We start from the raw sequence: 58,735 nt of genomic DNA, 5'->3' as shown, positions 1-58,735 counted from the left end.
CGTGGGAAGTCAGTTAAATTGCCAGAACCAACGGTAATGTTAACAAATTGAGCCCTTCTGCGATTTAAATGATATAGATTTATATAATCTGCTAAAGTATTATGGATATACATTATCTGATTAATTACTGATAATATTTGAGCAGCATCCGGTCTATCTAATATCCTTGGATGAAACCTATTAATTAATGCTGCAAAATCTTGCATCATGTGAGTAGATGCCCGATTGAAAAATTCTTGCCGAAACGATTTAAATGTTTGTTTAAATACAGCATTTATGACCTCAACAACCCAGCGACAAATAGTCACTTTCCTGGAGTTATTAGATCTCCTCAATAGTGCATTGTGTGAACTGAATTAATTTTTAAGAATCTCGGCATCTGATGTTGTTGCGGGATAGGGCCATATCCATCACAACATGTTAAATTGTTGTAAAATGGTTTCATCAAATTCGTAAACTTGTGCAGAGAGTATGTTTGTTTTTGATATAAAAGTTTGAGCTTTTTTGAATGTACACATAAGTTCCATCCATGATTACAATAGGTTTAACTTGACATGTGCTTCCAAATAAGGGTGCTTTCCATTAGGGATTATTCAATTCCTCTGAGCAATGTTTTCTCTAGTTACATGCTGCAGGCCTAAGTTTTGTGGTACAAAATCTTAGGTAAGAAGTCCTCGCAGTATTCATGTAGAAAGCCTTTGATCTGAATCACCAGTTCTTAACCTCTTCCAATGTTCTTCTAAATTGATGTTTAGACATACCAAGCCAATAATAAACTAAATGATCATCGCTATCTTCAATATTTGCAAAATCGATATTATTGCCTATTTGGTTTTTTAGTTATGATAGTTAGCAAATCTTCAATGAATGCAGCGGTGAAGGTATGGTTTCCACTATCCCATGTACGATTTGTCAGGTGAAAGTTACAGATACGGCAGTTTTAAGGAACATGGAAAGATAAATCACATAGCAATCTCACACGAATTGAGTAGGAATATGCATTCTTTCAGTTTCATGGCAGTCTGGAAAAATACAACATCTTTCTGTATTTGCAGCCCTCGTATAACTGGGCAGAATTATTTCTAATTCAGTTGTTGATGCTGATTCTTGTACAAAATGTATAGCGGCTCTGTCCGCTCTCTGCCAGCAACGATGACAAATGCGACTTAATGATGAAACCTAAAAAGTATAATGTATTATTATTGTTAGTATCTGTGGTACATTTATATTTCTTCTGTATTAAAAATTATGGTAACACTGTGTAGTTTTGTCAAGGTTTCTCTCTTCACCACGTTTTCTTTGTGTCCTATGTATCGTGGTTGCAAAAAATAGAAAAAAATGGCTTCGAAAAATTGCGATATAAATATTCCTATTATCGATGGCACGGATTACAGTAACTGGAAAATACGAATTCTCAAGTTTCTGCAATTCAAGAAATGTAAGGATGTCATTATGAGAGCGAAAACTGAAGCCGACAAAGTTGAGTGGGACGACAAAGATGTCCAAGCAACAAATTACATAGCAGTTTTTTTTGTCAGGGGGGAAAATCCTCATGGACTGTACTCCACCTGGGGTAGGTGGAGGGGTGTGCCGGACTCTTACCGGCTAAAAACCCTTCCTGGTGTTGCCTCCAATTACCTGTTGTCGAGGGCACGGGTATCGCCAAAGCATTCTTCCGCACCCCCGACAGGTATTGGCCCGCCAGATGTTCGAAGGCGGCGGATGTTCACCCTCTGTGGCCGTCACCCAGCGGCCACAGTAACTCCACTGAGAGAGGCGCGCGCAACACAACGCCACCGTCTCGAGGCCAGTTTCTGATCGGACGACAGACGCCCCTAGTCTATCGTCCGCAGGCCGCGCCCTATGGTGGCCGGAGATCAGCCACCCTGCGACGCCCCCTACGTCTGCTGCGGGTGGGGAGAGAGGTAGCAGATTCTCTCACCCTTTCCGCCGCCTCCTTTAAAACCATCACCTCCTCGCAAAAGGAGGCGACGGCATTCCACTCTTCTTCGCTGCTGACCATGCAAGACACGACGGCCGGCAGCGAAAGATTTCCCGCAGCATCCAGTACCGCAGTTAAATCACGGCGCTGCGTTGCCCATGCTGGGCACTCCGCCAACGTATGCAACGCCGAATCTTCGTTGCCGGTGCCACAATGGTGGCATTCGGGCGTGGGCTCCCGGCCTATGCGACACAGGAACTTTCCGAAACAACCATGTCCGGTGAGAACCTGTGTCAGCCGGAAGCTGAGGGCGCCAAGCAACAAGCAGTTGGAATATGTAAGTTGATCTTGATTCAGTCTACGAAATAATAAAGAAATTCAACAAGATGTATTTTAAGAAATCAACAGCGTTACAAATAGTGTGCAAATATAATCTCGAAAGTATCAAATTGAAAAATTACTCTGAAGTGTCTCTATTTTTCGATGCATTTGAAAAAGCTGTAAACGAGTTAAAACAAGCAGTTGCAGTGGTATCTGAAACAGAAAAGCTGAATTACATGTTGAAGGCACTACCAGCGAGTTACAGCTATATAGGCGATCTGATTGACGTCTTGCCGGAGGGTGAAAAGACAGTTGACTATTTAAAAAGTAAAATAAAGTTGAAACATACAGAAAACGTAAGTGAAGTTACAAATGATACATCAAATACTTTTAAGGCAGAAACCAAGCCATCATATAATTGCTTTAATTGTGGAAAACCTGGCCACCTAAGCCGAGACTGTAGGTCTGGCAAGGTAAACCGTGGTCGAGGACATAGTTTTTACCATAACCGAGGACGTGGTGTTTCAAATTATAGAGGACGTGGTTTGCCAAATTATCGTGGACATATAATCATAGAAGACGAGGGTCAAGAAATTATCACCAGAATAATCCGGAAAGTCCAGGTAACAGCTTTCACACTACTATTGTACACAATACTTGCACAACGGAGGAGGAGAATAAGCCCGAGAATGGTCAAATAACTTGGTTATTGGATAGTGGCTGCACAGACCATATTATTAATAGCGATAAGTACTTCAACACTTATGAGACATTAACTTAAAGTTAAAATTGAGGATGGAACAATATTAGAGGCTACAAAAATTAAAGATAACATTAAAGTTTATTTTTTAGTCTATGGACAGAAATCTGAAGTGATTTTGACAAATGTATTTGTAAAAGAAATGAAAGCAAATTTTTTGAGTTATTCTAAAATTACTGATAAATATTCAATTACATCAAAAGGAAAGTTGACAAAAATTTACAACAATTTTGGGAAGGTTTAGCAATTGCAATTAATGATGAAAGACTATATAAGATGAAAAGTTATATAATATGACTAAAAAGGATATGACAATAAAAGAAAAACTACATCGTACTTTGGGCCATACAAATTTAAATAATTTGGAGTTAATGTGTAAAAATGAATCATTAGAAGGATTACCTAAAGAGATTGAATATGAATATTTAAAATGTGCATATTGAAAATAAAATGCATAACTTACCATTTCAAAATAATCGCCGTGTTACGTCCGACTTTTCCTGTGATTGTGCTTTTAATAATTTTTCTAGCGCTGCTGTACTGGTCTTAAAATGTCGGACGATAGTTTTAATGTGTCCAAAGACTAAAGGCAGATTCTTTCAGATTAAATAACTTGGCAGCTACATCTGTCCATTCGGCTGCTGCATCAACTTCAAAGGGTGACTTAAAAAACAGAGATAGCTTGCCCATCTCTGCAAAGTCTTGGAATCTTGTGGCAAATTCGTTGCTAAGATCGGCCAAAAATTTTATAAACACTGCAATGTCTTCTTCAGAGTTCTCCTGTATTCCAGAATTGTCGGAAAATGAACAAATTCTTGTGTTTTTTCAAAGATATCCAGCTTACGACGAAAAGCAGACACGCTTTGTAATAACATCAAATCATACACTAATACATACATATTTTACATAAACAACTTAAAACTAATGCACACGAAGTGTCGGCGTCGTGGTAAAACTGCGAGGTGTCGCATAGCCGATCACATATTAATTTTCCATTTCTTTGAGCGCATTTAGATATTTCAAAATATCTTTTAGAAAAGCCACAACCAACATATTGTGCTTATTTGTTACGAACTCAAGGAGCTTCTTAGCGGCCTGCGTATCTAAGTTTTGCAAGAAGAAGGCTACTTCTTTTATTGACCAAAAACGTTCAATAACTCGACCTTTACTTAGCCTTATTGTTGTGTTGCAGAAAGTCAGAATACGCTGAATCACATTCAAAAAGAAACTCCCTGAAATGTCGGTGCTGAAGAGCGGAATGAGATCTTATAAAATTTATTTACTTCTTCATGTATCGCTAAGTTTTCCACAAAAGGCTATCTGGTGGATTGTGCACTGATATGACATTAGGCCTGAATTTGTATCCCTGATTCTCTTGACGACACCCTTTTCTTTGCCAATCATTGCTGGAGCCCCGTCAGTAGAAAGAGACACCATTTTGTCGTAACCGATGTTAGATTTAGTAGATAATAAATTGATCCATTAGAGTCTGGCCAACGAAAGCTGTCAAAAAGGGCGGCAAAATTTAAAAAATCAAGAGCTGCTAACCCCGGGTATACGCTGCTTTCATACTTATTATTATTCTAAACTAATAAGCGTTATTCATATCAGTGAGTAATAAATAACATTATTTATAAATGCCATAGCATAGCCAGGGTATGGCATTTTTTGACTTCTGCATGCATTGAAGTCCACAGCTCAACTTCCCGGGCACGACATTTTATCGAAGAGATGAATTAAAAGAAAAGTTATTACTAAACGTTTATTTGAATAGATAGCACCGATACAATTAAATCAACACAATAAAGGAGTTAGGAGTCATAATTGAAATCGGAATCCAAGTACTCTACACCTGATATTATAGAATTGGCTTCACTGCTTTCTTCACGGCTACTGCTAGTGCCTCCAACATGTATGTTCAAGTTCCGGTATCAATAAGACAATCCCTTAATTTGTACTGCTCTTCAACATGAAGCACATGATCGGTGTACTTCTTCCAGTCATTAGCCGTTATTGATGCAAAACATTCTTTTATAAAATTTTGCATTTCGGACCCCGGTATTCCTATATTTCTACTTGCCACTTTTCTCTTCGCCTGACTCCATAAAAGCTCAATAGCGTTGAGGTCGCTATCGCAACGATACGGTGGCAGCCACAAAATTTCGTGATTTAAGATATGAATGTACCTATTTTTTTAGGACTTCTGCTTCATAAACAACTGCAGCTCTGTTATCTTTCATTAGACACATTAGTTCTGATTTCGTATGATATTCTTCAAAATTAATATTATTCTCTCGAAGCCATATACGGAGATTAGATTTAGAATCAGACATAATAGGAGGTATGTTCGCTTGTTTTACATGATACCTTGCATTGTCCATCACAAGTACGCTGGGTTTCGTGAGATTTGGTAGTCAGCTGATTTGGATTTGTACTAAATACCAATAATGCGCCTGGCACAAATCCTTCCTCCGATCCTGCATGCACAATGATATGCCTTTTACCTGATGAAATTTTAGTAGTGACACCACTTGTTGAAGGTCCTAGAAACTGTTGCTGAATGTGGACGTTTTTTCCCTGGAATATTCCACTGCCCACAAAATTAGATATACAATTATCAAATCCCCTGACTTTAGTAGTACCTACTATGCAAGCATTTAGTACACAGAGCTGTAGATTCCTCTGGTATATATTTAGAAAAAAAGTACCGTCAAGAAGTCCAAGACGCGGTAGTGAAATCGTCGATGTACTTGAGCCCTGAGACTGCAACTCTTGATTCAATGAATCATTATTGTCCGTGTCCGAAATATTAATTGACGTTGACGACATATTACTATAGTCATCTTCATCCATAACTAATAAGTTTTTAAGAAGTTATAGAAATATCCGTAAAATATGAATTGTTCAAATCACTTGTACATTCAAAATCAAAACGCACTGAATGACGTGACTCGTGCTGTGAATTGCTCTGCGTGAGTGCGCGTCACAATCAAGTTGCGACACGTACAGCGCGGCCGTCTGCGATCAGTGTACCGTAGATTACATTTTGCCTCGCAACAGAAGTTTTAAACCCTTCGACAATCACACTCTGTTCCATGCTGGTCGAAGATCCAGAATGATTTTTATAACAGTCGTGTTTTATAACGGGCACACCTTTGAGCGCTGCTCGGGAACAAACGATACAATATAACAACTTTCCCTGTTCTGTACCCAATAATAGCAGCGACGCCCGACGGAGCCGAGTAGTTGGTTTTGTAGGATCTTTTTGACCAACAGCAGTCAGCAACAACAGTAATAATGGGACTACCGTCTTTGACCTCACCACATGCTTCATCAGCTTCTTCCTTCGCAGCCACTTGCATACTTTCTTCAGCTGCAGCTTTCCACCATGTTGCTACTTCATCATGACAATCAGCATACACTTTTTGTTCCAGTATAGGTAGATCTACGGAAGCTAATAATTCATTTAAGTTAGATCTTCCACATCCAATCATCATTGCTCCGGTCACAGCACTGATTTACCCTCATGTTGCCGTAAAACCAGGCAACTTTGCCACTTTGTGTTAGCAAAAAAAAGTTGAAGAGACAATCAATCAGCTAAATAGTAATTTTATGCATCATTGAAATAAAATCTAAAATCTATTGTTTTCTCATTCAGTAAAGATAATTTAGTACAAAGAACTTATATGGCAAAGTCGACGTTCACGTAGGGTAAGATTGCCTTAGCAAAATTATAGCTAATATTAATCGAATTATCATAAATAATGATAGTCATCAGTACCACATCTTATTTACAGTTACAACATACATATAATTGTATAATATTCTGCACTTTTATTAGAAATTTCTACAATGTGGCAAATTCGCCCGCCCCGTTTGGATTTTTTCGAACTAAATAGAAATAGCTGTTAGGGTTGTCGCAAAGTTGAAACATTTAATTTTTCTTACAAAATATTTATTAAAATCCAAACTTTAAAACAAACATATTAAAATAAATTAGGTCATAGTGCCTGTGGTTATCAATTTTACCAATCAATATAACAATGTTTAGGAACATAAAATCTTTGAACTTAACGAGTCTTAAAAAACGTTTTACACAATTGAGAGATCGACTTAAATCAGTATAATTACTTATACAATAATTATGTTAAAACTTTTTTGTGAGATCAACATTACAATCTTTTAAAATAAACTCAAATTATTTAGCTTCTTAGAATCAATCAACATTGGGTAGTTGTAGTACGACTAGGTAATTAGAGTGCCGATTCCGAGTTTTACAAATTGCGGCCGTTGGTAGGCCTGGTAGTCAGGCTGGCCGACAGGTAGGTAGGTAGGGGTCCAAATAAAGTGCACAATTTGGTAGAAATTGAGACTTTATTTAAGCCAACTTCTGTTGCCCTAACCACGAATAGATCTCGAGGTAGAAGGTACACTGGGAACACTGGCCTGAACCGTGGTGTAGCTCCGACGACGGCCCAGCTCCTTCCCAGGTTGCACTTCCAGGTCTCCAGCAGGACCCAGGTAGTTCCAGACAGGATCAGGTCTAGTCTTTCACTCGCCGCCAGGTAGAACGTTGCGTAGCGAGGGTTTAAAGTAGAATGTAAAAACTCGAACGTAGAAAATCCAACGTAGAAATCCAACGTAGAAATAAATCCTGGAAGCGCAGAGACAAGGCTAGCATTAGCAGAGCTTGGGCCACGTTGCCGGGTCCAAAGGTCACAGTGTCCCAGCAAACAAAGTGAACAAAGAACAGCTGCTTTAGATAGAAATTTAGCAAGAAGAACACCTTACAATAGTATTTAAGCAATGCATGGAAACTTACCCCAGCGGGATTTCCGATTATAATTTGTCTAGCACAAATAAGTAGAAATTAGACAGGTACGCAATACTATAATATTATATTAATAATAATATAATATTATATTTAATATTATATATTTTTATTTAAATTACATTACAGCATGAATTACATTGAGTCTTAAATATAAGCTTATATCCGAGTCTTACGTGCCTGAACTAGGATATCCTGTGTTTCAGGCGAGAAGAGCTAAAATAATTTAAAATTAACAAATAAACAAAAGGATTCTAAAGCACATTTAAATGTGTAAACTATCTGTATTGTGGACAAGTTGTATTTTACTACTACAGTATTACCATATCTTAACATCTAGTTTCTTAATTAACAAGTCATTTAAAATAAATAATATTTATCAAAAATTGTATAAAAATAAAATATTAACAAAATTAATTTTATAAACCACTTAAAAATATATAATATTAGTCAAAAACTTGTATAAAAACAAAATAAACAATAAACAAAGTCACTTTAGCACAGTCAATAAATTCTCTGTATCATCGTAGGACATTTTTTGAAGAGTTTCTTTCAGTACTTTTTTACAGTTTACTTGATTCAAGTCATAAATGTTTGCTTTCGCGTTCAATCTATTGTAAAGTAGAGGACCAAGAAACAGGTAAAATTTTGATGTGAAAGCATGTTTGGTGTGATTTTGAGGACAGACTATATCTTTACGTCTTTTGTTAGTAACTTCCGTGCTATATGTTAGCTCTGAGTGCTGTTTTAATACAATGCCCATTATAAATAACTGACGGACGGTTAGTACTTCACACTTTTTGTATAGCAGGTTAGTGGGAAAAAGGAAGGGCCGGAAAGTAGACACCTTGAGAATTGCTCTCTGGGCTCTCTCAATAATTAACAACAATGTTTTACTCGCTCCACCCCATGTGGTAATACAGTTAGTTAATATCGATTGACATAGAGCAAAGTAGACTTGTCTAATTATTTTTGGGTCTGCAATGTAACGTAATTTTTTGAAAACAAATATCAATTTACGAATCCTATTATTTACAGTTTCAATGTGATCTTTAAACGAAAGTGTGTCATCTATAATAATTCCGAGGTACTTTACTGTACGTGACATTTTAATACTGGGACAAGCGCACTGGTTATTTGTGCAAGTTGTGCAGTTATGATAATGTGCATATAATGTTGTGTTAGTGCCAATTAGTTTTTGCTTGCGCATCGAAAACTTGACGTAGTTTGTCTTGTCAGCATTTAAAGTTAGTGAGTTATTTTGAAGCCATTTATTAATAACATTGAATCCGTTTTGCGCATACTTGTAGACATTTTCTACTGAGTCAGCTGAAAACAAAAGAGCCGTATCGTCTGCATAACAAACGATATGGCCGTGATCTAAATTTAGATTACAGAGATCGTTTATGTATATTAGGAAGAGTGAAGGGCCCAAAATACTTCCTTGGGGAATACCGAAATCGGTGCTTTTTTCATCATCGCTAACAACATTTCCAATCTTGACACATTGCGTTCGTTCTTCTAGGTAGCTTTTAAAAAGTTTCAGCTGAATATCTCTGATACCTATGGCTTCAAGCTTGCGCAACAGGATGGGAATAGAAACCGTGTCAAAAGCTTTTGCTAGGTCGAGGAATATACCTACTGTGTGGTTACCTTTATCAAGTTCTTGTGCTAGATAGGCGGTTAGATGGTGTACGGCATCATCAGTGGACATTTTAGGTCTAAATCCAAACTGCTGCGTAGAGAGAATAGATTTATCCTCCAGATATTTATAAAGCCTATTGTTTATAATCTTTTCCAATATTTTGGACATAGAGGGCAGTAAGGAAATAGGTCTATAATTTGTCACTTGGTCTTTACTCCCCGATTTGTAAACTGGGACAACAACAGCTTTTTTTAAACACTTAGGGAAAACTCCTGTATTTAAACATTTATTAAAGATGACCGTTAAGGGCGGTACTAAAAGGTCTTTAAATTGCTTTAGAATTTTGTTAGATATGTTATCCCAGCCTACTGCAGAGTCGACTTTTAGACCCATAATAATCCTTTCAATTTCCGCTTCGTCAGTATCTAGTAACACAAAAGATGATAAGGTAGTGTTGGGTGCATGCAATGAGCTTGTTAGGCACTGCGATTGTCCCCGATTTTTTTCAGCTAAGCGCTTGCCTACGTTAACAAAGAAATTATTTGCAATATTCGCCGCTGTTAACTGTGATGAATGTGCATTTAATAAACCTGAAGAAGACTGATTCTGTTTTGTATTGTACGTCACATTTTTAACAATTTTCCAGATCTTTTTGTTATCTCCACCAGCCTCTTTCAGTGCAGTATTATCATAATTGCGTTTTACTTTTTTTAGGAGGTCGTTACAAAAGTTACGATATCGCTTATATGACACTTGCAATATTAAATTATTCGGATTACCTTTAGCCTTTGTATGCAGTTTATCTCTATTTTTCATACAACGTATAAGACCGGTCGTGATCCAAGGCTTGATGTTGTAGTTTTTGTTATTTAATCTAGATATGACTGTGTTCTTTTGAATTGCATGTTGCACTTTTTTAATTAGGTACAACATACAAAACTGCGGATCAGCGGATTTGTACACTGGGTCAAAATCAATATTGCCTAAGTCTTCTTCAAGTTTATGTATCTTTAATTTAGATACTGTGCGAGGGGCGACCTTAGGAAATTTACAGTTAAGAATAAGCAGGGTAGCGCTGTGATCTGTTATTGTGGAATTAGTTACAAGGGTAAGTGCAGGGAAGTTGGTTTTAAGCATTATGTGATCCAAGCAGGAGCCACTTTGATGTGTAGGGTGCGTGTGAGCGGGTAGCAACCCATGGAAGGCGCATAGGTTCATATATTCCTCTGCCGAAGCATCTGTTTTTCCCGGAAGAATATTGATATTAATATCTCCAGTTAAAATTATATTTTTAAAGGATGATAGGCTTTGCAAGGTGTCGTTTAAAGAGTACGTGAAATTGTTTACATTTGTAACGGACGGAGATCGATACACAGCCAATATCGCAAAATCAGCTCCAATTTTAACCAACAATCTGCTGCAGTCGTTCATTTTTGGTTCAATGATAGACACATTTAGATGATCTCGAGCATAAACTATCACGCCATCGTTCTGATTGGTAGTTGAGTTACTCTTGTACATGCAATATCCCGGTATTTGTGGTATGTTATATTGCTTAGCAAGCCAACATTCGGTTAGGACAATGATGTCACAATTTATGTCCAAACGTTTTAGAAAAATGCTTAAGTTATCAAAATTCTTAAAAACACTGCGAATGTTTTGGGTTAGTATGGTTAGTGGGCTAGTGTAAGAGGACAGATATTGTTTGCAGTGTTCAACATCACACACTCCCGATTGAGATACAGAGAAATTATCTATGTCACTAATAATATTATGAAACATACTTAAAATAGTATAAAAATAACAAATAAGGCCTGAAGAATCGTAATTTACGGCGCTCCTAGGCGCCTCCATAATCTATTGAATTTATGTACCTATTTTCTGCCATAATTTTCGCCGGACAGTCCGCAGCACCTGTCTTATGATTGCTTGGCTTTTTGAAGTGCAAGCAAGTAGCGCATTTTGGTTCCTCTTCTTTCTTGGTGCATTCTTTGATGGAATGACCCAATTCACCACAGTGCCCACATATGTAGGTGGTCTCCCGACATGATTTAGCCGCATGTCCGTACTGCTGACATTTGTAACATCGTGTCACTAGAGTGAAGTCTCTTACAGGGCAGGACGACCAGTTAATGAATGCTCGGTCTTTGCACATGAGGGCTTTACGTATTTGTGCAGATACTTCTATTATAAAGTTACAGGTATCAGCATCCTTCTTACCTGATTTGTGGCTCAGCTTAACAGAGGACAAAAACGTCTCTAGGCTACAGTCCTGTAGTTTGTCGGCTAGGTTTTGGTTGTACAAACACGTAAATACTTCCTTATCTTGCATCGATGAGGGCACTCCACAAATTACAACTCTAGGTTTTCTTTTATGGGGTTCGCCGACTATTAGGCCTGTATTTGTTGACTGCATCGATTTCTTAACTTTCTCAATGTCGTCTTTGGTTTCAGTGCTGATGATTACACCGCCGTTTCTAGTCTTGCGTAGTCCTCTCACTTGTAGTTTCATCTGTTCAGGGCATATGATTTTTTGTACAAGTGACTTTGTCTCCTCACTGGATTTTAATTTGTCGTTAGGATAGATGGCCACTGAGCTTAAATTTAAGGGCTGTATAAATTTGTTGGAACTTTTTTTAACCATATCAGCAAAAGAAGGTCCGGTGTTTGGCTTGTTAGATGCTCCAATTGTCAACTTCAATTGTTGTAGTTGCTCCGACAAATTAAGTTGTTCTTCCATTTGTTCTTCCAGTCTTTCGACGGTAGAGGTAGCCATAACTGCTTTCATCTTGATGGACTGGTACTGAACAGCCATTTGAGATGTGCCGTGGCTAATTTTCATGCATAAACTACTTATGCGCATTTTTTGGTCTGAGTTTAATTTGCCCTCTGTAGCAATAGTGCACACTTCACCTAGATACTGGTCGATAATCTTCATCCAGTTTTGGATTTCTGGCGTCGAGATCACCTCCACCTCGTTTTTTTGCGTAGGCGTCTGAGGGGGTGCATGTGCAGGCACGGGTGTAGGTCTAGCTGCGGCCACGGGTGTAGGAGGCGGACTCCGGGCACACCGGTCACCCCGGCTAAAGGGGCTGCTCGCCATTGTGTCACAGATATTGGCTTGGTAACACTTTACACATTTTATTTTGCTTGACAATAATAAGCAAAAGTATTGTTTACGTTTCACAGAGTGATTCGGTCAGTATGTAAAAACTAACTAGGTCACGATTCAGCGAGTTTTTATTTATTAATTTTATAAATATTCGAGACGTCCGTTCACAACAAAGTACAAACAACAGAAAAGGAATACAGCAATACTGAAGGTCAAGTAAAAAAACGTGTGACACAGCCGTCACGTCTGATGCAATTTGGTCGTCTCCTGCGTCTCGGCCCCGAATGCACTCGAGGCACCACCGTCGCGCGCGGCGAAACCAGTTCACCCGTTTAGAGATGCGTAGGCGCAATAGTTACGAGGACCTTTGTGTAAATAATTAATATTGGGTTCCGTATATGAATTATGTTAATTTTAATATATTATAATTTTTTATTTCATTTATTTTAGTTTACTTTAGGTGTTTTATTAATTTTAGAATAAATCTATTGTAATTATTTGTATTTTTTTTTTAAATTTCTAACCTATTCTTAGAGCTAGGAAAGTACAACGTTACAAAATAAACGTGCTCAATGCGTAAACATTACTCGCCCGAATAAAAGAGTCGTATATAACACCACGTGTTCATAATATTTGCATTCCGAAACTTTTGTCGGATTTTAACGTTCACTCTCTCGCAAGTGACAGCGTTTAATAGTACGACCAAAAACCATTGACTGCTTGAATTGAGTAAACAGTTCTCAACGTTTATGCTACGAAATTACGTCGTATAATAATTAAGCTATTGAGCACTTTTATTTGTAAAACTCGGAATAGGCACTCAGACGTGAAACAGCCTTTATTGAACATTATATTTCGAAAAGTCAATACAGTCAAATTTTAAGGTACCTCTACGACCCTCACGGGGGTCTCCTAATAAAATTTCCATGTCACTTTTTAATATAAAACTAACGTCATCTATATCTGGCCAATAAAATTCTTCCTTTCTTTTCCTCATAAATTTAATAACCATACTAGAATCATCGTTCATCTCCAAAACTTTTCCAACATAGTATTTCTCAGTTTTAAGCCCACAAAATTTTACCAAAACGTAGCTGTTAACCCGGATGAACGAATTTTCACATTTTTCCACTGTTTCTTGTTGAGTAATTTCTTCATTATCTTCAAATGTTTCGGAGCCAGACGGTACAAAGCATTCATCTTCAGAACTATCTCTTAAGGAGTAAGTGTCGGCTTCACTATAACTATCGTCACTTCTCTTGTCTTCAATTATCTTTTTAATTGTATTATTTGGTTTAAATTTAATAAAATTATCTGCAGATGTTGATGGTACTGGGTTTTCATAATCTATGTACTCAAGTTCTTCTTCCTCAGGATGAACGATAGGCAGATTTTCTTTATCGATAAGCGATTATCTTAAGGAGTAAGTGTCGGCTTCACTATAACTATCGTCACTTCTCTTGTCTTCAATTATCTTTTTAATTGTATTATTTGGTTTAAATTTAATAAAATTATCTGCAGATGTTGATGGTACTGGGTTTTCATAATCTATGTACTCAAGTTCTTCCTCAGGATGAACGATGGGCAGATTTTCTTTATCGATAAGCGATTCAAAAATGTCGAGGTTTTTATCTATTTTACTAAGATTTTTTAAATTACCGTAAGCACGATTGTACGGACTTAATTTAACATCTGCCAATATAGTAACTTTTTGTTTTCGATTGGGATAAGGCGCATCGGTCACTGCTGGCTCTGCTCCAAGGTTTTCTTCAGGCTGCTGATCTTCGGATTGATCTTGATTGATTGTTTGCTTACGTAACTTCGATTTTTTTCTAGATGTTAATAATTGTACCTCCTGGGATGAAATAGATTTGCCAGGTGCGATATTTAGTTTCTTATTCCTTACCTTTTGTGCTGGTTTTGATGTCCGATAACTTTTTAAGTAATCTAACAGTGCTTTGTCAATAGAATAATTATTTTGCTCTTCGTAATCCGGGAGCTTTTTTAATATTTTCTGAGGATTAAAAGGTACTATACCTGTCGCCTTAAATCCAGAGCAAATATTTGCTTTATTAGTTATGTCTATATCTTCTAATAACGATTTTAGTAACATCGGAAAATGTGCCTTATTGATTTGTGTTTCTGTTGGATTATTTATTTTATCCTGTGTCAAAATCTGGCGCCATTTTTTTTTTAGGGGTGCGAAGAACGCCACGTCCAACGGCTGAGATATATGAGTTGAGTTAGGAGGTAAGAATGTAAATCTTATATTCCGTGCTTCACATTTACGCACTATATCAACATTCAGATGGCTGGAAAGATTGTCGCCTATAATAAGTTTAGGGCCATCTAGTTTGTCTGCCCATGGTATGATTATTGAATCAAACCAGTCTTGAAAGACTGTCGAGTCGAACCAACCCAATTTTACTGAAGTTCGCCAATTCTTAAGGCATTTAAAAGGTCTTATAACAACAAACACATTGTTGGTTATAGAAAGTTTATTGTAATTCGAATACAGACATGGTAATTAGTTACATAGGTAGTTCACAAACACACGTCGTACTTAACTACATAGCCACGGTCGCGAGAGTTAACACATCGTGCGAAATACATGGCGTCGTGCGCCGGACTGGCGACTCAGCGAGCGTCCCCACTCGTGAGAGTAGGCCCTCGCTCCCCGCACCCCTCTGCCGGCCGGCCACGTATTGGTCGGCTCGGTGATCACGCGATGGCCATATATGGCCATGGACTCGACCACGAAAGGTAGGCGCGCGTTACACACTCCCCCTTTAGACCAGGGAGGGTCCCCCGACTGGTCGAACAACAGTAACGCGAGGCTCTAAGTTACATCACAAGGTAAGTAACATTATAAGTTAAACATTGCAAGGTAAGCAAGCCTATATAGCCTATAAGGTAAATAACAATACAGTAGACTTAAAAGGTAAACAATACAAGATATGTAAACTTGAAAGGTAACCAATACAAGGTAGGTAAACTTATAAGGTAAACAACCCAAGGTAAGTAAACTTATAAGGTAAACAACACAAGGTAAGTAAACTTATAAGGAAAACAACACAAGGTAAGTAAACTTATAAGGAAAACAACACAAGGTAAGTAAACTTATAAGGTAAACAACACAAGGTAAGTAAACTTATAAGGAAAACAACACAAGGTAAGTAACAACTCAGCTGAACAACCACCTAAGGTAAGTAATATAGTTAGGTAACACCCTTCCGCGGTCTACCCCTACCACGCTTAGGCACCATCGGCTCAGGACACTCACCTTCCCTCGCACGATATGGGCGTAAGTCAGACACATGGTACTTACCAAAAACTTCCCCCGTCTTACTATGAGCTAGGAGGTAAGTGGTAGGACTCACCTTCTTAGATATAACGTAGGGTCCGTCCCGTTTCGGAGTGAACTTGGACGTGATACCTTTAGCAGTGCTGCTGAGGACATGAGTCTTCATCAACACCAAGTCACCCTCAAGAAACTTTACAGGCGAAGACCGAGTTTTATCAGCGTATGCTTTACGTACATCCTGATGACGTTCGAGGTTCTCCTTGGCTGTCGAGATGGTATCCGCGAGTTTCCGCAGGTAAGGTGTGATTTGTGGTACAAAGTTTTCAGTTTCGACCACAGTTCTCAGGTCAGCTTGAACTGTCAGAGGAGACCGCAGCTCACGACCGAAGGTAAGATAAGCAGGGGTGTGCTCGGTAGACCGGGTAACGGAACTATTAAAAGCAAACCGTACAAAAGGTAATACCTCGGGCCAATTCTGGTGACGACCTTCCACCAAGATGGCGAGCTGAGCCTTGAGGTCTCGGTTCTTCCTCTCAACTGGATTAGCTTCAGGGTGGTAGAGAGGCACAAGGCTTTGCTTTATACCTAAGACAAACATAGCCTTCTGCATAACATCTGCTACGAACTGCACTCCGTTGTCTGAGATAATACGCCTAGGAAGACCAAACCTCATAAAGACTTCATTAACCAAAGTTTTGGCACATGTCTCCGCTGTAGCTTCAGTAAGAGCGAAAACCTCCACCCATTTACTAGTGGTATCCTCCACTATCAGGATCCATCTCTCACCTTGAGGACCTTTAGGCAACGGACCGAAGAGGTCGGTTGCAACAGTTTCAAACCTCTGAGCTGGAACTGGAGTTTGTAGCAGACCAGCAGGCTTGACATTCGACGGCTTGAATCGTTGACATTCGACACACGTCTTCAAATAGTCAGTAACAAACCTTCTCATCCCGGGGAAATAGAACCTTTGCGAGATACGATGTAAAGTCCTATCAATTCCACCATGAGCGGCGGTGGGCGAGTCATGGCACTCGAACATGACTGTGCTCCGCAGGCTCTCCGGGACAACGAGCTGAGGCTCCTCCGAATCAGTATCCGGGACGTACCGATACAAAACACCTTGATTCAATAGGTAACCTCGCTCGGACCAACGAGTAACAGAAAGGTCATCCTTACCTTCCAAGTCCAGGATGATCTTGGCGACTTCAGCATCTGCTAACTGCGCCTCCCGAGTTGAGGTGGCATCCCAGCGTGGAACATCGACGACAACTGGGCAGATGTCACACTCAGATGCAGAACCATCTTCCAACACGGGGCGGCTAAGCGTGTCGGCAATAACATTAACTTTACCTGGTGCATACTCGACACGTAGATCAAAAGCTTGTAGCTTCATGGCCCAGCGAACTAACCTTCCACTAGGTGACTTGAGAGAAAAGAGCCACTTCAGGGGTTGGTGATCAGACATCACGTGGACCTGATGACCATCAATGTAACCGCGGAACCGTTCCACAGCCCAGACAACGGCGAGAGCCTCTCTCTCCGTAGTAGAATAATTCTGCTCGGCTGGCGTGAGCAGACGGCTGGCATACTCGATCGGATGTTCTTGATGCGGTGACTCCCCCTGGAGTAAGGCAGCGCCTAAGGCATAATTACTGGCATCGGTTCGCAATATGAATGGCCTCGTGTAGTCAGCTTGCACTAGTATAGGTGCCGTAGTTAACAACTTCTTAAGAGTATCAAAAGCCTTACCTTGCTCTAGACTCCATTGCCACGCCTGTGATTTCTTAGTGAGGCGGGTTAGCGGCTCGGCCACCTTCGCAAACTCTGGTATGAACTTACGGAACCAGGAGCATGTTTGAAGGAAGGTGCGCAGCTGTTGGAGGCAGGTAGGTTCCCTCATACTAAGTACAGCATGTACTTTGTCTTCATCCGGTGATATACCTTCCTGGGAGATCACGTGACCTAAGTACTTAACCTTTTCTCTGGCGAATACACACTTGTCTCGATTCGCACGGAGCTTAAACACTCGGAGACGGTCAAATACTGCACGGAGATCTGAAAGGTGACGAGTATAGGACTCTGATATCACTAGGATGTCATCTAAATATGTCAGTACGGTGACGTCATTAAGTGACGACCCCGCACGGAACCGGTCAATAAGCCTCTGGAACGTAGCCGGTGCATTCTTGAGTCCAAAGGGCATACGTAAGAATCGGTACGTACCAAACGGCGTGACAAACGCGGTTTTATCCTTATCCTTGACCTTGCATTGCCAATAGCCACTCCGAAGGTCACAGGTGCTCATCACACAACCTCTCTTAGTGGACTGCAGCAGCTCATCAATACGCGGCATAGGATACGCGTCTGTCTTAGTGACAGCGTTGAGTCTCCTGTAATCTACACAAAACCTATACCCACCGTTAGACTTCGGTACCAAAACAGTAGGTGCGGACCAGGCAGACTCGCACTCCTCGATGACACCTTCTGCGAGCATCTTGTCCAGTTCTATTCGCAAGACCTCCTTCTTCGCCGGCGTGACCCTGTATGGAGGCACGGCGATAGGAGGATGGTCACCGGTGTCGATGTGATGCTCGGCAAATGGCGTTGGTTCCCCCACCTGATCAAAAATATCAGAATACTCACCCAATAAATTTTCAAGGTCAGAACGCTGATCCAAGGTCAATAGTGTGCCCTCGTCCTCCCGTAGCAGGTTGACCGAAGCACATTCCACCGCCTCGCGTGAACTCTCTGTGAGCAGGGGGTGAATGACCTGAGGCCGATCAGCTGTGAACCACGTCATATTACTAAAATTTAAAACAATCTTAGACTGCCTAATAAAATCTATTCCCAAAAGGGTTTCGTTATTACATGCATCGGGGAACACAATAAATTCAATAGGTATACACAGTGACATACATTTTACATTCACACATGTAAACAAAACGGTACTATTTCTAATAGTACCATCAGCCAGTTTCACCGACATGGTTTTTGAAACAAATGTATTACCCAATCGTAAAAGTAAGGCATACAGGGTCGAACCCGCGATACTACGTCGGGCGGCGGTATCAATAAGCGCTGAGCCACTGTGCCCTAGAATCTCAATATTTAAAATCGGTCGGCCTTGGCTGATAATAATATTATTCTTACTCTCACAGCTTACATTACACTCACTGAGTACCGTGTTAAGTGAGTAGAAAACATTTTGTTGTGGTTGTGAAACTGAGTTATTAACATCAACATTACAAGTCGAAACATTTTTACACGACGGACAATTTGATCTAACAAACCCTTTCTCGCCACAACCATAACAGAATAAGTCTTTAGAGTCTCTTTTTGGGCAAGACTCACGCGTATGACCACGACACTTACAATACACGCAAAACGACTTTTTGTTTACACTATCACTCGCGGCACTAACACTCGGCGAAGTATTACGCTGGAGCTGCGACGACGACGGCTGTGCCCCCGCGCCGCTGGACAGCGCTGGCGGCTTCGACGCGCCCTTCCCCGCCGAATACGGCGTCTGCATCGGAGCGGCCGCGTGCTGAGCCCGCAAGCCGGCCGCGCTGGGTCGTGCTGGCGCTGCTCGTGCGAGCTGTGACTGCGTGTTATTGTTACTCGAACTTGACGACGTTGTCATCTCTTTTTCGGAGAGCGAATCTTCGACGGCTCTCGACTTTTCGATTAATTGATCGATGTCCTCAATAGACTCGCGCGTTACGCGTTTACGAATGCGTTTGTTTAACAAACCGTAAACTATGTCGAGCTTGATTCGTTCGTCTAGACTGTAAGGTAACCTGCTCATATGTGCGCGGAGACGACCGACGAACACCTCCGTCCGTTCTTCACTTTGTTCCGCGGCGAACATATCCCGGAATACCTTATGTGGCGGACGAGGAACACCAAACATCGCCCGCAGCTTGGCAAGGGCGTCATCCCACGACGTAAGCGATGCCTTGACGCCGCGGAACCACACAGCTGCCTCGCCATGTAGAAGCATCGGGAGACCACGGAGTGCCAGGTCATCGGAGACAGATGCACACTCTTTGTAGATTTCCACGGAGTCGATAAACGCTTCTACGACTTCTGGATCTCTGCTATGCCCGTCGAAGCGTGCCGTACACTTGGACATGTTGCCGGTCTTGCATGTCGACGAGGGCGTCGGTGAGGGTCGCGCTGATCCTATCGCGTGCGATGCCATGAGGGATTCGACGAGCTGCCGGTTCGCTTCCGCCTGAGATTTCGCGAAGGCGGTAAGGAAAGAGGCCAACTGGTCCCCAGACATGAGCGTTGGCGACGGTCTCGGTGCTTCTTCATCCGAGCTGGATTGCGCGTCCTCCACATTAGCGTCGGTACGTACTTTGCGTGGCGGCATTTTCAGCGACGCAGGTATAAACGCGAACACTAATGTCCTAAGTCGATCGGCAAAGAACCGGTTTAAACTGGCTAGCGGATTCACGGCCACTAGTTGGAAGCGCCACTTATAACAACAAACACATTGTTGGTTATAGAAAGTTTATTGTAATTCGAATACAGACATGGTAATTAGTTACATAGGTAGTTCACAAACACACGTCGTACTTAACTACATAGCCACGGTCGCGAGAGTTAACACATCGTGCGAAATACATGGCGTCGTGCGCCGGACTGGCGACTCAGCGAGCGTCCCCGCTCGTGAGAGTAGGCCCTCGCTCCCCGCACCCCTCTGCCGGCCGGCCACGTATTGGTCGGCTCGGTGATCACGCGATGGCCATATATGGCCATGGACTCGACCACGAAAGGTAGGCGCGCGTTACAGTCTTTAAAAGTTGTGCTACCTTGTTGTCGCATATTTTCGATTAATTCTATAAACAAGAAAGAGCGCCATAAGAGTGTTGCTGGGATAAACCTAGCGGGTTGATCAAACACTTGATTTCTTCTCACAGGAGGTAACTGCATTAAGTCCCCAAACACACAAATATTTATACCACCAAAGAGGAATTCGTTGTTTTTGAGTTGTCTAAGTCGGGAATTTACCATCATTTCATATTTCATTCAGCATGCAATTTAGGTATTGCATGCTGAATGAAATATTTAAAAAAAAAATTGCCGTATACAACTTCACACTTTTTGAAATGGGTTCAAAAACTGGTAAATGCTACATGTGACAAAACCGGAATTGCATCGTGTTTTTCATGTATTTACACGTAGCCAAAAAGCTTAAGATCAAAATCAGTCACAAAGAAGATGGATCAAAATTGCCCCACGTCCTATAACAATGTGACGTATCTCAAAAAAAAGATAAAAATCTTTAAAAAAATATGGCATACTCTCTAATTTATTTTTTTTACACCTTCATATGAAAAAAATGCTTTAAAAATTGTTCAGGCGCCGTTATGAAAACATCGTTCATAGGACTATTTATGGACTATTTTACTAAATTATTTTTTTGTTTGATAGGGTATACCTCACAGGTGGTCCCATAATCGTCAGGTCAGGATCTGATGATGGGAACCCTGAGAAATCCAGGGCAACTTTTGAAAGTTGTAGCCATGCGCAGGATAAAAACTTGACTATAAGGTGTATGTCTTATAACACTATGCAACAGTATAGATTTGGAGCTGACCTGATGATGGAGACGAAAGAAGGTCGAGGGAACTCGACAACCGAATATGTAAACTACCTCCTGTTTGTGCTTATATTGTTTGTATTGAATAGACCTTTGCAACAGTGAAGGTTTGAAGCTGATTTGATGATGGAGACCAGATAAGGGCGAGGGAACTTGACAGCTGAATATGTGAACTACCTCGTGTTTGCGCTTATATTATTCGTATTGATGAGAACTTTCCACTTATGCGGATAGTGACAATTGTGCTTGTCACTGAAAATCCAAAAAAAATACTTTTTACAATAAAATAAAACCGACTCCCAAAATCACTGAAAAGTAAAAAAAAAACTATTCTTAGGAGCATCGGCCTAGAAGTCGGTGGGAAAATAAACTTAGGTACGTCCATTAGACACCGACTTCTGAGGTAGTTCACATATTTTATTGTCGAGTTCCCTCGACCTTCTCTGGTCTCCATCATCGGGTCAGCTCCAAACCTTCACTGTTGCAAAGGTCTATTCAATACAAACAATATAAGCCCTAACACGAAGTAGTTTACATATTCGGTTGTCGAGTTCCCTCGACCTTCTTTCGTCTCCATCATCAGGTCAGCTCCAAATCTTCACTGTTGCATAGTGTTATAAGACATACACCTTATAGTCAAGTTTTTATCCTGCGCATGGCTACAACTTTCAAAAGTTGCCCTGGATTTCTCAGGGTTCCCATCATCAGATCCTGACCTGACGATTATGGGACCACCTGTGAGGTATACCCTATCAAACAAAAAAATAATTTAGTAAAATAGTCCATAAATAGTCCTATGAACGATGTTTTCATAACGGCGCCTGAACAATTTTTAAAGCATTTTTTTCATATGAAGGTGTAAAAAAAAAAATTAGAGAGTATGCCATATTTTTTTTAATATTTTTATCTTTTTTTTGAGATACGTCACATTGTTATAGGACGTGGGGCAATTTTGTATGGATTGTGATCCATCTTCTTTATGGAGGTAGGTCATACCCAAAATGAGGGCGAATCTGTTCATGCTAACATTGAACGATCTGCCAAACGAAAACTTATTTACACTCCGAACGAATGGTATACCCTCCTGCGTTGGAGCAAAACTAATGAGCCGTCATATGAAGTCTACGAGTTACAGCAAAATGAAGTATATGATTTCAAAGCACATTTGGACACAAAGGAATGGAGTAAAAACACAGAAAATGAAAAAATATCCTGGACAGATATTAAAGAAATATTTGTAGATTACACATAAGATGGACATGACCATACTGAAGATATAATTTATTATAAAAACCGTTTGAGCCAAGAGAGATACAAGATTTTGGATTGTGGTATCCAAAATTGTACGCGGGTCATACGGAATACACAATCCGCATCAATAACATGTGAAGAGGTGTTAGTTCCAGCCTATAATAAACCATTACCATTGCCTGCATTAAAGGTCCGAGATCTTCAATATTCGATTCTTGTGTATCTCTTTTGTAACGATGATACCATCGCTTGTATAATTATACTCTCTAGCTTGTAGAATTATCTCTTATCTTTAGAAGAATATGATTAATTAATAAAAAACACAGTTATCATTAGTTTTGAAACATTGTTTTTTTTTCTCATTTTAATGTTATTTATGCGATAATTCTTGGAGTAAATAGGTATAGAAGATTAATCAATGTGATATTTTAACATATAAGGTAAAAAAGTAAATACTTTTTTACCTTATATGTTACAACATATTGTTAAAACAATATGTAAAGGTGCTCCTTTTTGCTCTCTGATTCCGTCATTAAGACTGAGTTTTAGTAAAACGTTTGTGAAATACATAATTAAGTACATTTTTTAAAATATATAACACATTAATTATATGTTTTATTTTATTTAGTACTTCCTACATGATTATTAAGTTAATAAAACGAATACGGTTCTATCTACAAAATGTGTCAAATTTCTAATATTATATATTTTTACAGAATCATAATGCAACTATCAATTAAATTAAAAATGGTGCGTTATTACAAAATAAAAATTAATCAAAGTAATTGATTTAAATTCGATGACTTAACTCACACATAGAATCTTTTACAGTAAGTCGAACATTATTTTTACTCAGTATAATATTGTAACACCCGTATTTATAAAGATGTAATTACTTGTTGCTAAGTAATTTCTTAATTAAGTCATTACTTATGGTTAGAATTCTTAAATACAAAATCTCATTCTATAGTTGAGTAACACGTGTTACTTACTTGAGCAAATGCTTAAGAGGGCTATCACAAATTTTCGCGAATTTAAACGTTTTATACGAGTTTTGATGTTTTGGATATAGTCACAATAAAAAAAAAACAAAAATAAGATTAAGAAAGTTTGATCATTTATCTTGAAGGTGTTTTAAATAAATATTTTAATTTGTCCACGTACATCAGTAAAATCTTTGTCTCTGCAAAGGATGTTTCATAAAATGTTGCTTTTGGGTATCTTTTGATGCTTTGGTACTCAGAGGATATAGCAATTTAACCATTTATAAAAATGTTCAAGATACAACTATATCTTGTACTTTGAAGTGCTTAAATCAATTTATTACAATTCATACAGTATTACACCATTTTTTTTTGTCAGGGGGGAAAATCCTCATGGACTGTACTCCACCTGGGGTAGGTGGAGGGGTGTGCCGGACTCTTACCGGCTAAAAACCCTACCTGGTGTTGCCTCCAATTACCTGTTGTCGAGGGCACGGGTATCGCCAAAGCATTCTTCCGCACCCCCGACAGGTATTGGCCCGCCAGATGTTCGAAGGCAGGCCCCGTCACCCTCTGTGGCCGTCACCCAGCGGCCACAGTAACTCCACTGAGAGAGGCGCGCGCAACACAACGCCACCGTCTCGAGGCCTGTTTCTGATCGGACGACAGACGCCCCTAGTCTGTCGTCCGCAGGCCGCGCCCTATGGTGGCCGGAGATCAGCCACCCTGCGACGCCCCCTACGTCTGCTGCGGGTGGGGAGAGAGGTAGCAGATTCTCTCACCCTTTCCGCCGCCTCCTTTAAAACCATCACCTCCTCGCAAAAGGAGGCGACGGCATTCCACTCTTCTTCGCTGCTGACCATGCAAGACACGACGGCCGGCAGCGAAAGATTTCCCGCAGCATCCAGTACCGCAGTTAAATCACGGCGCTGCGTTGCCCATGCTGGGCACTCCGCCAACGTATGCAACGCCGAATCTTCGTTGCCGGTGCCACAATGGTGGCATTCGGGCGTGAAATATTAAGTTACTGACAATTATATTTTTTATCTATGAAAGTATAATCCAAATTCAAATAAAAAACATTTAATAATTAAGGTGGTATTGTTATAAAGCTTGAAAAAAAAATTGGTCTATTTAAAAGTAAAACAATATTTTAAAATATTTTTTGTTTGCAATGCAAAAATCAATATAAATCTTGTGACGCGCGGTGTTCAACTTTAGTCAGCGCCAAGCGCTTACCGAGGAAGGACGTATCGCTCGCTGTTGCGCCGCGTAAACTCGCCGGAGGTCGAAAAATATAGCGCAACCTGCGCAACTAACACGTTTTGATACTAGTGAGTTTTTATTTTATTTATTAGTTATAATGATCTGATTGAAATGTAATATACATAAGTATTAGCCCATGATATTCTAATGCGAAAATGTTATAGATAGGCTTCTCTTTTTTTGATGTTGGTTATAAAGAAATATGTACGTAAATGTCATCGTCGTTAGTTTCGCTGTTGCATAATAATGTAATTGGACTTCTTTGATTCTTGCAGGATAATGAAAGCATATTTAATTCAGACTATCAGACCCAATTGAATACCAGTACAAATAATATGGTAAGTATTTTTTGTCACCCGCAAAAGGTATACGTGACATATTTGTTTTAACAAACTATCTACATTCCTAGTTTTCATTGTTGCAGGAAAATGAAGATACAATACATGGAAGACGAATTATAGATTTAGTATTTTTATAAATCAATTACTTATAATTGATAAACATGGTGAAAAGTTTGGTTGTCGACTAAATAATTTAAAAATTGTAAACGATTACTTGTTTATTGTAACTCAATCGAGCTATTCTAGGTTATAAAATTCATCGGTACAAATAATATTTCATAAACTATAAAAACAATAAATTATTTCGGAAAAAAGTGGCAAAGTCTCAAGTTTGTTTGTGCCGCGTGGCGGTCCGCAGGTGTGCGTTGCGTATTTCACTAGACGCACACATGCGCAAGTGCTGCCAGCTATCGTCTAATTTACCTACAACTGAGCAATTCGATTTTGTAATAGCGCTCTTAAGCTCGACGCTTGATGGTTGTTTCTGTGTGGCAACACTTCGTGACCACGTTTCGTTGCATAAAATAGCAAACATAAGGTCTAGATTACTTGTACAAAACCTTTCAATAATATTTTTATATTACATTATTTTACATTCATAATAACGATAGCGTTGTATAAAGAAGTTTGAATTGTAAAAAGTATATTATTGTCATATAATTTTGTTGGTACAAAAACAGGAATGCTTGGAGAAACAAAACGTTTGACATGGTATAACCCTACTAAATTTAAATGTTTACTTTTGACACACGGATTATATGCCGACTCGTGAACTTTTACTTAGACAGATAATACGTTCAATTCTGTCAAATAGTACCGGTCATTGTATAAACTTATACAAGGCTTTATTTTACTCTGTGTATTTATTTTGTGAATTTCAAAATATGAATGAAGTAGACAGGAAGAAACCGTTCTCGAGTTTGGAAAAGGATTTATTTTTGAATATCATACAAAAATATGATACAATCCTAACCTGCAAACAAACAAACGCTACGAGTGCTTTAAAAAAGAAGCAGTCATGGGAGAATATAGCGAGGGAATTCAATGAATCCTGTATTGTTACTGAAAAGGTAAATATAATATGCTTTGTATACTTTTATTATTTACAAATATGTAGAGTTTCATTTGTGTACCATGGTCTTTTCCTGTGTCATTTTAGTATTATGCAGCTACTTTTCTAATTCCATACGTTTCATTGTTTCAGGCATCTACAAAACAAATAATAAAGCTATGGTATAACATGAAGGCAAAGGCAAGGGAGTCTAAAACAAAAGAAAATATTCGCCACTTAACAGGAGGTGGGCCATCTGTTATGGATATGGATCCTATTGATTCCAAAGTCATGGATATAGATAAAAATATCCTAACTAACATTGCTGTGGATATTGACAGCGATATTGATGGTAAGAGATTAAACATTATAAATAACGTAATATTTAAATGTATAAATGCCTTTTTATTAATAGTCAGAAAACTTTGCAAACATGCCTACAACAACTGCCCAAAATTTCTTTTGAATTGGTTTCTATGTCTTACAGCATAAATAACCATATCACAATAATATAAATGCAATAGGGGTAACTTATAAACTGGATTAACACAGGTTACTTTGGAACCCAGAAAAGTGCAGTGGAATGCAAGCAAAAGCTAGTAGTAGAACATGCATTTATCATTTTATTCTGTGACAATTATTTTCTGTTTTTCAGGGAGCGTAGTCATATTAGGGGATACCAATAATGAAGCTTGGTGTAAAACAGCAGAAGCAACAATGCAAGTTACTCAAGAGGAAAAGGAAATAGAGTTCAATACTCCTAGCAAAAAGAGTTATGAAAATTTGAGAATTAATAAAATAGATTTACTGAAGTGTAAAATATTGGAAGAAGAATTAGAATTTAAGAAAAAAATGCATGAGAAGAACTCAAGATTAAAGTTTTAGAGAGGGTTCACAAAGAAAATTTGTTTAAAATTGAAATAAAAATAAAACAAAAAGAATTAGAAAAATATGACAAAGAATCAATATGAAACCCTGTCATGTACTTTGGATTTTTCTTGTAAATAAATAAAATATAATGTAAGTGAAAATATTGGTTTTATTTTAAAATTCATTTAAAATGTGTAATAGCGTGAAATTATATTCGCTCGAAGTACCAAACCATCACTGGTACCTGTTGTGCTTGTCGTTGTTGTGTTAGAAGGCTGATGTGCATTATTGTCCACGGTGTCATCAAATTCAAATATGTCATTTACTTCTACTGCAATGTTGTGGAGCACTGCACAAGCCATTATGATATTGGCTGTTGATGAAAGTTTGGTTGCTAAACCGATTTGTAAGCATGGAAAACGTCTTTTCCAAACTCCAAATAAACGTTCTACTGAATTTCTTGATTTTATTTGCACTTTATTATATCTCTCCTCTTGTGCAGTTCTAGGATTTGAAACTGGAGTCAGTAAATGTCTGAAATAAAGAATGCTTTATTGTTAACAAATGAGCGGTATTGTAGTGAGGTATTTATGATACTTTGATGACCACATGGCACATAGTATTCATACAGTTATAAACTAATATTGTTATGGGATATCTTCCATGATTGTTTTTTTTTTATTTTGAGTAAGTAATAACAATATTAGTTTAAAGTTCAAACCATGAAAGCTTAAAACAGTTTCATACAGTTTTAGTTTTATTGTTTATGAATAATAATAAAATATTACTATACTATTATTTACCTACCTAGTGCAAGGATATCCTCCATCAGCAAGTAACACCCCATCAATTTCATTATTGCATAACCTTATATTTAAACGCGAGTTTCTATAAATTCGGCTATCATGTGTACTGCCAGCCCAACGTACTACTATATTATATCATCAAATTAGGGCCACCAACTACTTGCACATTCAATGAAAAATATCCTTTTCTGTTCCGGTACTGCTCTGTATGAAGAATACCTCTAGGCTTGGTGATTTTAATGTGGGTGCAATCGATTGCTCCTACAATATTTTTCAGTCCAGGTGCTCTGCCAATGCAACCAAGGTTTTCGAAATCATCCTTTGTTTTCCTCAAATTTGCAGGAAACTTAATAAAATCTGGCATTAGCAATGCCAATGCTCTACTAACTCTCTTCACTATATTACACACTGTCGATTGAGAAATATGCATGATATCTCCACATACAATCTGAAAGCCAGTGGCATAAAAACGTAAAGCAGTTACTGACACAGTGGAGTTAAAGGAAGCCCTCTTTGTGTCTCTGATTGTAAAGTGTCTTCAATTCTCGGTAAAATAACATGTCTCACAACACTTTTGGTGAAACGAAATCTCTTTTTAAAACAATCTTCCGAATAGTAATGAAATGGATCCACATCACGAAAGTAAACTTTGGGATTTCTAGGTTCAGCAACTTCTATCTCCTCTAATATATTATCATCTAGACACACGGCAGTGTGTCCGCCAAGTTCGAGCAAAAAAGCGACACACCGGCCGTGGGTTATATTACACGAACCATTTCGGGCCAAATTCGACCCCCCTGTAACTCAAAATCTATTTTATTTACGCATATCAAATTTCTAGTATCTGTTGAGACCCCCTCACTTATCTAAAATACAAAATTTCATTAATATACCTATTGTAGGTCTTGAGATATTGACGTCAGAAAATCGCTATTTTTACTATACACTTATTCACTTATTCACTGACTCACTCATCAAAAACCTAGACCACTTCCAATGGTCGTATTGACTTGAAATTTGGCATGGAGGTAGGTCTTTATGTCAAGTTAAAGGGAAAAATCTGAAAATGGCCAAGTGTGAGTCGGTTTCAAAATAATGAAGGTGTTTTATACCCGGTGTAAATTTATTCCCCTAAGGAACTAAAACGAACTAAATTTATCTATATTTATATAATATATCTTCGAATGGTACAAAGGTTTGTATTTAGTCAAAGTAAAGTAAAAATCTGAAAACGGCCAAGTGTGAATTACTTTCGAAAATAACGAATGTGTAACTTTGATCCACGAACATAATATATGATAACATGTCATGTCAGTCAGTTGGTAAATCTAGTCCATTTAGTTAATCTAGTTCATTTCTTTGTAAGAAACATAGTGCATATTAAAAAATCTAAAAAATAGTATAAATGAGACATTTCTTTAACTAACTTCATCATAAGAAAAAAATAAAATAAACAACCTTACAAAAATAAATGAAATCCCACCCAAAACAAAAATGTGAAAGACTGCCAAGTTCGATAATATGGGAATGCTTCGCCTATAAAAGAAGTGAGATCTGAATAAGTACCAAGTTCCATACACATACCTCAGTTAAAAATAGTTACTTTTTAATGATGATTACTTGGCAAGTTTTAATAGAAAATTAAATACTTGATTCATTGCGTTTAGTAGGTTTATAACAAGGTGTATGAAAACTTGCCAAGTAACATCATTAAAAAAGTAACTATTTTTAACTGAGGTATGTGTATGGAACTTGGTACTTATTCAGATCTCACTTCTTTTATAGGCGAAGCATTCCCATATTATCGAACTTGGCAGTCTTTCACATTTTTGTTTTGGGTGGGTCTATATTGTCTACAACAGCAAAAACCGCTTCGATACTATCCAAAGTGTCCATTTTTTATTCAAATAACGTCAAAGTAGTGCTTTAGTAAAGGAAATGGTGACTATTACTTGGCTGAGAATTCTAACTTTTGACAGTTCTAAGTTTGAGCAATTACTTAACTATAGAAGACAAATCGTTACTTAAGTAATTACTTTTACTCAAGTACTTACTTTTACTTCTTTATAAATACGGGTGTAAGTCCCAGATAGACCTATATACCTCGTGTGTTCATAAGTTTTGAGACAAAATAAAAGTTGCATATCTTTTTAAATAATAAACTTATATTTATAAAAACAATAGTAAACATTAAGTAAATAGTAAGTAAAAATTAAATATAATTATTATTCAAAATGACCACCCCTGTTTTTAATACATGCCCTTAGACGATTTGGCCAGTCATCAATGGCGGCACGAATCTTTTCCAGAGGAATTCGCTTCGCTTCTCGGACAAGAGCTCGCTTAAGTGACTCCAAGTTTGGGTGGGACTTTCGGCAGGCTCTGAGCTCTAATTCGGTCCATAGAGAATAATCCAGCGTGTTGAGGTCGGGGCTGGAGGAGGGCCATTCATTCGCCGCAATGAAGGCCGGCACATTTTCCTTCAGCCAAGCTTGGGTGGTTTTAGCCTTATGGGACGGCGCCGAGTCTTGCTGGAAAACCCAATACTTGTTATGGAATAGGGTATTAGACAGGGGTTTCACAACAGTCTCTAGAATGTCACTTTGATAATTTTTGGCTTTCACCTTGACGCCTTGTTGGCAGAAATGAAGCTGAGTGACACCTTTGTACGAAACTCCCCACCATACCATGACACTAGCCGGATGATGAGTACGCGAGACATTCCGTGCTGAAGCTGGGACATCCTTGCTACTTTTGGCATACACTTTATTGTTTTGTTGGTTAAACTTTTCTTCGACAGTAAAGATTTTCTCGTCGGTGAAGAGTATCTTCCGCGCATCGTGTCTCCTAAGCAGTACAGGACAACGTTCGCGTCGCAATTGACGAAGGCGATCGTTTAAAAAGTGTACTTTCCTATGGCTATACGCCTTAACCTTGAGATCATGTTTCAGTATTCTGTTGACTGAAACGCGCGAAATATTGGTCTGCAGAGCGAGTTTCTTCTGAGTGCGACATGGATTTCGGCGAAGTCGCTCTCGGATAATTTTAATGTTCGCAGGCGTCCTCACAGAGCGTGGACGACCACTTCTTTGCCGATCTTGTAAAGAACTTGTCTCCTTGTATCGTTTAATAGTGTAATACACGAAGTTACGGCTCACACCAAAACTTTTCAGTTCTCGGAAAATGTCCATAGGTTTTCTTCCCACCTTAAATAGTGAAATGACGGTCGCACGTAATTCTTTTGTTCCCTCCATTACGAGAAAATTTAAATAAAATAATCCGAAATCATAGATATTAAAAGTTAACATTCCAAATTCAAAATTAGAAAAAAAAATATACAGCAGCCAGTAATTTTTATTTTATTTTTATAAGTAAAAAGTTTGTCTCAAAACTTATGAACACACGAGGTACGTAGAATTTATAGAAAAAAATGACCAAGTATAATGTTCTAAGTACCAGATAGAACTGCATACGTGCTTCTTAAAGAAAATTGTAACCAAGTATAATATTCTAACTGGTAGATAGAACCGTATACCCAACAATGAACAAACACTTATACCTTAATCTAGTGGTCTATCTGCATTTTCTCGAAAACTACGATTAAATAAAGTTATATGAAAATCTATAAAATATAATTATAGCCATGTTTGCCAAATTCTAGCTTATTATCTTTAATACGAAAAAAGTTATAAGGATTCTACCTTTGTTATGCTCTACTGTAAAGTTGTCATTTTTCAATTAGAACCATATACGTTGTTGTCGTCGAGATACCTTAAAATTGAATACTGCGCATGCCCTTTCCACTTTTGCCGAGCGATCTATAACCATTGCGTGACCTGTACTATCTATTAATATTTGATTTAGGGGCAATTAGAACCGCCTGCAAGTCTACAATAAAAGCAAGATTTTCTTCGCGTATGTCTTTCGCCTTCTCGGACCTAGCTTCTTCTTTACATGTTCTGAATATATTCTTCTTGGGATTTATTTCCGACTATAGTATAGACATTATTTCGCACTGATCTTTTTCAGGGTGAAACAATCCGAGATTAAGATTGTCAAATTCTTCATAAAATTAACAGATGGATAAACTACATTAGTTTTACACCAATTGGTTGGGCTATATTTTCCCTTCGAACTTCAAACTTTCCACAAATCAAGCATTTCCTGACCATCTGCTGGTGAAAATATAATATCAGATTCCTCAACCTGTTCTTCAGTGTTATTAAAATCTTCAGGACAATCCTGTATTTCTTCTTCAATTTGACGAGACATTGCAAGCGCTATACTCCGTCACCTCGGACAACGGTGCTGATATGCACCGTTGTCCGAGGTGACGGAGTATAGCTGCCGAGGCTCGATCGTAGCGGCTTAAAACCATCAACACTATGTCGTTCAAGAATGCTGCAGTATTTCGATGCTCAAATACACACAAATTACGAAGCTGCAGCTTCTTATCTAAAATGAACTGCATTCCGAGGAATTTTCTTGATTTAACAGACATTTTGATTTGTTAGTTTCGTTATTGTAAGTGTAATACGTGTAAATTGGGTTTTTTTGTTTTACGTCCCATTTAAGCAATGAATAAGCACCACTAACTAGTCCCAATAACAACGAATATGTATCCTTTTGGAACAAGTAATTTTTACTTTTCTGTGTACATGCATATGTACTATGTTGTGATTGCAGGTTTTTGATCAGCTGGTGCATTAAGCTCACCAAAAATGTGATCGGCAATATATGAATTTCTTGCTGCCTCTTGTTCCCTTCGTAAATGAGAAAAACCAAGAAATTGTGGAACTTAATCAGTTAGCAAAATATATTTCTTGCTACAGACATTAATGTATCTAGTTTTTAATATTCTCATAAGAGATATTACTTAACCCTTCCATTAATATAAAAATGATCTCCTCTATGCGTGTGGAAGTAAAGCTGTCTAATTAATTCGGGTGTTGTTTTGAATTTTTGGTTCTGAACATGAGAAGTCTTGAGTGTTTCAATATTTCGACGATTTATTGCAGATAGTCTTATTTATTGTTGCAATTTCCTGAAGATGTTGACGGTCCAGGATTTGACTTGTTTTGCTAAACCTCTTCCGCAGATTCATTTACAGTTTTCAACCGACTTCAAAAAAAGGAGGAGGTTCTCAATTCGGCTGTATTTTTTTTATGTTTGTTACTCGATTTCTCAAAGACGCCTGGACCGATTTCAAAAAATCTTTTTTTATTTGAAAGGGTATGCTTGTCTTTTGGTCCAATCGTCATCAGATACGACGCTCCACATGTCCGTAACCCTTTACTGCCTGAAACGTTGTACACACTGGAGGTATGGGTATGCAACCATCACTATCTTTTAGCCTCAGGCCAATAGAGTCGTCATCAAATTTAATGTAGACAGCTTCCGGTGCTCCTCAAGTTGGTCTCTCCTTAATCATTTTATTTTTTTTATAATGCCCATTGCTCCATTCGCTAACCCTTGAGAGACATCAATGTTACGTCGCAGCATTATCCGTGATTCGATAGAGATTTTTATTGATGACAGACGACCACCACAGTTATTTACGTCTTTGGGAATAACGTTCTCTGGTGGTCTTCTACCATATGTCGTTACCTCGCGAGATTCATCCACTGCATTAACTACATAAGTTTTATGCAACTTGAAATTTTCGTCACTCATTCTGTCGTTGTAAAAATCGACTTGTCGGATTGTATATACGAACGGCGACTCCATCCGCAAATTCACCATCTAAAGGTACATGCCGCCGTTCACATAATAATTGCAGCTGAGCCGTCGTCAGTTCACCTACCCGTAGATTGTTTAATAAATCTATGAAATCGGCGTCATTGCGCTGCCGCATATTTATAGTCAGTTCACAAAATGAAAACTGATGCCATAAGTTAACTTCCGCTGACAACCACGACGACTGTATAAAACACCAGTGCCCCTTTACAGGAGGAAGTTGAAAAATGTCACCGAAAACTAGAATATTCACTCCACCGAATAGCTTTTGGTTATTTTTAAATTCTTGTAACCTAAGGTGTATCATCCTTGGGCTGCGGGTTGTTCGAAAGAGATACCGCGGCCCTGGTACATAAAAGGCCTATGACGGAACACGACGGTTTTTAGTCAGTAAGAGTCTGACACTCCCACAGCGGGAAGGGTCATTTGATGATTTTTAACGTCGGAAAAAAAGGTGTATCATCCTTAGATGCTCATAGGACACCATAGAAATTTCGTCTATGATCAGTCAATTTACGTAGCGCCATTTACGCCTTTCGTTCTCGAGCCTTTGCCCAGTAATTTGCTTGTAAGTCATAGTAAGGTACCTGCGGCAAATAAGGCCCACCTAATTTTAAAACCAAATAACTCAGAAATTGTTGTAAAAAAATTAAAGAAGTCTAGTTCATATGAATGTTTATTTATTTGCGATTAAAATAAAAGGTTAATAGTAATACAAAAAACAGTATGAAAAGAAACATAACCATTTTTAAAAACACTTACCGTGGACCTTATTAAACTACCATAGTAAATTAAGGCCCAAAAATATTTTTTTATTTTCTTATGAAATAATCAACGAAACATAACGTTTATGGCACTTTTCAGCTAATAGAACAAATGAAAATGTTTTCTTCACATAATCTTAAGAGATAATAACAATGGGCCTTTTTATCCCCCAGGGGGTAATAAGGCCACTTATTAAGTTATCACAAAATTTCTTATACTAAGACTAGTAATAACATATTCTAAATCAGGCTTTTGATTAGGAACTGTTGGAATTAAATTAGTTTAGAAGTTATCGTACTTCAACAACTAAGAATTTACCATTATACACACAAATGTTTAGGAAAAAATAGGTACTCCTTTGGGAACTATACTTATTCATCACAGTTTTGACAGTAAAAAAAATCTTTATCATTTTTGGTTAGCCCTAGGCATTCTTCGTGGTACCATATTCTGCATTTAACACACTGTCTCATATCAGACACACGATTTTCATTGCAAGCTGGGCAGAACCAAGATTCCTCTACCGATAGATTGCTTCTTTTTCTTTTATCCCCTTTAGATCGTTTCTTTTTTTCATTTTTAGTCTTCTTTGATTCTTTAGGTTTTCTTTTCTTTGTCAACTTATTTTCTTTCAATGTTTCTTGTTCCTTAAACAGATCTTTGGTGACTCGTTGGCCGTTATAATTGATGGCTTTTCTCCTAGGTTTATTCTTTGTCACAGCGTAGTTTGGCGTTGGCAGTAGTTCTTGAAAAGGAGACCTAAATTTATTGTCTTTGAGGTTCGCCAAAGGTACGTTGTCATCAGAACTAAAATCGTCGCTGTCTTCGATATTTTCTTCAGAACCATATATATTATCCATGGCCAGTGATGATTTGTTTAATGCCAGTTGTGTTATCTGCAATTCAATATTTGTTTCAGAGTCTGTCTCGGATCCTGAGCTGTAAATTATTGGACGACGATATATAGGAGCCCTGTGAAGTCCTGAAGTGGATGGTTTTGGTGACTGGGTCGGAGTAACAATGATTTGTGCCTTCTTTGGTGTTGTTTCTACATCATTCAAGATATTTTCAGATGATTGAATAGTGTCTTCATGCTCTTGGTTAGTTAAGACCGACAAATTATTTAGATCCATGGCGCTTTGAGCAGGACTTTTCTCGGGTAAATCAGGAACCTGCTCCAAATGAGATTGAGAATCATCCTCGTTTCGAAGCTGTTCTTCTGGCTGATTGACAGTATAATTATCTGGATGATCTGTGTTTGAGCCTACTAAAGCGCTGGGTTCTGTTGGTGGAGGCAGCTCTGTTAAAATTGATGGAGCAAATGCCTCGTCAGGTAATATGTCAGGGTTGAAAGGGTACAAGCCCGTAGCTCGAAACCCGTTTACTATATTGTCGTGAGTCAAACACTGTGACCACACCTTTGTGAAAATTGTATTAAAACTGGTTTTCGTTATGCGTCTTTCAGGATTTTGATACATGTATCTTAAAACCTCTTGATCCCAATAATGTTCAAAAGACTTATTCACAGATTTGTCCAGAGGTTGCAGCTCGTGCGTAGTATTACTCGGGAGACAATAAAGGACTATGTCATGCCGGTCTGCTTCCTCAACGATCGTGTAATCTAAGTGCGATGACGCTCCATCGAAGATCAACAAAATTTTTCCTTGAGTCTTATATTTTGCCAAATGTTTAATGAACTCCACGAATAGTTCAGTTGTCATGCTCCCTTTTGCTGACATCTTCACGAAACTCCCCGCGGGTAAATTGTCACTAAATTCAGGTTTCTGCCTCTGTCCTTTAAATATTATCATCGGTGGAATAGAGGTCCCGACAGCATTGACACACATTGCGATCGTGACATTTTGAGCATGCTCTGGCGCTATTAAATGGACTCGTCGAGCTCCTCTTTGTGCTAGAACAGTCTGTTGATTATGAACAGTCAACCGACATCCCTTTTCGTCTATGTTGTAAAGTCTTTGCGGGTGTGTTATAATTTCAAGCTCGTCATAAATTTTTTGGATTTCTGAGAAGTGTTGGCTAACGATTGGTCTGTTTAGCTTTTGCGCCCTAGCTGGATTCATGAACTGTGCCTTTCTCTTTGAAATTTCTGGATGCCGTTTCAAAAACATCTTTAGCCAGTCTTTGCCAGCAAGGCCAATGTCTGCGTTGAAGTTATGTTTTAGCTCATATTTTTCACAAAAAATGAATGCTTGTCTGCGAATAAGCTTTGGAGTAAGTGGCATCCCTATATTTGCAAATCTTATGATTCTGTTGACAAGATCACATTCTTGAGCTTCAGTCATAATTGAACGGCGTCCTAAACATCGCATTGTATTTCCACTTTTCAAGTGGTTCCTTAGCGTACGTCTAGGTATATTATATCGCTCTGCTGCACCACGCTGCGTCAACTGCCCTCGTTGTACGGCTGCCATAGCAGAACGCAAGTTTTCTTGAGTCCACGGAGCTCGACGTGGAGGCATTTTTATTCGATCTGTGAGTAGAAACAAAAATCAAGTTGTATAACAAAGGTCGGTTAATAAGGCCCATGACCTACTGTAGTGGGCCTTATTAGACGCATAACATGCTTTATAAAATCATCAATTTAGAACGAAATTAAACACTTATTTTTGATTAATAGCATAGAAAATAACTAATTTGATGTTTAATGTTTAATAAAATTATGTTACTTTATAGCTTAATAACAATTAAATCAAAATACTTACATTTCTTTATCACCAAATTTTATAAATCCGAGCTGTGCAGCGAACCCTGTCACAAATCGTTCACTACTGGCAAGATGGCGGCGCGCGGCGGCCGCGCGCTACCAACACAGCGAACCTAACGGTCTTGTGCATCTGTGAGTCAAGTTCGAACCGGAATTGAAATATTTTAGCGCGAGTTTTCAAATGTGGGCTTTATTACCCTCCGGGCCTTATTTGCCGCAGGTACCTTATTTCGTTTCTCAATTAGTAATAAGAAAATACTATGAAGCGTTTTGCCGAAAACCTGACGAGCGGCAACCCCAGTCAATGACCCAACTTCCACAAATTTTGGGGTAAGTAGGTCATCTACGGCGGGTGCGTAACAACGCTTGATGTGCTCAACGATTAATTTGAGAAGAAACGTTTTGCCACTACCTGCACCGCCAGAAGTCCTCGATTCCTGCTGAAATGTTTTGGAACAAGTCCTTTTGCTGGATATTTAATCCGCGAATACTGCGGAGGAAAAGCTCGTCGGACATGACGGTTTGCCCAATAAGCACAAAACTGCATTATAAGATGTCAGAAAAAGTAACATCGGTAACTTTAGCATTTATAAACGATTACTACAGTACACTCGAACTGCAACAGCTAAATTGTACGCTTTCACCTGTATATTCTCGCTATTATGCGTCACAGAGACAACAGTCTAATGTTGCAAGCATTAATATAGGTATACAGTTCAGTGTTATGCAGTTTTTAGTATTATGAAACAACATGTGAGCTACTATTATGTACTTAGTTTTTCTGTGACTTTAATTAACAATGATATAATGCGTCTTGCTGAACATAGTTGTACTTTAATATCGTTAGTCTGCTTATTACACGCAATCTTATAATAGCACTTTTATAGCCCATATGATCATTATGGGTGAACTTATATAATGCTAAACTACAGAAAACTGTTATAAATTAGCTCATATGTAACCCATAATCCCTGTTAGAGCTGACGACTCGTACTAACGTTGGCAATTAATCTACTAATGGAGTTAAATAAGATCTTGAAGAGTTCACTGAAGAACTCTTCAATATCTTATTTAGCTATCAGGTATCAGGTTAACTATCAGGTAACCGCTCCCAGCATTACGATATTGTGATATGTGGAAATACAAACGAAGAACTGGCGGAATACGCCGAAAAATTAATGCAGAATACTTGAGGATTCTAAACACAGATACAGGTGACACAGCGTATACTGAACAAGCTGCAATAATGGTTCAAGAGCGAATGGAATTTTAGAACAGGAGGGTTCCGTATCCGATAATGTTAGTGTTAAAAGAAGCAGATGTGCAGATTTGGATGGACAAAGCTCTGCAAGTATACAGCGAATGTTAGAAGATAGTAGTTACGTATCGTGCAGTACCGACACTGAATATAGATGTGCAGACAGATCAAACGATTCTGCAAGTACAGACAGTGACAGTTTATGTAGTGATTACGATAAAAAAGAAATTTTTCGTGAAAATATAAGAAAATGGGCTAATAAAAAAAATATAACACACACAGCTTTAGGTGATCTGTCAAAAATTATCAATGAATTTATTCCAAATACATTACCTTTTGACCCCCGGACTATTTTAGCTACACCCAGACAAGTCACCTTAAAAAAAATCGATGGAGGTGAATACTGGCACAATGGAATATTAATACCTTTGCGAAAAATATTGCTCTGTTGGGAAGAGGCTCCAGAAACAATTTCGTTGAATATAAACATGGATGGCTTACCAATTTTTAAAAGTCCTAAAAAATAATTTTGGCCTATACTTTGCAACGTGTTCGAGAATCCTTGCTTTAGGCCATTTGTTATTGGCATTTATTTTGGAACAGGGAAACCGAAAAATTTGAACGCTTATTTGGAAGATTTTATCAATGAAATGGAAACATTACTTCGGGAAGGCATTTATCTTCAGAATTCGGGAAGAAGATTCACAATTAAGATAAGGTGTTTTATTTGCGACTCACCTGCCAGAGCTTATATAAAAGGTACTTATATGACTACTTCTACTTACACATCAGTCAGTCGAATTTTATCATATTTGCCAACATATTATAAGTATTATACCTACCTATTTCTCTATCTGTTACAGGTGTTTGTAATTTCAACGGGAAGCATGGTTGTCTGAAATGTGTAACAGTTGGAGAGTATTCACACACTTCACATACCGTTGTCTTTCCTGACACCAAATGTGCCGATAAAACTGATGATGGGTTCCGGAAGAAAGCTTATGGTGCGCACCATAGAACTGACTCACCATTGCTAAGACTACCAATTGATATGGTAAAGGACGTCCCAGTCAGCGACTCACTACACCTTATCGATTTAGGGATCATGAAAAGAATGCTTATAGGTTGGCGTGATGGAAATTTTGGAAAATACATCACAAAATGGCGTGCCACTGACATTGAGACAGTAACGAATTTTTTAAACAAATGTAAATTACCATTTGAAATACACCGTTCAGTGCGAAACCTTGATGTCTTAGCGTATTGGAAAGCATCGGAATTCAGATCTTTCTTTTACTACCTTAGCTTAGTTATTCTGCGTGATGTATTGCCATCAAACGCGTTTTTACACTTTTTGATGTTCTACTGCGGAATAACCATTTGTTCCAGTGAAGCTTACCATTATTTATTACCTGTGGCAGAAAAACTTTTGAGACATTATGTTGAACATTTTAAAGATTTCTACGGAGCGGCATATGTAACAAGTAATGTCCACAATTTACTGCATGTTACTTCTGAAGTTAAAATCTACGGAGCACTACATACTTTTAACGCGTATTCATTTGAGAACAAATTACATATGATAAAGCAAATGCTCAGAGTTGGTAAAAATCCATTGTCACAAGTGGCGAAAAGGTTAATTGAAGATAGTGATAACAGTGGAAATAATACTGACCTAGAGATGAAGAAGAATGTTACCTATCCCTTTGTTTCAAAGAGTAAAAAAGACATGCCCATTTTAAATTATCAAGATTTTAGATTATCTTTAAAAGCAGTAGACAAATATTTATTAACAGTGCATAATTACATTTTCGAAGTAAATTCAATTGTTGAAGAACTTAACATTGTCACCTTAGTAGGTTACCGGTTAAATAGCCAAGAGGATGTTTTTGAACATCCTATTAAATCATCTCGTCTTGGTATATACAAAAGCTTACGAATTGGAGATACTTCTACGGTTGTTTTAGATCCCAAAGAAGTTAAATGCAAATTAGTTTGTATTCCCCATGGAGATTATAACTTCTTCATTCCATTAATACATACAATGTAAGAAAATAAAACGCTTGAGGTATGGATTATTTTGTCCTTTTATTTATTGTTTGTGTTCATTCCACATAATATAAAAGATCAAACAAAATCACAAAGTCGTCTGTAACACCTATTTATTCATATTTAAAGGGCAAGTAAGAGCCAATCACTAGTAACTTCTATTTTTCTCAAACTAGAAAGTAAAATTAACATTTTCTTAATCACAAAAATATCTTAAAAAAGATACAACGCGAGATAGTTGGAGATACCCGTTATACACCGCTACTCACAGTAGCAACATCTTCTTCACCAGTTTGAAGTTCTTCTCTATCTTTACTGGCACTGTCTTGTAATTTTTCTCCGTATTTTACATCATTTCCACAATTTCTACTCTTGCGGGTTCGTTTTGTTGATTGGCGTAACCCTTTCATTGCTTTACGTTTTGCAGCATTCCTCACGACTAGCTTCAAAAACTTTTCTGCGTCATCGTCAGTAAACTTCGAGTCCCAAGAATTGACAATTTCAAAGAAAAATTTCCTAAAGTTTTTGTAATTTTTAAGAGGAATTTTAGAAATTTCTCCCTTGCTACCACCGGACCATGAACACTGGCAAAGAAAATCTCTGGAGAAAATTACATCCAGTAGCTTGTATGCGCACGTTGTACCGCCACCCACTGTAGATGAGCACAGCAATGATAAAGTTTTGGAAAACTTCTTTTTTTGGGCCTTATCAGCTAGATTCGCTTCCAACATTTCCATTTGCTGCTGGTTTTCAATGGGCGTTATTGAAAAACTTTCATTTTCTTCCGATCCTAATTGGTCTTGTAGCAATGCAACATTTACTGGTCTTTCTTTTGTTTCCTCTAATTGGATTGCTAAAGAAGCCAGCTTAAGTGCAATTTTTTTTTGATTTTCCACAACTATGTTTAGTTTCTCTAACATTGCGGCTTGATTTGCAAGCATGGAGTGTATATCTCCCGTGGTAATTACTTGAATTGTGTCTTGCTGTAGTACGGTTGCCGTTAATGTGCTGTCGCTTGCTGACGGTTGCGAATTGTCCTGGAAAATGAAGAGAGTAAGTAATAATAATTTTAATTGGAACGCAAAAAAGGCTTTCCATACAAAATAATTGGATATTTGAGCAGATGTTATAGGTTATTCGATTTTCCATCTCGTATCCAACTGTTGTAAAACTATCATTATTGACTAAACTATGAGAATGTAATTAATAATAATAATCTTCCACGCCGATTTCGGCAACGGCGACCACTTCGACCCTAATGGCGTGCGTGTGCTCTCATGTGGCTGGAGTATCCAATTTTGTGCGTGAAAGTCCGCGCACACTGCGGACATGTCAGGGTACCAGCCACAAAGTTGTAGTTGATAGCTACAGGTGGTCGAGCTTTCAACTCATCTCGTTTGGCATCCAACTCAGAAAGTCGGCGTGCTTCAAAGTCAAAGACTTTGGCTTTAACGCGGCTTCTCCAGTCTCTGCGGTTGGATGCCAGATTCTCCCACTGAGACGGGTCAATGGAACAGCTTTTCATGTGACGCTTCAGCACATCCTTGTATCGCAGCAGCTGTCCGCCACGTTTCCGCTTGCCCTCCTGCAACTCGGAGTAGAGGATGCGCTTGGCCACTCTAGTATCCGGCATGCGCAGTACATGCCCGCACCAACGAAGCTGTCTCCTCATGAGGTATGCTTCAATGCCACCTACATTGGCTTTCCTCAACACTTCTGTGTTACGCACACGATCAAACCAACGGATATTTAATATTTTGCGCAGACATTTGAGGTGGAAGCGGTCTAGTTGCTTGATGTGGCGTCGGTACAGTGTCCATGTTTCCGCTGAGTAGAGTAGTATGAGAATGTAATTATTAATACAAAACAAAATGATGGTGTGGTGCCTTTCTTGCTCAGCAATGGATGCATGGTCAATTTAGGTGTGTCAACGGTCAGTCAACGGCTCGCGAACAGTGAGTACCAACTGTAGTATTCACGCAATGTATAGAATAATAGTTTTGTATTTGGCTCGCCAACGCACCACCACGTGATGCCCGGTTGACGGTCGGACACAGACTGATCCCCACTCAGCCGTACATGTGACGTGTGCGCTCGAGCACAGATTACTAAATAGTTACTACGTAACAGATAAATCACTCCATACAAAAAAGTCCATACCTACTGTTATAAGCACCTACAAGTTCCCCAACTACCTACAAATTCCTAGCTGCGTTATAAAATGAACCTTAAAAGCTCGAGCGCTTGATTGTTATTCCAATGCTATAGTGTACAGTTCAATGACCGCAACCGTGCCGTGGCCGTACTTAGGGTTGCTTCTTACAATTTAATATTTAAGTAGGAAAACAAAGATACGCTTATTTTAAGATAGCCTTTTTTTAAACTGAGTTTTTATATAAAAGTAATATCAAGAATATTTTTCTTTAGTTAAGTGCCTACTAAAATGGTGTATGGGTACATATTACTAAATATTAACTAATACGTAAGCATAGGTAAGTAGGTACTTAAGTAAAGCTTTCGTCAAAATCAAAGGCGGTTTCCAACTATTTTTCGAGCACAAGTGCCATACCCCCTGTTACAACTTCGCCGAGTGCTGATACATACCTAAAATTGGTTTCTGCGACACGCGTAATGTTCCGAGTCGTCATTACTGATACATATAGTTATCGGCATGGATATTGAGAACTCGGCGGAAGAGTGGGGATCGCTTTGCGCACTGTACACATAAGGCAATAAACCAATAAATCGCTTCTGCGCAGGTGAAGGTCAGGGCTCAATATCCGTGCCGATACCTAATGATCTCTGTTGTTAAAATCATAAAGTAGATAAGTATTAATTTATAAAAAAAAATAGAATTACTAAATAAGTTCATACATATAAAATGTTTCTAAATACCCATATTTTTTTCTTACAATAGTCGCAAATAAACGAACACAACTCAAAATAATCCATCAGTTTGTTAGGTAGCTTAAAAAACCTAATAAAAACCAACAGCACAACAGGCCACGAAATAAAAATAATAAATATTGGAACGCGCGCGGCGCGTTGTGCGCCCTGAGCCGCGTGGGGCGACCGGCGCGGCCCAGCGAGCGCGCGGTAGGCATTTATCGCGCGCAAGTACGTCGAGTGACAGAGGCCTGGCTTGAGACAAATCATATATTCATATCTACATACACTACACCAACATACTTTTAATGACATATCAATAAAAAATCTTACCATATGTGCCAAATTTTGTGCCATTGCGTCAAAATCTATTTCATCATTGGTTGCAAGATCGGGATGAGACGTCCCCGGCACGCCACAGTTATCGTTGTCGTAGTCAGTATCCGTATTAAGCTCCATTTGATATAATTCTTTGTTCGCTTCTTCGAAAGTCGGGATACAATTTCTTTTCAGCACGCATTTAAATGAGCTCCACTCTGGCCCTGGTCTTGAATTTCCGTCTTTTATTAATTTTGACGCAAATTTAACGGTCTTTGGTGGCCAGCGGACAATACCGTTCGATTCCCACAGCGTGGGAACGACGTTCAGTTTTTGTACACCGTACTCAATTGTCTGTACAATTTTAAAAGACATGTCTCTGAAAATAAAAACGATTGATAATTGGATAAGCACCTAATTTACTTTTAACTTATCTACTATGAACTGGCCCAAAAGCTCCGTGCAAAATAAAAATAGGACGTACCAACTAGACCTAGATACGTTACTATCGATAGAATACGTCTGTGCACGAATTACGATAACGTATGGTTTAATCCGCTACACACATCCGACTGCGAACCGTCGCGCGTCGAGACGATACAATGACTGGCTTAATAGCGAGGCGAGGTGCGTCGATGGCGGGGGAGGTGCTCCCGCGCCTCATACCCCGACTGCACTTATAGCCTTAATAGACGTTCGAATATGGTGCGTTCGAACCGACGGACCGGACGGTGCGCTCGACACGCCACACCACCGCACCGCGTCAAAGACGGTCCAGTGCTTTCCGTGCAGTAGTGATCACGTCGACATGCCTCCAACGTTAACCAAACAAGCCAAAATCGCGTTAGTTGCGGCAACCGTTGTAGCTATTACACCTATCAAAAAGGAGAGAAAAAAAAGAAAAGAATGGGCAAAATTCTATTTAAAAGACAGAGAGTCATACAGTCATATGCGACTTATAAAAACCTTGATGATGAAGATTTTCGTATATATCTTCGCATGAGTTCCGATTCATTTGGTGAATTGCTTGAACTTGTGAAACCATATATAACTAAAACCAATACAGTTATGAGAAAAGCTGTGACAGCTGAAGAGAGATTAGTGGCAACATTAAAATATCTCGCGTCAGGGAGAGAATTCAGAGAACTCAAATTCGGTACAAGTATATCATCGCAACTATTGTCCGACATAATACCAGAGACTTGTGAAGCAATCTGTAAAGTGCTTAAAAATTATATAAAGGTATGTGTTTAAAAATAATAAGACTAATTCCATACAAAATTATTTATTTAGTCTTAAATTTTTAAATTTTATTTATTACATGTCATTTCGGAAAATATTTAATTTTTAAAAATCAAAAACTCTTGTATGACATTTGGTAATAATACTGGACTCAAAGATTGAGAATGTGGGTCTGCTGAATGAATTGTTATCGTATCTGCTGGTGTTCGAGGTAGAGAGGGTGTCGATTGTTGGCATAATGAAGATGAATGTTGTAAGTAGTGAGATGATGATAATGGTTTAGGTGATGTTTGCGAATGTTTAGGTGATTGTGATCTTTGTGAATATTTGGGTGACTGTGATGTTTGTGAATATTGAGATGGAGATGGTTGCGAATATTGAGGAGACGGAGATGGTTGCGGATATTGAGGAGACGGAGATGGTTGCGGATATTGAGGAGACGGAGATGGTTGCGGATATTGAGGAGACGGAGATGGTTGCGGATATTGAGGAGACGGAGATGGTTGCGAATATTGCAAACATGATGAGGACGGTAATGAATGTTGCTGATATAAATGGCTGCTATGTGGTTGAGTGTCGTAGGATTGTGTGCCAGTATGTATGTTTTTATTTAAGTTTATTGAAGTATCTAAAGAGAGTTCTCCTAATTTAGCATAGAACAATAGTTCTCCAATCATTTTTTCTGCTATGTATCGCTGCAGTTTCGGTAATTCTTTTAACTGAAAGCTAACTGAGCGACCAAAAGCATCTGCTGATGTATCTTCATGCGAGCTGCTCTCTTTGATTAACTGTGTCGCGGACTGAATCAATTCTTCTTGTTTCTTGTATAGAGAATTTAGCTGCTTATTTGTAGGTTTTTCTTTTTTTGTTACAGGTTCCTGAAACAGAAAGTGAATGGTTAAAAATAGCAAAAGACTTTGAACAAAAATGGCATTTTAATCATTGTGTGGGTGCAATTGATGGAAAGCATATTCTTATCGAAAAGCCACCGGACTCTGGTTCAACAAATTATAATTACAAGGGAACATTTAGCATAGTTTTGCTTGGCATTGTTAATGCCAATTACGAATTTATTTACGTAAACGCAGGTATAAATGGGAGTATTTCTGATGGTGGAGTATTTAATCATACATCGTTTCATGAAAAGTTGTTGTCTGATCAACTGAATTTACCACGACCATCTGTCTTGCCGTCATCAGATGTAGTTGCTCCATATTGTTTAGTTGCAGACAGTGCATTTGCCATGAATGAAAATCTTATAAAGCCATATCCACAGAAAAACCTGACACATGATAAAAGAATATACAACTATAGACTTTCCAGGGCTAGGAGAATTGTTGAAAATACATTCGGTATATTAGCTGAACGCTTTAGGGTATTCAAAAAACCCATCACTATTAATGTTAAAAATGTACCAATAATAGTAATGGCTTCATGTTTCCTGCACAATTTTCTGCTAAAAAAGTCTGCAAAGTACGTCACGAGGAATTGTGTCGATCAGGAAGATACTACAAATAATACTTTTCGATCAGGAGATTGGCGGAAAAATGACATCTCAGTAAATCTCAATAGAACAGATAGACAACGTACCGCAGATGGTAATGCGGTTAGACAGATATTTACAGAATATTTTAACAATCAAGGCCGTGTTGATTTTCAGGAAAGAATGATTAACGTACTAAATATTTAAGTACTTACTTGGCTATCGATTCCCTCTGATATCGGAATTGTTTTCTCGTGAAGAAAAGTTAAATACGGATAGTACCATAGTGAAGGAGTGTGTACGTCTTTCGACCCAGCACCAGTTGATTTGCTGGCTTCCACCTGCAAATAATTATACACTGTAATATTTATGATAAAAAAGCAAATAGGTAGTCTATTGCATTGATGTTGTAATTTGAAAATTTGGTGTAAAACATGGACTAAGACAGGGTGTGTCGTAAATAGTGGTGCAACGTTGAGGAGTCGATAGAAGAGACCTGTGCCTTTCCCCAAAAAATATGAAAAGTCCTCACAATTTTATTTTTTCAGTTTATATGAAAATATTCTGAAATTCTAAGAATTTTTCATACAAGCTTCAAAAAACTTTTGGTGAAGATTTTTTTATATTTTTTGGAGAAAGGCAAAGGTCTCTACTATCGACTCCTCAACGTTGGACCACTATTTACGACACACCTGTATATCTCTGTAATATTATATTGTTTTCGGAATGAAAAGCATGTAAGGAACTGGATTAGTTAATTTTATTTAGGTATCACAAATAAAATATTAATTTTACTGAGTGTTGTTTGCTTGTAATTTACCTACCTTGTTTCGTTCACGCCTATATGCAGCTCTAAGATGTTCAATTTTTTTCTTGACGTCCTCTATGGTGGCACGTGGGTAACCCGTTTTCCATTTTTGTAAAATTATTTCCCAAGCTTGACTGCGGGCACCTTTGTTACAGTATAGGTCGTGAGACGAATCCCACAAACATGGAAAATCTTTGTACAGTTCCAATACTTCCACAATTAATCTTTTTTCCGTTATATTCACGGCTTCTTCGTCTGACGCCATTGAAAACGTGTAACGTGTTCCTCTCTCGGAGGTACAATTGCGACTGAACCACTAAACGGTGCGGTGGTTCGTCCACACGAGCGAACTAGGTGCGGACCGCACCAAATCCTTTGGAAGAATCATCGAACCGAGCGCACCGTCAATAATAATAATAATGTGCGGCGGACCGCTGAACATACCATCGAATATGATCCGGAGCACACCAAGGTCACAGTACGGAGCGTACCATATTCGAACGTCTATTAAGGCTTTTAGATCGCGCGCGGACTGTAGGTAGGTAACTAAGTTTTTAATTTCCCAATGACCACACTGTTTCAAAGCCCGAGCTTTTAAAAGGTTACAAAGTTTATAATTATTTTTACATTGGTCGTGAAATCTTTGAACTCTTTTTGCACTTTAAACTTAATAGGTGCCTACTTAGAAATATTTAGGTACGACATGCTAATCAAAAAAATAATATTACCACCATAATGTATCTAATGAATGGCCTCAAGATGATGTAGGTAACCAAATAATGTATAAGGGTAGGTAGACATACCTACCAGATGTATAATTTTGTAAAATATATCCACGGATCCCTAAAATTCATGCAGAGTTGAGTGGTTTACTGTTTGATTACCTACAAAATTTGCGTACATGTTACCCACTATCAAGCTATATATGAATCTGTGGCTGACTTGTTTTACACAAGAACTAGCTGTATCAGTTCATTACTAATTTATGTACCATGAGTGAATACATAAACAGCCCATATCATTTAATTGTGATTAATACAGTGCACATTGCTTGTCTGCCATTTTCAGGTTATATTCTATGTAATCTATATTAATAATTTCGTCAAAGGGTACGGTAGACTCGATCGAAACCTTATATGAATAACAAAACATAAAAAAATATTAATTTTGAGTCGACAACATATATCCGCAAAATTCGGATTATGGAGAATTTCGTTAAATTTCAATTGCACTGACAAGCAAACCACAGTCGCCATCTTGGGTAGTTAATAAACGTTGCTTAGATACGCATCGCCAACGTTTAGTGAATCTTATCAAAAAATACTTTTCGTCAGTCGTTGACGTTTCGCGAAAATATTGTTTTTGACACTTTTTTATGATATACTTTTTGTTATGTGTTTTTTCTTTAAACCTAATGGTACGTTCACACACGCGCGTTCAAATCGACATTCAACGGGCACAGTCACGTTCACGAGCGTGTAAACGGTACGCCCGAGCCCGTGAACGCGCCCGTGCCCGTGAACGCCGCGAATCGGTCGAGTGTCGGTTTTTTGGCAAAGTTCAAAGGATGAATGTGCGGGCGCCCGGCGACTGTTTACACGCGCGCGGGCAGTCAGTCTCTCCTGCGCTTTCGTGACGATTAAACGTTCTAAGAAAGTCGCTACGATCGAAGATAACAACATGGCGGAATGGTTAACGTCGTTCATCATTTTGATTATTTTTCCAATAAAAATAAGTTAAGCCAAAGGCTATGACAGCAACAACACCGAGATCCTCGCTGCTCGCCATTCTTGCACTGACTGACACGACGGCGCGCGTGTGAACAGCTTGAATGTCCGCCTGCCCGCGACGGGCTGCACGCCGCGCAGCCCGCCAGGCAGCCCGCCGGGTTGCGCGGCGCGCGTGTGAACGTAGCATAAGATTGGCCGATTGCGATAAAAACCATAGAAAGAAGAATAATAACCATAACCTCAAAGTCGAAGTTTTAGTTCAAATGTCATTTAGTTGTTCAAATGTCATTGTCATTTACTTTGTTTGGATTACACACATCATGCCGAAAATCGTAAGTATTTCATAAAATGTTTCGTTGGTCGTGTCTCTGTCTTCGTTTAGTCTTTTGTTTGATGATACCTATATCATTTTGTTAACAGCCGAATCTCCGTGCATTTGGTAAACATTGTCACAATTGTGGAAAGTGGATGGAGCGAAGGGCTCTTCGTAAAGATGGTGTGTAGTATTTTAGTAGGTATGTAGGCAGGTTGTGTTTTTAAGTGAATTTTGTTTTGTTTTCTTCTTAAAGTGTGGATTGTGAGCCTTCTGCATTTAAAAATGAAATAAGTACTTATTTACTTCCAGTGACATGCAATTTTTGTAATGGCAAAATATTTGCAAGAGATGGCAAACAAAAGCAAATGTGCAGTCGATGTGTGGAATGCGACAACATTATACTCGGTAAGCGGCTCAGTATTTTTTCTCTATAATTCGACAAATAATAATAAATGACCACACGCATAGCCTGTGTTGAGGTGTCATGAACACATACAGAAACAGACACGATTTTTTCACCGTTTTTCTCGATAATGAAATAAACCCCTTCATGCGCAAGTTCCACTTGAACTTGGCTGGCTCTTATTATACAATAGACATTATTAATTGTATAATATATTTTTGCAGATAATTTCAATTATTGCGAGTGCTGTGGCTGTAAAATGAAAAATAATACTTATTACCAGATAGAGATGTGAGGATATACCTACATACATTCACAATAGTTATTATTATTTGAATATTTATCTAATATATTTTCTCCTTTAAGGTCGATAACGAAGAGTTGAATGTTAGAACTTATGAAAATATTATTTACAACTCATTTCGAGAAGCTGCTCAAGCTCCTTTTTGACGATCAAGAATGGGAAAGATGTTTGAATGAAGCAATTGATTTTAAACTTCCTCGGCAATTATTTCGAGTTCGAAGATTCGATGATGTAAAAATTCAAATTATCAATACCACTGAACAAGGCTTGAAAGGTGATAAATATTTATCGAAAAATGTTATATATAGAGAAATTTTGTGATAATCAACCTCTGATGTATAATAGAGAATATTTTTTTATAAGTACCTTTGCCAAATTCTCGGATAAGTACTCATTGTAAAATTACAATTTACATACTTCCTAATATTATTCTTGATTTAGCCAATTTGGATAAAGAACCACAATTTCATATTTTATTTTTAAAATTAGTAAGTACTTATCTACCTGTCAAAGTAAAGAAAAAGACTGAGTGCTTAAAACAAAGAGGTTTACACAGAGTAAACCTTAAAAATTATATGTTTTGTTAATTTGTGTTAGTTTATTTTGAATGTTAATTTGAAATAATAATAATTTGTGTAAAAACTTTTGCAGTTTTTATTTATTATATTTATTAAACATAACGAACGAAGCTATACGAATCTATGCCTTGATTATTCCTTTAATATTCCTTGAGACCCGATGACTACAGAAATTTCTACCTACATTTTGCAACTAGACGTGTATTATGAGTCAAATTTCACCCGAGCGAAGCCGGGTTTTCCACTAGTATAATATAATTACGAACAATTTATCTTTGTTTAACCAACGAAAATAATAACTGTAGCACCACCGAACGCACGCCGCGCTCGCGTGCGCACTCACACTGTGTCGGGACGGGACACAGACGCACACTAGCTCGCCGCGCCACCTTTATAAGGAGCCACCGAGCCATCGATCGGCAGTCTCTGCGCTTAGCGCAACATAAGGCTCACAGTAGCGCAGTGCGCTAGCGCGCCGCTGTATCCACGCATTGGAAAAGCCCGCCTAGCCTGAGCCGCCCCTGCCCGCTCGACCGTGGTGACGTATCCTGCTTGTTTCGAGACGTCACGACACGAACTGGCCGGGACCGTACCGCGCGTCGATCCGTATAGAGTAAGAGTGAGTTGCACCACAGGCGTAGTTAATGCTATAGTTAAGATTAATTTTAGCAGTAACTATAACGATGACCACAGAACTTTACAAATGTTTGTTGCACCATGATTTTTTTGTTAACAGTTAACGCTAATGGGGTTGACAGTATAAAAAGATAAATTATCCCTAAAAACTGACGGGGAAAATTATTTGTTATGACAACACTGTGAGCCTTATGTCAAATTTATTTTCACGACTCTCGTTTCGTGAGGTTAGGTTTGTGTTATTATAATTGTTGTGTTTTTGTTGTGTCCGTCTGTTTGCCGAATCAAGCACGGATATTGTAATAGTAATAATGGATGACTTCAAGACAAAGTGAGTTTAATTTTATGTTAAATTTATTATACCTGATAAAAAGTGCGCCACTACATTAGTACATTATAACTTTTAGCCTATGCAAGTTAAATCAAGCGTGTTTTACTTAGGTCCTATATAAAATAATATCTCAGTCCACACTTTTTATTCATACAACATTGTTTAGAAAATGTTTTATTTAATTGTTCATACAATAAATAAAAAAAAACTATGTGAAATAACATAATTAAACATCCATATGAAAAATTCATGGTATATTCCTTACTGCCTATTGTTATTTACCACATTGAATAAAGTATTTGTTATTTTTACAGGGAAAGAAGTGTCAATTTTACTAAGGAAGAGATTAGTCGATTGCAGATACTTGTAGACAAATATAAAAATGTACTTATGTGTAAAAAAACTGATGGGAGTAGTACAAAACAAAAAGACCATGCATGGCACTGCATCGCAAAGGAATTTAATGCTGTTGGTCAAGTACCTAGAAACATGAAGCAGCTAAAATATAAATTTGAAAATATGAAAAGATCTGCAAAGAAGGTAATTCTACCTACTTTCCGCTGCTTGGAAGTGAACTAATCTCACCTTCTAAAAACATGAATCAATTTATGTCTAATGTTATAACTAGACATCGGATTATATGCACTATCAAAATGCCAAAATATGCATGCAAATATGCACTAAAAAAGAGCGAAATATGCACAAAATATGCACAATCAAAAAACCACTATTAGAATTAACTTTTATTTTCACAACATAAATATTTTTAAATGTACATAGAGGTACCTACTATTAGTTGTAATTCTTGTGACAATAAACAATTACATATTTTTCAAGGTTTTCTGCCGCAAATTTGTGACGTTTGTCACTTAAAATTAATTTATAGGCTGAAAATGACCTTTCGACGTCAACTGACGCTACCGGACAAAACTTGAAATTTGGCGCCATTTCTGCCGAGACCTCTTCAGGTAGAGTTTGTCCGCTGCCATTGATAAATGCGTTAACTTTTTTTATGGCTTCGAGACTCGGGTTTTTATACAAAACAGCATTTAATTTGCCACGAACATTTTCTGAAAGTGAATTCGGAAGGGCGTTACCCTGTTCAATCATTTTGTCTAATATTTCCAAGGATTTGCACAGAGGAAGGTTTTTAGTTTCTAGTCTCTCAATGGCATCGGGTATATTGCTGAAGTGTGTTGCAATAAGAGCAATATTTTGTTTAATTGAAGAATCCTCAAATGCCTGCTGGCTTGAATTAATTGCAATGGCTTCTGAACTGTCAAATTGTGCAACTACTTCTTTTATGGCTTCTAAATTCTCAGCATAAAATAGTACAGCTTTCAACCAAGTTCCCCAACGTGTTAATATTGGTTCTGGAGGTAGTGGTAGGTTTGGCAGTCGCTCCTTATACGCCTGTACTCGCGATGGTGCTTTTAAAAACACTTTTTTTGTAGAAGAAATCAATTTATTGACAATCCCGAACTCTTTTCTGATCTCTTCCGCAACTCGATGTAGCCCGTGGGCTAGACAGGTGATGTGAAGCAAATTTGGGTAGAATACTTTCAGAGCTTGACCAGCTTTCACCATATAAGGCGCAGCATCAGAAACAAAAACACATATTTTTTCGTCCATAGAAGAATCGGTAAAAAGTGACCTGATGGAATCATTTATGAACCGGGCAATAGTCGAATGATTTGTTTTTTCCAGGACCTTGCATGCAACCAAATGGGGAGTAGAGGGATCTTTGGATAATTTCCCAACAATTAGATTCGCTATATATCGTCCACATGAATCTGTCGTTTCATCAGCTGATATCCATAATAGATTGTTCGAAAGATCGGCGCGTATTTCACTTAGTACTTCTTCGTAGATAGTTGACAGATAGTTTTTACGAATTGTGGATTCTTCAGGAATTATCTGGTTAGTACAATACTTCTTGAGGAATTTTCGGCATATTTCGTTATTTAATTGATGAAAAGGAATATTGCAAGCAACGAATAATTCACATAAATCCTTGTTGAATTCCTTTTTCTTTGTAGTGTCTGAATTAGAAGTCGAAACATTAGGCAGCAATTGTTGTCGACTTGTTGTATGTTTTTGTCTTGCAGCTAAATGGGAAGCAGTACTCACGTGTTGATCGATCTGATATTTTTTTGATGAAGGTATTCGCTTTTCACAAATCTTGCAGAAAATCACAGTGCCGTCAGTCGTAAATTGGCCTGGGTAACATTTTATCCAAGATTCCATTAAAGTCTGGGTATTTTTTTTCACTGGCGGCATTATTTCAACAAAAAATTATAAATCAATACAGCGCGCAGCGATACCGAAACAATTAAATTGTGCTTCGATGTCACAGCGGGCCCGGGGCGGCCAACATCACCACAGCAGGGGAGCGCATGCGCGCGGTTGAGAGTGGCGACCAACGCCAGCGCGCCGCGCTCCGGCGCTCGCCTCGTCCATTTCGCCGTGCGCTCGACGGGAACGCACGCGCGCGCACAACAGACACAGACACTACAGACCACCAACGAACGACAGAAAGACATTCCACATTTTCTTTCATTAACTTTATATTTTGTAAATAAGTTATACCTACAACGATTGAACTATTAACTTACACAACAGTCGTCGTGCATCGTTTATCTACTCCAACATTCTGAGCACATATCGAAGCATAAACAACGTCTAACACGTATAAATACTGAAATAAGCACTATCAATGAAAAAGTACCAAAATATGCAATAACGCTAAAATAATAGCATAATATGCATTTGCATATGCAAACATGCAAATGCATATAATCCGATGTCTAGTTATAACAAAGAAATTATATTTTGCAGGTAGCAAGTAGAGAACGTCAGGAAATGAGACGCACAGGTGGAGGAAATCCTCCCTCACTTCCTCCAGATTCAGAAGATGCTACTGATTGGTTAAGATCCATTATGTCTGGATCTATTGATGGAAATGAGGCTATATATGATGATGACATTATTTCCCCAAATTCCATTGTTACAGTGAGTAAATTATTGCAGATTATAAATAAGGTGTAAAGGAGATACTATAAAATATATTCTTTTTTTTTTTTCAGATTCCCATAATTCACAAAGATAAGGATTTTGATGAAATTCCTCCTATACAAAAAGTAATGAGGGTTTGAATTGTTAAAGATAATTTGATTATTTTTAGACCCTGTTATCTACATATCATCACAAATATTTAGTGATTGTGATAAAACTTATAAGTACTAAGCTTGTAGGTTTAAAAATTTAAAAAATAAATAAATTGCACTATTTATTCAAAACTATTTGCCACCAATCTGCTGTTTAGATTTAGTAATAAATTGAAAAGATTAATAATAAAAGCAATGTTTTTACAGAAAGTGAAACTAGACACAAATACTGATAGTGAAATTCAACATGACATGCCCAATATACTCAAGGTATTTATGTATTCCAAATTATTTAATATGTATTTGGATTAGATGCATTAATTAATTATATTAACTTGTTTGCAGGATGTTGTAGTCAACACAATTATTACAGATCAAGACAAAAGTTTTGATAATGTTGAAAATATTGTCCCAGATGAAGTTTTTGATGCTAGTGCCCCACATTCATCACTAAAGAGACCAGTAGCACCACAACTAAGTCGTAAGTATTTTTAAATGACAATCTATAGCCAAACTTTGTACTTACATACATAGATAAATATATAACAAAAACACCAGAGTTCACCACAAGTGTTTTTCCTTGGTGGTGATCGAACCCACACCATCTAGTACATCAGCAGGGTTACCACCGACTGCGCTAATAGGCCATTTAATTATTGAGTGTGTAGCCTAATATTTTATTTCAATTTTAGGTATCATAAAGAAAAAACAAGGGAAGAGTGAAAATATCATAAAACAAGCACTAAGGGAAAAGAAACTGACAGTTTTAGATGGCCTTCATGAGTTGGAGATGGAAAAGATAAAGTTATCTATTAGTCACCAAAATGAATTACACAGCCAGTTACTGAGGCACAATGAAGAAAAACATAAGCTTGAAGTGGATAAACTTAAACTTGAAATAGATATTTTAAGGGAGAAAAAAATAAATTTTTAAGATACATTTTTACTTTTTGTATAGGAGAAATTTCATCAAAATCCTTATCTTTCTGAATTATGGGAATCTGAAAATGCCATGCACTTTTTGTTTTCTACTGAGAAAAAAAATAAAAATGCATTTTTATTTTTGAAGTTTTTTTATTTATTCATTTAAAACATAGTCTATCTTAATGTAATCTATCAAAATAAGTATTTATTAGCATATTCCTATTATGCTCGTCATGCTGGCTAACATATGCAGAGGTCAGGTCATTGTCATCAGAATCTGATGATTCATTATCAGAGTCGTAACATGTTGGCATCGGGTCTCTCAATTTCTTGCAAATATTATATAGGACAGCCATTGCCACTATAGCACATTGGGCTCTTGCTGTATTTGTTCTGAGTTTCCATGACACTGCAGGAAACCTTTTTTTCCAACAACCAAAACTGCGTTCTACAATATTTCTAGTACGAATATGACTTTCATTGTACAGTTTTTCAGCTTCTGTAACAGGATTACGTAGAGGTGTTAGCAAATATGGTTTATTGGCATAACCTTTGTCTCCTAGTAACCAAAAACCATCAAATTCTCCATCTTCTAGGCGTCCCTTAATGACACTGCTGTTGAAAATATGGCTGTCGTGACAGCTTCCAGGCCATCTAGCAACTATATTTGTAATGTACATCTCAGCATTTGTGATTACTTGCACATTAAGAGAAAATACCTGTTTTCTATTTCTATATGTTTCTGCATCTGCACCACCTGGCGATTTGATTGGTATATGTGTGCAGTCTATAGTTCCTATTACTTTAGGAAATGCACATATTTCATAAAATTTTTTGGCCTCAGTTTCCATTTCCTCAATATTTTTAGGCATTGCAATCCAGTCTGTTCTTAGTCCGGCTATAGCTCTGCTCACTCGATGAATTATTCGACAAACAGTAGATTTGTGAACACCTGCAGCATCCCCAATGCAGCGTTGAAAAGAACCACATGCGTAAAATTCCAATGCCATTATTATTTGCTGCTCTGGAGTAACTGCAAAGTTTCTGAAAAGAAAAACAATATTGTTTATGTAGTTATACCTTAGTCATACATAGGACGACTCAAATATTCCCACTATAGTTTTTAAAGCCTTTATTAAACAGGCACTTACTTCATGGTTCTGGTTTGGAGCAATGGTGCTAAATGAGAAGCCAGGGCTCGTGCTAAACCTTTGGAAATCCGAAATCTATCCAAGAACTCCTGCTCATTCCATTTTAGGAATCGATTAACACGTGGTTGATACACTTTTTTCTTTCGAGAATTAGGTAAATCATTATAATTTTCGTCGTCAGAAGAACTAGATTCCCATAAAATATCACGTACTAAAGACATTTTTAATTTTTTTATACTTAAATATGATAAAACAACAGAAAACAACGGACTAGGTTATTATTTTGACAAGATTTTGACATTTGTTAACTTAGCAATAACGATAACCGGCCAAAATTGACTGGTTACGGTTATCGTTAAATATGACGTCATTTTAACCATTGTTAAAATGGTGCAATCCATTATTGACTTAACCAGAGATTTGACCGTTGGTTCGAGTTTTGTTATCGTTAAAGTAAGTTGGTGCAACTCACTCTTAGTGTAGTCATACGAGTGTAGAATTAATGTTTACACATTGGTTAGCAAATAAATTGCCTTGAAGTTTCACCCCAAGTTTTATTGAAGACCTTAACAATCTTACATAACTATATTTGAATAGAAAATGTAATGATTTTATACGTAAACAGCTTATTGTCAAATCAAAAATGTAAAATAAAAAGTTTTTTTTTTAATAATATATGTCGACGCATTTGTTTTAAAGTTTATTCTTATTTCTAATTTATGATTAATTTTAATTCATTTCATTTCTTTGTTCTGATAAATAAATTGATTAATGAACTTGATAATTAATTAGGTAATTCTATAAGAATATTTTGATCAATTAAAAGGTTCAAAAAGCAACGATCATTTTTAAAAGGATTTGAAATATTAGTAGTTGTTACAGCCGCCATTGTTTATCGTTGGTTTTTGAATATCCGTTTTGTTATTACTGTGTTTTAAAAGGTGTTAGTTATTCGACAATTCGTTTAAAATTACTTTATGAATTATGAAAGATCAATTTGAATTATTAGAATTAAAAAGTAAACACGTGTTATTGTAAATTCCCTAAACGTGACGTTCAGCCGCCATGTTGATTTCTTGCATCGTTCACTGAGTTCACTAAGACACTTTGCTTGTGGCGCTTGGACCGAACGGTCGTTTGGTGAGTGCTTTGATACTTATAATTGTTATTGCTGTTGATAATTATTATTGTGTTTATTGATTAATGAGTGTATGAGTGTATTTACTTTTGGCTATAGGTATACCAAAACTGTAGTGATAAAGAGGTTATAAAAATAAAGCTGTTTTGTATTTCTAAATTGTGTTTCGTTTATCTGAGACATCATGAGTGCAAATAATACGGATGGTGACGTCAGCGGTGCTGACGTCACCATCAGACACAGGGCACAGGACTATCTCACATACCTAAGTGTATTAGTTACGGCCCAGGGTGCCAAATTACTGCACCAACCGGTGGTCTATCACATGCATTCACAAGATGAAAAATTTGATAGACTTCATCATCATCATCATCATCATCATCTCAGCCATAGGGCGTCCACTGCTGAACATAGGCCTCCCCCTTTGATCTCCACAGGTAGGGAGGCATTCGGGTCATTTGTTTCATTTTTTATCCTGATAGACTTATTACCGACTTATCTAGTGAGGATCAGATAAACGAGTTAAAAATACTGTTGAACAAGTATACACATTTGTTCATTCGTGGATATCCGCGTACACGGGTGAATTAGAAATCCGTTTAAAAGATCCTAACAGGTATGTAGAGCGTAGGCCGTACAAATTGAGTCCTGTCGAAAGAGAAAAAGTCAGAGAAATCGTGACCGAGTTGTTAG

At 37.9% G+C, this 58,735-nt stretch overlaps 9 protein-coding genes and 1 pseudogene across 11 annotated transcripts; 4 read left to right on the top strand and 6 right to left on the bottom strand.

Annotated features, from left to right (window-relative positions):
* Positions 1–7,378: 7,378 nt before the first annotated feature.
* Positions 7,379–14,925, bottom strand: LOC124641282 (annotated as a pseudogene).
* LOC124641457 lies at positions 11,340–12,602 on the bottom strand. Its single transcript, XM_047179523.1, has one exon. The coding sequence runs from the start codon at positions 12,600–12,602 to the stop codon at positions 11,340–11,342; it is 1,263 nt and encodes a 420-aa protein (XP_047035479.1).
* A 10,658-nt stretch (positions 14,926–25,583) lies between the features above and the next one.
* Positions 25,584–27,744, top strand: LOC124641272. Its single transcript, XM_047179320.1, has 3 exons — positions 25,584–26,437; positions 26,572–26,770; positions 27,074–27,744. Exons 1-3 carry the CDS (start codon positions 26,126–26,128, stop codon positions 27,301–27,303), a joined length of 741 nt encoding a protein of 246 aa, XP_047035276.1. The 5' UTR covers positions 25,584–26,125; the 3' UTR covers positions 27,304–27,744.
* A 6,913-nt stretch (positions 27,745–34,657) lies between these two features.
* On the bottom strand, positions 34,658–37,222 carry LOC124641239. The gene has a single exon (XM_047179278.1). The coding sequence runs from the start codon at positions 37,073–37,075 to the stop codon at positions 34,967–34,969; it is 2,109 nt and encodes a 702-aa protein (XP_047035234.1). The 5' UTR covers positions 37,076–37,222; the 3' UTR covers positions 34,658–34,966.
* Positions 37,223–40,656: 3,434 nt separating this feature from the next.
* LOC124641255 lies at positions 40,657–44,206 on the bottom strand. Its single transcript, XM_047179296.1, has 2 exons — positions 43,847–44,206; positions 40,657–41,664 (listed from the first exon to the last, which is right to left on the bottom strand). Exons 1-2 carry the CDS (start codon positions 44,204–44,206, stop codon positions 40,879–40,881), a joined length of 1,146 nt encoding a protein of 381 aa, XP_047035252.1. The 3' UTR covers positions 40,657–40,878.
* A 51-nt stretch (positions 44,207–44,257) lies between these two features.
* On the top strand, positions 44,258–47,350 carry LOC124641253. Its single transcript, XM_047179294.1, has 2 exons — positions 44,258–45,073; positions 45,948–47,350. Exons 1-2 carry the CDS (start codon positions 44,738–44,740, stop codon positions 46,761–46,763), a joined length of 1,152 nt encoding a protein of 383 aa, XP_047035250.1. The 5' UTR covers positions 44,258–44,737; the 3' UTR covers positions 46,764–47,350.
* LOC124641252 (protein TsetseEP-like) lies at positions 45,143–48,786 on the bottom strand. Its single transcript, XM_047179293.1, has 3 exons — positions 47,381–48,786; positions 46,772–46,897; positions 45,143–45,951 (listed from the first exon to the last, which is right to left on the bottom strand). The coding sequence occupies exons 1-3, from the start codon at positions 47,627–47,629 to the stop codon at positions 45,172–45,174; spliced, it is 1,155 nt and encodes a 384-aa protein (XP_047035249.1). The 5' UTR covers positions 47,630–48,786; the 3' UTR covers positions 45,143–45,171.
* Positions 48,787–49,156: 370 nt separating this feature from the next.
* On the top strand, positions 49,157–50,638 carry LOC124641279. 2 transcript variants are annotated; one of them, XM_047179328.1, is made up of 5 exons: positions 49,157–49,426; positions 49,515–49,609; positions 49,720–49,815; positions 50,038–50,104; positions 50,180–50,638. In XM_047179328.1, the coding sequence occupies exons 1-5, from the start codon at positions 49,377–49,379 to the stop codon at positions 50,196–50,198; spliced, it is 327 nt and encodes a 108-aa protein (XP_047035284.1). In that variant the 5' UTR covers positions 49,157–49,376; the 3' UTR covers positions 50,199–50,638. The 2 variants fall into 2 exon arrangements, with proteins under 2 accessions (XP_047035284.1, XP_047035283.1); XM_047179327.1 differs by having other exon boundaries at positions 49,163–49,426; positions 49,515–49,590.
* Positions 50,639–51,543: 905 nt separating this feature from the next.
* LOC124641269 (myb/SANT-like DNA-binding domain-containing protein 3) lies at positions 51,544–55,897 on the top strand. Of its 2 annotated transcripts, XM_047179314.1 has the most exons (7): positions 51,544–51,662; positions 51,977–52,202; positions 54,501–54,674; positions 54,749–54,802; positions 55,037–55,099; positions 55,175–55,310; positions 55,522–55,897. In XM_047179314.1, exons 1-7 carry the CDS (start codon positions 51,643–51,645, stop codon positions 55,761–55,763), a joined length of 915 nt encoding a protein of 304 aa, XP_047035270.1. In that variant the 5' UTR covers positions 51,544–51,642; the 3' UTR covers positions 55,764–55,897. The 2 variants fall into 2 exon arrangements, with proteins under 2 accessions (XP_047035270.1, XP_047035271.1); XM_047179315.1 differs by lacking the exon at positions 54,749–54,802.
* Positions 55,884–57,382, bottom strand: LOC124641258 (putative nuclease HARBI1). Its single transcript, XM_047179300.1, has 2 exons — positions 56,905–57,382; positions 55,884–56,797 (listed from the first exon to the last, which is right to left on the bottom strand). Exons 1-2 carry the CDS (start codon positions 57,123–57,125, stop codon positions 55,933–55,935), a joined length of 1,086 nt encoding a protein of 361 aa, XP_047035256.1. The 5' UTR covers positions 57,126–57,382; the 3' UTR covers positions 55,884–55,932.
* Between the last annotated feature and the right edge of the window lie 1,353 nt (positions 57,383–58,735).

This window comes from Helicoverpa zea, chromosome 22, assembly GCF_022581195.2.
Source record: "Helicoverpa zea isolate HzStark_Cry1AcR chromosome 22, ilHelZeax1.1, whole genome shotgun sequence".
In the NCBI taxonomy this organism is placed as follows: domain Eukaryota; kingdom Metazoa; phylum Arthropoda; class Insecta; order Lepidoptera; family Noctuidae; genus Helicoverpa; species Helicoverpa zea.
The sequence above is the reverse complement of the archived record's forward strand: the minus strand, read 5'-3'. Positions and strand labels throughout refer to the sequence as shown.

Coding starts and splice junctions, on each gene's coding strand:
- LOC124641279 (XM_047179327.1), top strand. CDS start 49,196: ATGTCCGCCTGCCCGCGACGGGCTGCACGCCGCGCAGCCCGCCAGGCA. Junction 49,591..49,719: donor AAGGGCTCTTCGTAAAGATG/GTGTGTAGTATT, acceptor ATTTACTTCCAG/TGACATGCAATTTTTGTAAT. Junction 49,816..50,037: donor ATGCGACAACATTATACTCG/GTAAGCGGCTCA, acceptor ATATTTTTGCAG/ATAATTTCAATTATTGCGAG.
- LOC124641457 (XM_047179523.1), bottom strand. CDS start 12,602: ATGGCGAGCAGCCCCTTTAGCCGGGGTGACCGGTGTGCCCGGAGTCCG.
- LOC124641252 (XM_047179293.1), bottom strand. CDS start 47,629: ATGGCGTCAGACGAAGAAGCCGTGAATATAACGGAAAAAAGATTAATT. Junction 46,898..47,380: donor ATAGGCGTGAACGAAACAAG/GTAGGTAAATTA, acceptor AATTATTTGCAG/GTGGAAGCCAGCAAATCAAC. Junction 45,952..46,771: donor CAGAGGGAATCGATAGCCAA/GTAAGTACTTAA, acceptor TTTCTGTTTCAG/GAACCTGTAACAAAAAAAGA.
- LOC124641255 (XM_047179296.1), bottom strand. CDS start 44,206: ATGTCTTTTAAAATTGTACAGACAATTGAGTACGGTGTACAAAAACTG. Junction 41,665..43,846: donor CACAAAATTTGGCACATATG/GTAAGATTTTTT, acceptor TTCATTTTCCAG/GACAATTCGCAACCGTCAGC.
- LOC124641258 (XM_047179300.1), bottom strand. CDS start 57,125: ATGTCTTTAGTACGTGATATTTTATGGGAATCTAGTTCTTCTGACGAC. Junction 56,798..56,904: donor CTCCAAACCAGAACCATGAA/GTAAGTGCCTGT, acceptor TTTTCTTTTCAG/AAACTTTGCAGTTACTCCAG.
- LOC124641269 (XM_047179314.1), top strand. CDS start 51,643: ATGGATGACTTCAAGACAAA. Junction 51,663..51,976: donor ATGGATGACTTCAAGACAAA/GTGAGTTTAATT, acceptor TTATTTTTACAG/GGAAAGAAGTGTCAATTTTA. Junction 52,203..54,500: donor TGAAAAGATCTGCAAAGAAG/GTAATTCTACCT, acceptor TATATTTTGCAG/GTAGCAAGTAGAGAACGTCA.
- LOC124641239 (XM_047179278.1), bottom strand. CDS start 37,075: ATGCCTCCACGTCGAGCTCCGTGGACTCAAGAAAACTTGCGTTCTGCT.
- LOC124641253 (XM_047179294.1), top strand. CDS start 44,738: ATGGGCAAAATTCTATTTAAAAGACAGAGAGTCATACAGTCATATGCG. Junction 45,074..45,947: donor TGCTTAAAAATTATATAAAG/GTATGTGTTTAA, acceptor TTTTTGTTACAG/GTTCCTGAAACAGAAAGTGA.
- LOC124641272 (XM_047179320.1), top strand. CDS start 26,126: ATGCCGACTCGTGAACTTTTACTTAGACAGATAATACGTTCAATTCTG. Junction 26,438..26,571: donor CCTGTATTGTTACTGAAAAG/GTAAATATAATA, acceptor TCATTGTTTCAG/GCATCTACAAAACAAATAAT. Junction 26,771..27,073: donor TATTGACAGCGATATTGATG/GTAAGAGATTAA, acceptor TCTGTTTTTCAG/GGAGCGTAGTCATATTAGGG.